This window comes from Grampus griseus, assembly GCF_964374135.1.
Source record: "Grampus griseus genome assembly, chromosome: X".
NCBI classification, from domain to species: domain Eukaryota; kingdom Metazoa; phylum Chordata; class Mammalia; order Artiodactyla; family Delphinidae; genus Grampus; species Grampus griseus.
Window position 1 is genome coordinate 53,743,197 of NC_138999.1, and position 56,144 is coordinate 53,799,340.

At 39.2% G+C, this 56,144-nt stretch overlaps 1 protein-coding gene across 1 annotated transcript; it reads left to right on the forward strand.

Moving 5' to 3' along the window:
• Positions 1-22,483: 22,483 nt before the first annotated feature.
• Positions 22,484-53,846, forward strand: ZC3H12B (zinc finger CCCH-type containing 12B; the record flags this gene model as incomplete). Its single annotated transcript, XM_082681836.1, has 5 exons — positions 22,484-23,088; positions 48,668-48,807; positions 50,244-50,478; positions 51,138-51,244; positions 52,426-53,846. 5 exons carry the CDS (start codon positions 22,484-22,486, stop codon positions 53,844-53,846), a joined length of 2,508 nt encoding a protein of 835 aa, XP_082537962.1.
• Positions 53,847-56,144: the final 2,298 nt, after the last annotated feature.

A 56,144-nucleotide genomic window follows, 5' to 3' on the forward strand; every position in this document is an offset into this window, starting at 1 on the left:
GGTTGTCCTTTCATCTTGTTTATGGTTTCCTTTGCTGTGCAAAAGCTTTTAAGTTTCATTAGGTCCCATTTGTTTATTTCTGTTTTATTTTCATTACTATAGAAGGTGGGTCAAAAAGGATCTTGCTGTGATGTATGTCATAGAGTGTTCTGCCTATGTTTTCCTCTAAGAGTTTTTTAGAGTCTGGCCTTACCTTTAGATCTTTAATCAATTTTGAGTGTATTTTTATGTATGGTGTTAGGGAGTGTTCTAATTTCATTCTTTTAGATGTAGCTGTCCAGTTTTCCCAGCACCGCTTATTGAAGAGGCTGTCTTTTCTCCACTGTATGTTCTTGCCTCCTTTATCAAAAATAAGGTAACCATATGTGCATGGGTTTATCTCTGGGCTTTCTATCCTGTTCCATTGATCTATATTTCTGTTTTTGTGCCAGTGCCATACTGTCTTCGTTACTGTAGCTTTGTATAAGTGTCTGAATCCAGGAAGCCTGATTCTTCCAGCTCCATTTTTCTTTCTCAAGATTGCTTTGGTTATTTGGGGTCTTCTGTGTTTCCATACAAATTGTGCAACTTTTTGTTCTATTCTGTGAAAAATGCCATTGGTACTTTGACAGGGATTACATTGAATTTGTAGATTGCTTTGGGTAGTATAGTCATTTTCACAATGTTGATTCTTCCAATCCTAGAACGTGGTATACATCTCCATCTGTTTGTATTGTCTTTGGTTTCTTTCATCAGTGTCTTATAGTTTTCTGCATACGGGTCTTATGCCACTGTAGGTAGGTTTATTCATAGGTATTTATTCTTTTTGTTGCAATGGTAAATTGGAGTGTTTCAGTAATTTCTCTTTCAGACTTTTCATAATTAGTGTATAGGAATGCAAGAGATTTCTGTGCATTAATTTTGTATCCTGCCACTTTACCAAATTCATTCATTACCTCTAGTAGTTTTCTGATAACATCGTTAGGATTCTCTATGTATAGTGCCATATCATCTGCACATGGTGACAGTTTTATTCTTCTTTTCCAATAAGGATTCCTTTTATTTATTTTTCTTTTCTGATTGCTGTGGCTAAAGCTTCCAAAACTATGTTGAATAATAGTGGTGAGAGTGGACAACCTTCTCTTATTCCTGATGTTAGTGGAAATGGTTTAAATTTTTCACCATTGTGAATGATGTTGGCTGTGGGTTTTTCATATATGGTGTTTATTATGCTCAGGTAAGTTCCATCTATGCCAACTTTCTGGAGAGTTTTTATTATAAATGGATGTTGAATTTTGTTGGAAGCTTTTTCTGCATCTACTGAGATTTTTGTATTGTTTGTTTGTTAATATGGTTTATCACATTGATTGATTTGCGTATATTGAAAAATGCTTGCATTCCTGAGATAAAGGCCATTTGATCGTGGTGTATGATCCTTTTATTGTGCTGCTGGATCTAGTTTGCTAGTACTTTGCTGAGGATTTTTGCATGTATGTTCATCTGTGATATTGGTTTGTAGTTTTCTTTTTTTGTAACATCTTTGTCTGGTTTTGGTATAAGGGTGATTGTGGCCTCATAAAATGTGTTTGGGTGTGTTCCTCCCTCTGCTATATTTTGGAAGTCTTTGAGAAGTATACATGTTAGCTCTTCTCTAAATGTTTGACAGAATTCACCTTTGAAGCCATCTCATCCTGGACTTTTTTGGAAGATTTTTAATCTCAGTTTCAATTCCACTGCTTGTGATTGGTCTGTTTATATTTTCTATTTCTTCCTGGTTCAGTCTTGGAAGGCTGTGCTTTTCTAAAAATTTGTCCATTTCTTCAAGGTTGTCCATTATTTTGGCATATACTTGCTTGTAGTAATCTCTCATGGTCCTTTGTATTACTGGAGTGTCCGTTGTAACTTCTCTTTTTTCATTTCTAATTTTGTTGATTTCAGTCTTCTCCCTTTTTTTCTGTTTTGAATTTTATTTTATTAATTTTTTATACAGCAGGTTCTTATTATTTATCCACTTTATACATATTAGTGTATATATGTCAATCCCAAACTCCCAATTCATCACACCACACCCTTCTCCCCTTTCTCCCCTTGGTGTCCATATGTTTCTTCTCTATATCTGTGTCTCTATTTATGCCCTGCAAACTGGTTCAACTGTACCATTTTTCTAGGTTCCACATATATGTGTTAATATGTGATATTTCTTTTTCTCTTTCTGGCTTACTTCACTCTGTATGACAGTCTCTACATCCATCCACATCTCTACAAATGACCCCATTTCTTTCCTTTTCATGGCTGAGTAATATTCCATTGAATATATGTACCACATCTTCTTTATCCATTCATCTGTCGATGGGCATTTAGGTTGCCTCCATGACCTGGCTATTGTAAAAAATGCTGCAATGAACATTGGGGTGCATGTGTCTTTTTGAATTATGGTCTCCTCTGGGTATATGCCCAGTAGTGGGATTGCTGGGTCATATGTTAATTCTATTTTTAGTTTTTTAGGGAACCTCCATACTGTTCTCCATAGTGGCTGTGTCAATTTACATTCCCACCAACAGTGCAAGAGGGTTCCTTTTTCTCCACACTCTCTCCAGCATTTGTTGTTTGTAGATTTTCTGATAATGCCCATTCTAACTGGTGTGAAGTGATACCTCACTGTAATTTTGATTTGCATTCCTCTAATTATTAGTGATGTTGAACAGCTTTTCATGTGTTTCATGGTCATCTCTATGTCTTCTTTGGAGAAATGCCTATTTAGGTCTTCTGCTCATTTTTTGATTGGGTTGTTTGTTTTTTTAATATTGAGCTTCATGTGCTGTTTATATATTTTGGGGATTAATCCTTTGTCCATTGATTCACATGCAAATAGTTTCTCCCATTTTGAGAGTTGTTGTTTTATCTTGTTTGTAGTTTGCTTTACAAAAGCTTTTAAGTTTCATTAGGTCCCATTTGTTTATTTTTGTTTTTATTTCCATTACTCTAGGAGGTGGATCAAAAAAGATCTTCCTGTTATTTATTTCAAAGATTGTTCTTCGTATGTTTTCCTCTAAGAGTTCTATAGTGTCCAGTCTTACATTTAGGTCTCTAATCCATTTTGAGTTTATTTTAGTGTATGGTGTTAGGGAGTGTTCTAATTTCATTCTTTTACATGTAGCTGTCTAGTTTTCCCATCACCACTTATTGAAGCAGCTGTCTTTTCTCCATTGTATATCTTTGCCTCCATTGTCATAGATTGGTTTACCATAGGTCCATAGGTTTATCTCTGGGCTTTCTATCCTGTTCCATTGATCTATATTTCTGTTTTTGTGCTGATACCATATTGTTTTGATTACTGTAGCTTTGTAGTATAGTCTGAAGTCAGGGTGTCTGATTCCTCTAGCTCCATTTTTTCCCTCAAGACTGCTTTGGCTATTTGGCATCTTTTGTGTCTCCATACAAATTTTAAGATTGTTTGTTCTAGTTCTGTAAAAAATGCCATTTGTAATTTCATAGGGATTTCATTGAATCTGTAGATTGCTTTGGGTAGTATAGTCATTTTCACAATATTGATTCTTCCAGTCCAAGAATATGGTATATCTCTCCATCTGTAATTTCTTCCATAAGTGTGTTATAGTTTTCTGCATACAGGTCTTTTTTCTCCCTGGTTTGGATTATTCCTAGGTATTTTATTCTTTTTCTGGGAAGGGTAAATGGGAGTGGTTCCTTAATTTTTCTCAGATTTTTCATATTACTGTATGAGAATGCAAGAGATTTCTGTGTGTTAATTTTTTATCCTTCAACTTTACCAAATTCATTGATTAGTTCTAATAGTTTTCTGGTTGCATCCTTAGGATTCTCTAAGTATAGTGTCATGTCATCTGCAAACAGTGACAGTTTTTCTTCCTCTTTTCCAATTCGTATTCCTTTTATTTCCTTTTCTTCTCTCATTGTGGTGGCTAGGACTTTCAAAACTATGTTGAATAATAGGGCGAGAGTGCACATTCTTGTCTTGTTCCTGATCTTAGAGAAAATGCTTTCAGTTTTTCACCATTGAGAATGATGTTTGCTGTGGGTTTGTCATATACGGCCTTTATTTTGTTGAGGTAAGTTCCCTCTATGCCCACTCTTTGGAGAGTTTCTATCATAAATGGGTGTTGTATTCTGTCAAAAGCTCTTTCTGCATCTATTGAGATGATCATATGGTTTTTATTTTTCAATTTGTTAATATGGTGTATCACGTTGATTGATTTGCATGTATTGAAGAATGCTTGCATCCCTGGGATAAATCCCACTTGATCATGGTGTATTATCCTTTTAATGCATTGTTGGATTCTATTTGCTAGTTTTTTGTTGAGGATATTTGCATCTATATTCATCAGTGACACTGGTCTCTAATTTTCTTTTTTTGTAGTGTGTTTGTCTGGTTTTGGTATCAGGGTGATAGTGGCCTCATAGAATGAGTTTGTGAGTGTTCCTTCCTCTGCAGTTTTTTGGAAGAGTTTGAGAAGGATGGATGTTAGCTCTTCTCTAAATATTTATTAGAATTCTCCTGTGAAGCCATCTGGTCCTGGACTTTTGTTTGTTGGAAGATTTTTAATCAAAGTTTCGATTTCAGTACTTTTGATTGGTCTCTTCCTATTTTCTATTTCTTCCTGGTTCAGTCTTGGAAGGTTACACCTTTCTAAGAATTTGTCCATTTCTTCCAAGTTGTCCATTTTATTGGCATAGAGTTGCTTATGGTAATCTCTTAGGATGCTTTGTGTTTCTGCGGTGTCCATTGTAACTTCTCCTTTTTTATTTCTAATTTTGTTGATTTGAGTCATCTCCCTTTTCTTCTTGATGAGTCTGGCTAATGATTTATCATTTTTTTTTATCTTCTCAAAGAACGAACTGTTAGTTTTATTGATCTCTGTTATCATTTCCTTCATTTCTTTTTCATTTATTTTTGATTTCAACTTTATGATTTATTTTTGCTAACTTAGCAGGGGGTTTGTTCTTTCTCTAATTTCTTTAGGTGTAAGGTTAGGTTGTTTACTGTAGATTTTTCTTGTTTCTTGATGTAGAATTGTATTGTCCCTCTTAGAACTGCTTTTGCTGCATCCCATAGGTTTTTGGTTGTCTTGCTTTCATTGTCATTTGCTTCTAGGTATTTTTTTAAATTTCCTCTTTGATTTCTTCAGTGATCTCTATGTTATTTAGTAGTGTATTTTTCAGCCTCCATGTGTTTTTATTTTTATGGCTTTTTTCCTGTAATTGATTTCTAGTCTCTTAGCGTTGTGGACCTAAAAGATTCTTGATGTGATTTCAGTTTTCTTAAATATACCAAGGCTTGATTTGTGACCCAAGATATGATCTATCCTGGAGAGCATTCCATGAGCACTTAAGAAGAAAGTATATTTTGTTGTTTTTGGACTGAATGTCCTATAAATATCAATTAAATCCATCTTGTTTAATGTGTCATTTCACGCTTGTGTTTCCTTATTTATTTTCATTTTGGATGATCTGTCCATTGGTGAAAGAGGGGTGTTAAAGTCCCCTACTATAACTGTGTTACTGTCAGTATCCCCTTTTATGGCTGTTAGCATTTGCCTTACGTATTGAGGTGCCCCTATGTTAGGTGCATAAATATTTACAATTGTTATATCTTCTTCTTGGATTGATCCCCTGAACATTATGTAGTGTCCTTCTTTGTCTCTTGTAATAGTCTTTCTTTTATAGTCATTTGGTATGATATGAGAATTGCTACTCCAGATTTCTTTTGATTTCCATTTGCATGGAATATCTTTTTCCATCCCCTCACTTTCAGTTTGTATGTGTCCCTGGGTCTGTAGTGGGTCTCGTAGACAGCATATATATGGGTGTTGTTTTTGTATCCATTCAGCCAGTCAGTGTCTTTTGGTTGGAGCATTTAATCCATTTACATTTTAGGTAATTATTGATATGTATGTTCCTATTACCATTTTCTTAATTGTTTTGGGTTTGTTTTTGTAAGTCTTTTCCTTCTCTTGTGTTTCCTGCTTAGAGAAGTTCCTTTAGCATTTGTTGAAAAGCTGGTTTGGTAGTGCTGAAACTCTTTACTTTTGCTTGTCTGTAAAGGTTTTATTTTCTCTGTCGAATCTCAGTGAGATCCTTGCTGGGTAGAGTAATCTTGGTTGTAGGTTTTTCACTTTCATCACTTAAATATCTCCTGCCACTCTCTTCTGACTTGCAGAGTTTCTGCTGAAAGATCAGCTGTTAACCTTATGGGGATTCCCTTGTATGTTATTTGTTGCTTTTCCATTGCTGCCTTTAATATTTTTTCTTTGTATTTAATTTTTGATAGTTTGATTAATATGTGTCTTGGCATGTTTCTCCTGGAATTTATCCTGCATGGGACTCTCTGCGCTTCTTGGACTTGATTGGCTCTTTCCTTTGCCATATTAGGGAAGTTTTCAACTATAATCTCTTCAAATATTTTCTCAGTCCCTTTTTTTTTTCCTCTTCTTCTTTGGGACCCCTACAATTCGAATTTTAGTGTGTTTAATGTTGTACCAGATGTCTCTGAGACTGTCTTCAATCCTTTTCATTCTTTTTTCTTTATTGTTCTCTGTGGTAGTTATTTCCATTATTTTGTCTTCCAGGTCACTTATCTGTTCTTCTCCCTCAGTCATTCTGCTCTTGATTCCTTCTAGAGAATTTTTAATTTCATTTATTGTGTTGTTCATCACTGTTTGTTCGCTCTTTAGTTCTTCTAGGTCCTTGTTAAAAGTTTCTTGTATTTTCTCCATTCTATTTCCAAGATTTGGATCATCTTTACTAGTATTACTCTGAATTCTTTTTCTGGTAAACTGCCTATTTCCTCTTCATTTGTTTTGTCTGGTGGTTTTTTACCTTGCTCCTTCATCTGCTGTGTATTTCTCTGTCTTCTCATTTTTCTTAACTACTGTGTTTGGTGACTCCTTTTCACAGGCTGCAGGTTCATAGTTCCCATTGTTTTTAGTGTCTGCCCCCAGTGGGTAAGGTTTGTTCATTCAGTTGTGTAGGCTTCCTTGTGGAATGGACTGGTCCCCTGTTCTGGTGGATGAAGCTGAATCTTGTCTTTCTGGTGGGCAGTGCTCCATCCAGTGGTGTGTTTTGGTGTGTCTGTGAACTTAGCATGATTTTAGGCAGCCTCTCTGCTAATGGGTGGGGTTGTGTTCCTGTCTTGCTGGTTGTTTGGCATGGGGTGTCCAGCACTGAAGCTTGCTGGTCATTGGGTGGAGCTGGGTCTTAGCATTGAGATGAAGATCTCTGGGAGAGCTCTCACTGATTGATATTATGGGGGCCCAGGAAGTCTCTGTTGGTCCAATGTCCTGAACTCAGCTCTCCCACCAAAGATGCTCAGGCCTGACACCCGGCCAGAGCACCAATACCCTGTCAGCCACACCTCTCCAGGTACTTGGAGAGTTTCTTGCCTTTGGGGAAGTCTGAGGTCTTCTGCCAACATTCAGTAGGTGTTCTATAGGAGTTTTTCCACATTTAGATGCATTTTTTATGTATTTGTTGGGAGGAAGATGATTTCCACTTCTTACTCCTCCGCTATCTTGAAGGTCCTCCATCCACTGAGTTTTCACTGTTTTGTGTCTGGATCCGAAAGCTCCCTCAAAGGCACTTTTGTTCAGGGATGGCTGTCAAATTATTGTCTCTGAGGGGGGATACAAGCAGGGGACTTCCTATTCCATCATCATACTGATATCACTTGGACCACACTTTCTTATTTCTTTGCATGTCTCATATTGCTTTGTTGTTGAAAACTGGACATTTTAAGTAATATAATGTGGTAACTTTGGAAATCAAATTTCCGCCTCTTCCCAGCGTTTGTCATTGTAGTTGTTATTTAGTGACTTCTGAAGTAATTCTATAAATTCTTCAACAGAATTCTTTGTTGTGTGTGATCATTGCGGTCTCTGCCTGAAATTGCTTAGTTGTCAGCTAATGGTTCAACAGAGTTCTTCTTAAATACCTTGAACCAATAAATGTCCCTCCCTTTGCAGAGGAACTTTGTGTGCATGTTGGCACACACTTTCAGCACTCTAGGAGGCACTTGATAACTTTGCCTTAGCCTACACTTCCTAATGCACAGAGCCTTAATGTCAGCCAGAGGTGAGAGATAAAGGATTTTTCAAGTCTTTCCTGTGCACATGCACAGCCCTGCACACACATGTATCCTTCCAGATCCCCCAGGAATATGTGGGAGCTTTTCATTGTCCCCTATGGACATCTAGTTTCCAGTTTTTATGTTTAAGAGTTTTAGTCAGCTTATTTTTTGCCCCAAATGTTATTACAACTGAAGACAGCTGCAATGCTAAACAATAGCCTCTAATTATTTTTGATAAAACTCCCTGGGGAAAAATCTTTTCACCATGCCCAAGCACTAAGTCAGGACAAATAAAGACAAGCTCTATGAGTCAAGTATTCTAAGGAACTGCTAGACATATCAGATAATGGTGATTCTAAGGGGATGGTACTTTGGAGCAGCTCTAAATGCATTCTGATCCCTATATTGGCTTCTAAGTTGCTGTATTTCATTACTAGTGTGATTGTGAGGCTGTTGGCTTTCAAGGCCACTATGGATCTTGGGAGAGGAGATGGGAATAGGGTAAATTAAAATGCCACAATTTCTGTTCTTACCATGGTTCAGCCAGTTGTTTGTTGTTGTTGTGTTTTGGTTTAGAACAAACACTCCCTAGATTACTGCAAGTCTTTGTTTAATTTCCAGAATTCTGGAAATGTTGACTTTAACAAGTTTTGTTTGTGTTCTCATTGCTTTTATAGACAAGCGGTTTTTGGAGTTCCTGTCTCTACCATTCCTGTTGACATCACCCATAACTAAGCTAACACAATATTTTAAAGCAACTATACTCCAATAAAAAAAATCTCATGACATAAAGGTAATTACATGGACTTTTAGACATTTGGAGAGTTATGCTGTACATTGTTTTCACTATTTTTAATCTCTACTGTGAAAAAATGTGCTTTCCAAACAATTAGTATTAATGTTTACTGAAATACAAAGTCAATTACAGGCAGCTTTTTAAGCAAATTGCCACTAGATAATAAGTGACTCACAAGAAATCATTTTAACCCAACTCACCATTATTAAGGTGAAAGTCAGGACTGTATATAACTGATACAAAGTCAAATATTTTTTATAATTTTGATCAAGTGAACTTGGCTGCAGGTTGCTATAGTATGTCAGAGGCTGCAACAGTACAAAAATGAAGCATTTAATAAAGTATTTATTGAAAAATTACCATGTACATAGCAATATGTAGTGTTGGGACTGGGAAAAGAGGAACTACAAACATGAATGTGAATCGTTCTTGCCTTTAGTGGAACTCATAGTCTAGTGAGGGAGAGAGACAGACTTGTAACAAACGAAGGAGGGAGTGAAGTGGAAGAAGTAGAGGGGAGAGAATCCTGACTGTGAAGAGCATTAAATCACTAGTCTTAACTCCACTGTGGTCTTTCATACCTCCATGCCCTTTCAATGTTACTCCATCTGCCCAGCATGTCTTCCACAATTCCCTTACCTTTTCCCTGATGAACCCTCAAAGCCAGCTCCAATTTCACTTCCCTTGCCTCAGGTAGCAGAATTACTTATTCCCTCCTTCGTTTTCTCTTAGCACTTATAAACGACCTTATGAGAGTATATTATTCTGTGACAGTTTAAATGTTTGTCTTACCTACTAGGATGTGAACATCTTATAGGGACTGTGCCATATTTGTTTTAGAACCCTCAGTATCTAGAGTGGTGCTGGGCACATAGTATGCAAAAGAGAGAGAGAAAGGGAGAGAAAGAGATAAATTAGAACTTCCTATCTTCAAAGATCCAAATTGGAACAGTGATTTTATGATGTGGAAGGGCAGATTTTGGACATCCTCCTACTGGAAATGTATGGATAAGAGAGGAATGTAAGCCCAAGAGAAATACTACTTTGACATTATGTTTCAACAGTATAGTTGATGGTGAAGCAACCTACCAAGTCTGGAGATATGAAAATTTGTCATATGGACAACTGGTATAGAAATTTACAGTTTATAAACAGCTTTCATATCTGTTTTTCATTTGATATTTACAAAATCCTATGAAATAGGTGCTATCACCATTCTCACTTCACAGGTGAGAAAACTACAGCTCAGAGAGGTAATATAATTTGTCCAAGATCACACAATTAGCCATGGTAGAGTTAGGACTAGCATGTAAGTCTCCTGACTCTCATTCTACTACAGTTGTTGCTGCTTATTATTAAGTGGTTCACACCTCTCTCTTATAACCAACAATAACAATATCTTACATTTATATTATTTTATAATATACCTTCCCCATTTTCTTCTTTGATCCTCACACTGGTCCTCTCAGTAGAAAGATAAAAATATCCCCATTTTCCAGGGGACAAAACAGACTAATAGGTGAGATGACTGCCTAAAGTCACACAGCTCTAGTAAATGATAGAAGGCTGCTCCTGCTTCAGACGTTCAAGTACCAACAGCACCCTATGCTCATGGAGCAACCAGGAAAGTGCCTATGTCATAAAATGGTTGACATATTATTCACTATAACATATATTGCATTAAATATTTCCTATTCTGAAAGCCTCTAAAATATATTTAAAACTCTTTCTTATGAACCTGAATGGCCACAGTAGTGCAGCTTTGGCTGAGATAGAACAGAGCAGCTGTTGAAAAGAAAACAGTACATAACTGTCTGAGAAAGAAAGTGAAAACAAATAGTGTGTTGGTTAAAATAAGGATAATTAAGACTTATGAGAGTCTAATAACCTCTACAAGCATTCCACTCCCCCTTTCCCTCTTACTCCCATTTTCCTCCAAATACATTTTGAATTTCCTCTTGGAGATCACTGGGGCTAACCAGACTTAAGCTGATGACCTCATGGCTGCAACACTGCAAGCTACCCCTCAGAACTGTCCTGATCATTGAGTGATTTCTTATTTTAGTCTAATGATTTGATTATGAAGAAAGAAAATAGGATATACTCTATTCTACTTATTTTTCAAAGCAGTTGAATTGGAGAGAAGCAAGAAAGATCAAGCCTGGTATTATTAACTGAATGGGATGCTCAAGATATGTTTATTGCTATTAAAGTCATAAAACAGGCACTATTTTTTTTCAATTTACTGTGAGTATCGGATGGCACAGGCACATTTCCCTACAGCTTTGACCAAAAGAATTTTTGGGGTGGGAGTGTATGGCACAGAGAAAGAAAAGAGAATGGTGAAGGACAGAAAAGGGGAGAGGGCAGAAGAAAGCAAAAAAATAAAATAAATAAGAAACTTCATCAATGAGTCTTGACATGTTCTCTGGAACATGTGGAACCCACTAGTGACAGCTGTCATTAGTGGCCAGAGAACATACATGCACTGCACAGTTACTCTAATAAAGACCATCTCTTGTAGTGTGTGATGCAGCGTCCCCACATGAATTTCAACCAATCTTTATCTAGACCTTCTTTATACAGAAAGAAGAAAATAGTAGGTATGTAACCTACAGCTTCCTTGTTTTTCTGAAAGGTTGAGCACTAGAAATGATTTTGTATGGGAGATTGAATCCAGTATAAATTAAGGTGACATTTACCAATGTGGTTTTAATTAGTTTAGACAGCAGAGTGTGTGTAGTACTTTGTTTTAGTTGTTCTGTTGACATAAAACTTTCCTAATGGGATGAGTGCATTGAAAAGGAGCAAGAAAATGAGCCCCAGTTTAAAACCTAGGGATAATGGGTCTTGAAATTAAATCATTTTATGTTTATTATGTTTGAAATCCTAGAAGAATGAATGGATATTAAAAGTTAACGGAGTGTTACTTTCCTATAAACACTTTGTCTAAAACTTCAACATTGATACAGGGGACAAGAATTGAGGCCATTTAATCATGCGAAGATTTGAAATGAAATCCTAAATTTTGAATAACTTAGTTGTGTTTAGCTCCAGCCATGACATGCATCTTATTGAGAATGCATTGAAGATTAAAAGTAAAAAAGGAAAGAAAGAAAAAGCCTATTTTTTTTAGAGGGTAGTGAAAGGACAGGCTGACAAACACACTCTCTTTGCCTGAGGGAAATCCCATTTTTACAAACCACAGAAAATAGGCTATTTCTTATACTTATTTCTTTGCTAAGTGTTACCACCATTCAAGAGCACATGGACAAGTGGATACAGTTGGAGGCTGAGGAAGCAATAAAGCAAGTCTTTATCTCCTTTATGATATAATTGCTGTATGTAATTGATTTAATATAAATGAAAATGATAAGATTCAGATTTTGGATTTTTTCAGTTCACTCTCATGTGAACTTTTTCATTTTGAGAATCAGTAAGTATTTCAAACCCCTTTGCCTCCCAAGCATTGAGAAAGCTTACATTTCATATTTTTCCCTGGGATTTTTGTAACTTCTTTAGCTGATGTGCTTGACACAGGGAATTAAAGGTAGACTATATAAGTTATAACAACCCAAATCTGGGCTGTATAGGTAATGGCATGGCCTTGTTGATTGAGAGCGTGTATGTGAAAGCACTTAGGCAAGCTCTAATTTGAAATGCAAACGTAAATGATTGCTCATATTTTATTACTATTACTAAAGTTTCATAATAGCTTTTATTTTCTTTGCCACTTTTAGAGTAAAATATGATGGGTTGATACAATACTGATTTGGATTTGTTCTCTTTAAAGTTAATTCTAAAAGCGGTGGTACAGTTCAAGCAGTAGAAACCAAGAAAAGAGTTTAGTATTCTTATTATGACTGAACTGTAATCATTTCTCAGTTATCTGGGCCTCACCAAAACTCTCACATAGTAGATAATTTTTTATTGAAATATAGTTGATGTACAGTATTACATAAGTTGCAGGTGTACAATATAGTGAGTTACAATTTTTAAAGGTTATATTTCATTTATAGTTATTATAAAATATTTGCTATATTCCCCATATTGTACAATATATCCTTGTAGTTCATTTTATATATAGTAGTTTTTACCTCTTTATCCCCTACACTTATATTGCCCCCATCCCCTTTCCTCTCCTAGTGGTAACCACTAGTTTGTTTTCTAAATATATCTGTGTGTCTGCTTCTTTTTTGTTATATTCACTAGTTTATTGTATTTTTTAGATTCCACATATAAGTGACATCGTACAGTGTTTGTCTTTCTCTATCTGACTTATTTCACTTAGCATAATAATCTCCAAGTCCATCGATGTTGCTGCAAATGGCAAAATTACATTCTTTTTTCTGGCTGAGCAGTATTCCATCATATATATATTTAACCCAGATTTTTGTTTTTTTTTAATCTTGAGTTACATGAGCTGTTTATATATGTTGGATATCAACCTTTATCAGTCATATCATTTGCAAATATTTTCTCCCATTCAATAGGTTGTCTTTTTGTTTGGTCAAGGTTTCCTTTGCTGTGCAAAAGCTTTTAACTTTAATTAGGCCTCATTTATTTATTTTTGCTTTTTATTTCCTTTGCTTTAGGAGACAAATCCAAAAACATATTGCTATGATTTATGTCAAAGAGTGTTCTGCCTATGTTTTCCTCTAGGAGTTTTATGTTTTCTGGTCCTACATTTCGGTCTTTAATTCATTTTGAGTTTAATTTTGTATGTGGTGCTAGAAAATGTTGTATTTTCATTCATTTACTTGTAGCTGTCCAGTTTTCTCAGCACCACTTATTGAAGGGACTGTCTTTTCTCCATTGTATACTCTTGCTTTGTTGTAGATTAATTGATCATAAGTGTGTGGGCTTTTTTTTTTTTCTGGGCCATTTTGTTCCATTGAGCTATGTGTCTGTTTCTGAGCCAGTACTATACTGTTTTGATTATTGTAGCTTTGTAGTATAGTCTGAAGTCAGGGAGCATGATTCTTCCAGCTCTGTTATCAAGTTGTTTGGGCCATTCAGGATCTTTTGTGTTTCCATACAAATTTTTAAATTATTTGTTCTAGTTCTGTGAAAAATGCCCTTAGTATTTTGATAGGGATTGCATTGGGGATTGTATTGAATCTATAGATTGCCCTGGGTAGTATAGTCATTTTAACAATATTAATTCTTCCAATTCAAAAACAAGGTATATCTTTCCATCTGTGTCCTCTTCAGTGTCTTTCATCAGTGTCTTAGAGTTTTCTGAGTACAAGACTTTTACCTCTTTAGGTAGATTTATTCCTAGGTATTTTATTCTTTTTGATGTGATGGTAAATGGGATTGTTTCCTTAATTTCTCTTTCTAATAGTTTGTTGTTAGTGTAGAAATGCAACAGATTTCTTTGTATTAGTTTTGTATCCTGCAACCTTACCAAATTCGTTTATGAGCTCTAGTAGTTTTCTGGTGGCAGTTTTAGGATTTTCTTTGTGCAGTGTCAGGGCATCTCAAAATAGTAACAGTTTTACTCCTTCCTTTCCAATTTGGATTCCTTTTATTTATTTTCCTTGTCTGATTGTTGTGGCTAGGACTTCCAATTATATGTTAAATAAAAGTGGTGAGAGCAGGCAGGCACCCTTTTCTTGTTCCTCATCTTAAAGGAAATGTTTTCAGCTTTTCACTGTTGAGTATGATATTAGCTGTGGGTTTTTCATATATGGCTTTTATTATGTTGAGGTAGGTTCCATCTATTCCCACTTTCTGGAGAGTTTTTATCATAGATGGATATCAAATTTTAACAAAAGTATTTTCTGCATTTATTGAGATGATCATATGATTTTTATTCTTCAGTTTGTTAATGATGTGTATCACATTGATTGATTTTTGGATATTGAAAAATCTTTGCATCCCTGGTATAAATCCCACTTGATCATGGTGTATGATACTTTTAATGTATTGCTGGATTTTGTTTGCTAATATTTTGTTGAGGATTTTTGCATCTATGTTCATCAGTGATATTGATCTCTAATTTTCTTTTTTTGTGATATCTTTTTCTGGTTTTGGTATCAGGGTGATGCTGACCTCTTAGAATGAGGTCAGGTGTGTTCTTTCCTCTGTAAATTTTGGAATACTTTGAGAAAGATAGGAGTTAACTCTTCTCTAAATGTTTGGTAGAATTCATCTGTGAAGCCATCTGATCATGGACTTTTATTGGTTGGGAGGTTTTTTGATTATTGATTCAATTTCATTACTGGCAATTGGTCTGTTCATATTTTCTATTTCTTCCTGGTTCAGTCTTGGGAGACTGTACCTTTCTAAGAATTTATCCATTTCTTCTAGGTTGTCCATTTTATTGGCATATAGTTATTCATAGTAATCTCTTATGATCATTTGTATTCCTGTGGGTATTTCTGTATTTGATATGGGTATTTTCTTTGAGGATACCTATTATGAAAAACCTGCTAGAAGGGAAAGGAATGGGCAGCTGTCTAATTAGGTATCCCTAAGTGTCTCTCAAAACATGCCTTCCCAGATCACAGTTTGAGATTTAACTGCTCTACAAATAAGAAAGTGGCTTAGTCACATGTAGATAATTGAGAATTAACTATTCTGTTCTTGATTTGGCTACTGCTTGATGGCTCTGTTCTACATGGTTATTGGACTTTTTTGAACATTTCCAATGATTTTGGCTCAGTAGACATGGTCAGATGTTTCTGTCTCCATACAGGGTGTTGTTTAGCAGATTTTGGAGAAGATGAAGTGGGGTTTGTAGTAGAACCTGACTGATATTGGAAAATTACTCTGTGCAAATGCAAAATGAACGAATCATATTTTGTAATAAAAGGATGGGGGAGGGGTGGAGGAAGAAAGTGGACTGAGCAGACTGAATGGTAAGGTGAAGATTCTTTTTCCCTTGGTGGAAATTCCTTGTCACTCTTGACAGCTTTTGCCTGCATTTGTTTTTCTGTTTTTTTAGCTTCAAAGGCAAGTTTTCAATCATTTGTTTATTATATTCTTAAGAAAATTATAGGCAAGCTCTGTACCTATAACACACAGCCAACTGATGACAAATCTCTCAACTTCTTAAAACAAATTATATCCAGTCCTTTAATTTCTTCTGATGAATGTGATTTCCAAAATATGTCAGTATTTGTGATTTTTTAAATCAATAACAATGAAAGATAAAAACTCTTTACAATACCTGTCGTAAGTAACAGCTAGAACATCGTCTTTGAAAGTTTTCCCCCCAGTCACCTTCCTTTTTCAGTAAAAGTAACTATTTTCCTTTAGCCATCTTCACCAGTAATATTAAGCATGAGGCATTAATTAAGGCACAATATCATATTAATCTTCATATATCTATAACATTAAAAATTCTTTCCTACCCAGTAAATTGTTACTCTTTCCTTTAAGACTCAACTCATATTGTCCCTATACTTTTTAACAGTTAATCATTTGTCACAGGTTATAATTATGAATTATATAAGTATTTGATTATTGTCTATCTCCACTCCCACCACCACCACTATAAGCACTATGAGATCAGAATCCTTGTCTGTTTTTACACCCTACCAGATAACATGTCTCTTGGTACATAGCACTAAGTAGATGTTAATTAATTAATTAGTCAGAAAATTACTCCAAATATTATATCTTTCTTGAATTCTTCATAATCCCTTCAACCACCACCCTCATCTCCCACCCTGCAGTTAGAATCGAACATTCCCTCTTCTGTATGTAAATGGAAATTTTCAAGTAACTTGAAGGACCAACCATGCATCCATATTTGCCTGGGAATTCCCCAGTTCATGCCTATTGTTCTGACGTAATTATTAGTAATGATCCTTCATTCTCAAAATTGTCCCCACTTGAACTAAAATTGATATGATCACCCTCTATAGAATTGTGTTTCAGCATTCCCTAGGGCCATTTCTAGTCATTTTTAAAATTAGTTTGAGAGTTCTTTGAGGACAGGATCAGTTCTGATCTCTCCTTCTAGACCCAGGGCTTATCACAGTCTCTGGCACTCAGCGATTGTTCTTTTGAATGAAAAGACTTTCCTGCTATCTTTGCCTCAAGAAGTTTGCATTGTAAAACAACACAAAACAAACACAAAAAAACACATGATACTTACACACCTACGTAGGTTTTAGGACAGACAACCAGCATTTCTCTTAAAAACTTGCTTAAGGCTTTAAAAAGTAAATCAAATAAATGTCTGCCAAGTCATTTATTTATCTTCTATCTTAGGTTATTGAGTAAGAAACTTTCACAGTAATAACTAGACATTTGGTCTGCTAGCTAAGAGCAGTCAAACTTATCTTTTACAGGTACCTGTTATTTGCCAGGAAAATATACATTTAGTCTTATAAACAGTTCTTGTTAAGTGACTTTGGAGCTTTGAATAAATGCAAGAGGAAAGTTTTCAATTTCCTGTGTGCACTAGAAATTATTTTCAAGAGAATAAAATGTAAGTCAGTAGTAAATATGGAACTTATAAAGGAAATAGGATTTAAAATTTATATAACAAAGATTAATGGAGAAGTGACAGTGAAATGGGTGTCTATGTGTCTATTCATTAAGGGAAAAATTTGAAGTAACAAGTGGTGATATAATCATTAGAGAAGTCATATGCTGCCTGAATGTCAGGTCTGAGATGTCAATTCTGTGTGCATATGTTGTTTCCAAACGTGACTTTCCTAAGATAAGTATGCAGTTATCTATATTATTCTTAGATAAAACTACTGATGAATTTTCTTCTTGTTTAAATGAATAGAATTAAAGTGTAACTGGAAAACCCTAGTACACTAATTACATAGATAGTCTGGTTTTAGATTAGTGAGCACAGCTGCTATCTGAAGAGCTTATCAATGCTCACAGGTCTATAGTCTTGCCTCACTGTCAATCTTCTCTTTTTTTAAACCAAACTTCTGGTGGTGTCTGTTGTACCCTTTACATATATTGAGAGCCTACTATGTTCTGTTCACTTTTCTAAGCACTCTCCTTACTCATTTTATGTAATCCTTGTTCTGTGAGGTAACTATCCGTATCCTCATTTCATATATGAGGAAACCGAGGCTCAAAGTAAAGGAAACACCTTGGACAGGTTAGAACTCAAACCTGAGGGGACAGATGATGTAGGTGAAAGGAGTTTAGAAATAAAATGCCCCTATTTCTCTTCTGTAATTAATGTTCTTTTCAAATATTCTAGTTTCTCATGCAAATTAAGTTGATTTTCTCCTTTTTACAATATAATAAATACAATTACAGTAGATAAAAGAGGCTGCAGATACAATTCATGAGTGTGCACACACCTTTTTTTCTTGTCTGGAGCACACGTCTCTATTCGTGACTCTTATAGCCAGCTTCAATTGCTTTAAAGCAATTTTAATGGTTTACCAGTCTCCCCAGTAGATGGGGACCCTGATATTTTGCAAAAAGTAATGCTGGAGAAGTTGTCCTCTTCAGGAGTGGAGTTCAGCTTTAGCTAGAAGAATATGGTGTGGTATTCGGAGAATTTACCTGGCAGAAAGTAAAAAAGAGTTCTTAAAAGATGTGTATGTTTCTGCACCCTGTTGAAATGCCATGTTTCTCTTCCTTCGTTTTTGTGATAAGCAGTTAACTTTAGATATGACTTTTGTGTGGGGGGGGGGAATTAAACCACTATGACCATCACTGAAAATTTTGTGTCTAGATTTAGTAGAGAATTAGAGACCCTTAGATGGCTCTGTAGTGCAATGGATAGTGCATCGGACTTCTCGAGACTCTATTTCTTTAATGTGAGTCCAATCATTTTTTATTGAATTATAGTTGATGTGCAATATTATGTTAGCTTCAGGTTTACAACGTAATGATTTGACATTTAACTACATTACAAAATTATCACCCCAAAATTCTAATAACCATCTGTCACCATACAAAATTATTACGACATTATTGACTATATATTCCTTATGCTGTGTATTGGATCCCTGTGACATTTATTTTATTATTGGAAGTCTGTACTTCTTAATCCTCTTCACCTATTTCACCCAACCCCTCACCCTCACCACCCAGCCCCAGCCAGCAACCACGAGCTTGTTCTCTGTATCTATTGGTCTGTTTCTGTTTTGTTATGTTTATTCATTTGATTTGTTTTTTAGATCCCACATATAAGTGAAATTTACAGTATTTGTCTTTCTTTGTCTGACTTATTTCACTTAACATAATACCTTCTAAGGAATTCCCTGAAGGTCCAGTGGTTAGGACTCCATGCTTTCACTGCCAAGGACCCAGGTTTGATACCTGGTCAGGAAACCAAAAACAAACAAAAAACAACAACAAAAATAATACCTTCTAGGTTCATTCATGTTGTCTCAAAAGGCAAGATTTCATTAATTTTTATAGCTGAATAATATTCTCTGTGTGTGTGTGTGTGTGTATACACAAATATATCTCACACCTCTTTTATCCATTCATCTATTGATAGACACTTAAGTTGTTTTCATAGCTTGGTTGCTGTAAATAATGTTGCAATGAACATAAGGGTGCATATATCTTTTTGAATTGGTGTTTTTGCTTACTTTGTGTAAATATCCAGAAGTGGAAATGCTGGTAGTTCTATTTTTAATTTTTTGGGGAACCTCCATGCTATTTTCCATATTGGCTGTGCCAAGTTACATTCTCACCAACAGTGCAGGAGTATTCCCTTTTCTTCACATCCTCACCAGCACTAGTTAGTTGTTGTCTTTTTGATGATAGCCATCCTGATAGGTGTGAGGTGATAGGTGTGAGGTGATATTGTGGTTTTGATGCATTTTGTTGATGATTAATGAAGTTAGGGATCTTTTCATATCTCTGACCAGTTTTTAATCAGAAAGTTTGGGGCTTTTTGTTATTGAGTTGTATGAGTTCTTTATATATTTTGAATATTAAGCCCTTATCTAACATGTCATTTGCAAATATCTTCTCTGATTCAGTAGGTTGCTTTTCTTTTGTTGATAGTGCGCAAGCACTTTTTAGTTTGATGTAGTCTCATTTGTTTATTTTTTTCTTTTGTTGCCCTTGCCTGAGGACACAGATCCAAAAAATGTTGCTAAGACTGTTGTCAAAAAGCATACTGCTTATGTTTTCTTCTAGGTGTTCTATGGTTTCAAGTCTTACACTTAAATCTTTAATCCATTTTGAATTTATTTTTGTATATGGTGTAAGAAATTAGTCCAGTTTGATTCTTTTACATGCAGGTGTCCAGTTTTCCCAACACCATTTATTGAAGAGGCTGTCTTTTCCCTATTGTATATTCTTGTCTCCTTTGTCATAAATTAATTGACCCAATAGACTTCGGTTTATTCTTTGGCTCTCTATTCTCTCCCATTGATCTATGTGTCTGTTTTTGTACCAATACCACACTATTTTAATTACTATAAATTTTTAGTAAAGTTTTAAGTCAAGGAGCATAATACATCCAGCTTTGTTCTTTTTTCTCAAAATTGCTTTGGCTATTCAGTGCCTTTTTTGGTTCCATATAAATTTTAGAATTATTTATTCTAGTTCTGTGAAAACTACCATTAATGTTTTGATAGGGATTGCATTGAATCTGTAGATTGCTTTGTGTAGTATGGAAATTTTAACAATATTAATTTTTTCAATCCATGAGCAAGGTATATCTTTCATTTGTTTGTGTTGTTTTCAATTTCTTTCATCAGTATCTTATCCTGTTCAGAATACAGGTCTTTCACTGCCCTGGTTAAATTTATTTCTAGGTATTTGATTCTTTTTGATGCAATTGTAAATGGGATTGTTTTGTTAATTTCTCTTTCTGATAGATGGTTTTTAGTGTATAGAAACATTAGAGATTTCTGTATATTAATTTTGTATCCTGCAACTTTATCTCATTTGTCAGTTCTAATAGCTTTTTTGGTGGAGTCTTCAGGGTTTCTATATATAGTATAATGTCATCTGCAAGAGGTTTTACTTCTTTCTTTCCAATTTGGATTACTTTTATTTCTTTTTCTTATATGATTGCTGTGGCTAGAGCTTCCAATACTGTGTTGAATAAAAGTGGTGAGAGTAGGCCAACTTGTCTTGTTCCTGATATTAGAGGAAATGCTTTCTGGTTTTCACAATTGAGTATAATGTTGGTTGTTGGGGTATATATGGCCTTTATTATGTTGAGGTATCTTAACTCTATACCCACTTTCTGGAGAGTTTTTATCATAAACAGATGTTAAATTTTGTCAAAAGCTTTTTATGCATCAATTGAAGTGATCATATGATTTTTATTCTTCAATTTGTTAATGTGGTATATCACATTGATTAATTTGCAGATATTGAAAAATCCTTGCATCCCTGGGATAAATCCCACTGGATCATGGTGTGTGAACCTTTTAGCTTACTGTTGAATTTAGTTTGCTAATATTTTGTTGAGTGTTTTTGCATTTATGTTTATCAGTGATTTTGGCCTGTAATTTTCTTTTTTATGTTGTCTTTGTCTAGTTTTGTTATCAGGGTAATGCTGGCTTGGAAGCAGCATTGAAAGCATTCCCTCCTCTTCAACTTTCTGGAATAGTCTGAGAAGGAGAGGCAGTAACTCTTTTAAAAATGTTTACCTGTGAAGCCATCTTATGCTGGACTTTTGTTTGATGGGAGGTTTTTAATTACAGATTTAATTTCATTACTGGCAATTGGTCTGTTCATATTTTTATTTATTCCTGATTCAGTCTTGAGAAACTGTGTTTCTAGGAATTTATCCATTTCTTTCAGGTTGTCCACTTTTTGGCATATAATTTTTTGTAGAAATTTCTTATAATTCTTTGTATTTCTGTGCTGTCAGTTGTAACATCTTTTTCACTTCTGATTTTATTTATTTAGGCCCTCTCTGTCTCTTTTGTTTGATGAGTCTGGCTAAAGTTTTATCAATTTTGTATATCTTTTCAAAGAACCAGGCCTTACTTTCATTGATTTTTCCATTGTTTTTTAGTCTGTATTTCATTTATTTCTGCTCTAATCTTTATTATTCATTTCTTTCTACTAACTCTGGGTTTTGTTTCTTCTTAATTTTCTAGTTCCTTTAGTTTAGATTCTTTACTTGAGACTTTTCTTGTTTCCTGAGGCAGGCTTGCATCACTATAAACTTCCCTCTTACAACTGCTTTGCTTCAGTCCCATAGATATTTGTATCATTGTGTTTACATTTTTATCTCAAAATATTTTTTATTTTCTATTTGATTTCTTCAATGACCTATTGGTCATTTAGTAACATGCTGTCTAGACTCCATGTGTTCAATTATTTTCTTTTAGTTGTTTATGTTGTAGTAAATTTTATAGTCTCATATCATTGTGGTCTGAAAAGATGCTTGGTAATATTTCAAGAGTCCAATCATTATAAGCAGAAAAATATAATGTCAGACAACTGTAGTTTCTTAGGAAGAAAACACTGTGTTCTAAAATACTTTTTCATAAGTTTACTAAACATGATTATGGTATGTGTGTTTATTTGTAGGAACTGGTAACATCTAAACATAACAAACCAAACAGGCAAACCCTTGTGCCATCACTACCACCCCATTTTACACAAAGGGAGGCCAATGTACATGGATTCCAAGAAGGCTAAAAAGAAAAAGAGCTGATTAGACCTCAGATTGCCCACTAAACGGGATGACGGCCACAGCTGCAGTGGAAACACCAAAAATGAAGAAGAATGCCTCCAAGGAAGAGAAGCAGCAGCCTAAGCAAGAGAACACAGAGCAGCATAATGCTGATTCTGAAGAGTTGAACTCTGAGGGTGACCCTGAACAGATGAGCCTTAAAAGCAGCAGTAATGACAACAGCTGCCAACCTGGAGATGTTCAGTTGAAGAAAAAGGATATTCCCTCTAAGCCACACCGCCAGCTTTGTAGATCACCCTGCCTAGATCATCCAAGCTTCTCCCAGAGTAGCATTCTACAGGATGGGAAGCTTGACTTGGAAAAAGAATACCAAACCAAGATGGATTTTGCTTTAAAGCTGGGCTATGCAGAGGAACAGATTCAATTAGTACTGAATAAGCTGGGTCCAGAATCGCTTATTAATGATGTACTGGCAGAACTTGTCAGACTTGGAAACAAAGGTGATTTGGAAGGGCAAGTCAACTTGAGTTTGTTAGTGCCTCGGGGTCCCAGCTCCAGAGAAGTTGCAAGCCCTGAACTGTCTCTTGAAGATGAAATAGACAACAGTGACAATTTGAGACCAGTTGTCATAGATGGAAGTAATGTGGCAATGAGGTAAGACTGGTATATTTTCTTTCTCTTTCTTTAAAACTGCCCTGTATGCAGACATTGCTTAGCAGACTATCTAGAGGTACATTTCAATATACAGTTCTATATAATCTTCATAGCAACTTTATTTTACAGATGAGAAAACTAGAGCTCGGCAAGGTTAAATGACTTCCTTGCGAACACTTGATATAGGTAATATGTAGCAAAGTGAGGATTTAAGTTTTCTGGTTTCAGATGAATGAAATGAAATTAACATTTGTAATCTATTTTGTGCCAAGTACTTTGCATATATGATTTAACTTGCAGGTGAGCCAACTCAAGTTCAGAGGTTAAGTAACCGCCAAGGTTACACAAGTAATAAATGGCAGTTTGTATTAAAACCTGAATCTGACTCCAATGCTCCTTCTGCAATATCATGCAACAGTATGTGGCTATTAATGTTATTAAGAATATTTGACATTGGGCTTCTCTGGTGGTGCAGTGGTTGAGAGTCCACCTGCTGAAGCAGTGGACGCGGGTTCATGCCCCGGTCAGGGAGGATCCCACATGCCGCAGAGCGGCTGGGCCCGTGGGCCATGGCCGCTGAGCCTGTGAGTCCAGAGCCTGTGCTCTGCGGCGGGAGAGGCCACAGCAGTGAGAGGCCTGTGTACCGCAAGAAAAAAAAAAGAATATTTGACACGGTTTCTATTTTTTTTAACATCTATATTGGAGCATAATTGTTTTACAATGGTGTGTTAATTTCTGCTTTATAAAAAAGTGAATCAGTTATACATATACATATGTTCCCATATCTCTTCCTTTCTTTTTAATAGTTATCTTTTATTTATTTATTTTTGGCTGTGTTGGGTCTTCGTTTCTGTGCGAGGGCTTTCTCTAGTTGTGGCAAGCGGGGGCCACTCTTCATCGTGGTGCATGGGCCTCTTCACTATCGTGGCCTCTAAGGTTGCAAAGCACAGGCTCCAGACGTGCAGGCTCAGTAGTTGAGCTCACGGGTCTAGTTGCTCCGTGGCATGTGGGATCTTCCAAAACCAGGGCTCGAACCCGTGTCACCTGCATTAGCAGGCAGATTCTCAACCACTGCTCCACCAGGGAAGCCAATCTCTTCCCTCCTGTGTCTCCCTCCCTTCCACACTCCCTATCCCACCCCTCTAGGTGGTCACAAAGCACCGAGCTGATCTCCCTGTGCTATGCAGCTGCTTCCCACTAGCTATCTATTTTATGTTTGGTAGTGTATATATGTCCATGCCACTCACTCACTTTGTCACATCTTACCCTTCCCCCTCCTCTTATCCTCAAGTCCATTCTCTAGTAGGTCTGTGTCCTTATTCCCATCTTACCCCTAGGTTCTTTGTGACATTTTTTTTCTTAGACACCATATATATGTGTTAGCATAAGGTATTTGTTTTCTCTTTCACACTTACTTCACTCTATGACAGACTCTAGGTTCATCCACCTCACTACAAATAACTCAATTTCATTTCTTTTTATGGATGAGTAATATTCCATTGTATATATGAGCCACATCTTTATTCATTCATCTGTTGATGGACACTTAGGTTAATTCCATGTCCTGGCTGTTGTAAATAGAGCTGCAATGAACATTTAGGTACATGACTCTCTTTGAATTATGGATTTCTCAGGGTGTATGCCCAGTAGTGGGATTGCTAGGTCATATGGTAGTTCTATTTTTACATTTTCAAGGAACTTCCATACTGTTCTCCATAGTGGCTGTATCTATTTACATTCCCACCAACAGTGTAAGAATGTTCCCTTTTCTCCACACCCTCTCCAGCATTTATTGTTTCTAGATTTTTTGGTGATGGCCATTCTGACTGGTGTGAGATGATATCTCATTGTAGTTTTGATTCACATTTCTCTAATGATTAATGATGCTGAGCATTCTTTCATGTGTTGCTGGCAATCTGTATATCTTCTTTGGAGAAATGTCTATTTAGGTCTTCTGCCCATTTTGGATTGGATTGTTTGGTTTTTGTTATTCAGCTGTATGAGCTGCTTGTAAATTGTGGATATTAATCCTTTGTCAGTTGCTTCATTAGCAAATACTTTCTCCCATTCAGAGGGTTTTCTTTTGGTCTTGTTTATGGTTTCCTTTGCTGGCCAAAAGCTTTGAAGTTTCATTAGGTCCCATTTGTTTATTTTTGTTTTTATTTCCATTTCTCTAGGAGGTGGGTCAAAAAGGATCTTGCTGTGATTTATGTCATAGAGTGTTTTGCCTATGTTTTCTTCTAAGAGTTTGATGGTGTCTGGCCTTACATTTAGGTCTTCAATCCATTTTGAGTTTATTTTTATGTATGGCGTTAGGGAGTGTTCTAATTTCATTCTTTTACATGTCCAGTTTGCCCAGCACCACTTATTGAAGAGGTTGTCTTTTCTACACTGTATATTCTTGCCTCCTTTATCAAAGATAAGGTGACCATATGTGCGTGGGTTTATCTCTGGGTTTTCTATCCTGTTCCATTGATCTATATTTCTGTTTTTGTGCCAGTCCCATACTGCCTTGACTACTGTAGCTTTGTAGTATAGTCTGAAGTCAGGGAGCCTGATTCCTCCAGCTCCATTTTTCGTTCTCAAGATTGCTTTGGCTATTAGGGGTCTTTTGTGTTTCCATGAAAATAGTGAAATATTTGCTTCTAGTTCTGTGAAAAATGCCAGTGGTAGTTTGATAGGGATTGCATTGAATCTGTAGATTGCTTTGGGTAGTAGAGTCATTTTCACAATGTTGATTCTTCCAGTCCAAGAACATGGTATATCTCTGCATCTAGTTGTATCAACTTTAATTTTTTTCAGCAGTGTCTTATAATTTTCTGCATACAGGTCTTTTGTCTCCTTAGGTAAGTTTATTCCTAGATATCTTATTCTTTTTTGAAATGGTAAATGGGAGTGTTTTCTTAATTTCACTTTCAGATTTTTCATCATTAGTGTATAGGAATGCCAGAGATTTCTGTGCATTAATTTTGTATCCTGCTACTTTACCAAATTCATTGATTAGATCTAGTAGTTTTCTGGTAGCTCCTTTACGATTCTCTATGTATAGTATCATGTCATCTGCAAACAGTGACATCTTTAATTCTTCTCTTTTGATTTGGATTCCTTTTATTTCTTTTACTTCTCGGATTGTTGTAGCTAAAACTTCCAAAGCTATGTTGAATAAGAATGTGAGAGTGGGCAACCTTGTCTTGTTCATTATCTTATTGGAAATGGTTTCAGCTTTTCACCATTGAGGATGATGTTGACTGTGGGTTTGTCATATGTGGCCTTTATTATGTTGAGGTAAGTTCCCTCTATGCCCACTTTCTGCAGGGTTTTCATCAAAAATGGGTGTTGAATTTTGTCGAAAGCTTTCTCTGCATCTGTTGAGAGGATCATATGGTTTTTCTTCTTCAATTTGTTAATGTGGTATATCATGTTGATTGATTTGCGTATATTGAAGAATCCTTGCATTCCTGGACGAAACCCCACTTTCTCATGGTGTATAATCCTTTTAATGTGCTGTTGGATTCTGTTTGCTAGTATTTTGTTGAGGATTTTTGCATCTATATTCATCAGTGATATTGGCCTGTAGTTTTCTTTCTTTGTGACATCTTTGTCTGGTTTTGGTATCAGGGTGATGGTGGCCTCGTAGAATGATTTTGGGAGTGTTCTTCCCTCTGCTATATTTTGGAAGAGTTTGAGCAGGATAGGTCTTATCTGTTCTCTAAATGTTTGATAGAATTTGCCTGTGAAGCCATCTGATCCTGGGCTTTTGTTTGTTGGAAGATTTTTAATCATGGTTGCAATTTCAGTGCTTGTGATTGGTCTGTTCGTATTTTCTGTTTCTTCCTGGTTAAGTCTCGGCAGGTGGTGCATTTCTAAGAATTTTTCCATGTCTTCCAGGTTGTCCATTTTATTGGCATAGAGTTGCTTGTAGTAATCTTTCATGATTCTTTGTATTTCTGCAGTGTCAGTTGTTACTTCTTTTTCATTTCTAATTCTATTGATTTGAGTCTTCTCCCTTTTTTTTTTGATAAGTCTGGCTAATGGTTTATCAATTTTGTTTATTTTCTCAAAGAACCAGGTTTTAGTTTCATTGATCTTTGCTATCGGTTCCTTCATGTATTTCTGATCTGATCTTTATGATTTCTTTCCTTCTGCTAACTTTGGGTTTTTTTTGTTTGTTTGTTTTTCTTTCTCTAATTGCTTTAGGTGCAAAGTTTGGTTGTTTATTTGAGCTGTTTCCTGTTTCTTGCGGTAGGATTTTATTTCTATAAACTTCCCTCTTTGAACTGTTTTTGCTGCATCCCATATGTTTTGGATCATCGTGTCTCCATTGTCATTTGTTTCTAGGTATTTTTTGATTTCTTCAGTGATCACTTGGTTATTAAGTAGTGTATTGTTTAGCCTCCATGTGTTTGTATTTTTTACAGATCTTTTCCTGTAATTGATATCTAATCTCATAGCATTGTGGTCAGAAAAGATAATTGATATGATTTCAATTTTCTTAAATTTACCAAGACCTGATTTGTGACCCAAGATATGATCTAACCTGGAGAATGTTCCCTGAGCACTTGAGAAAAATGTGTATTCTGTTGTTTTTGGATGGAATGTCTGACAAATATCAATTAAGTCCATCTTGTTTAATCATTTACAGCTTGTTTTTCCTTATTTGATTTCATTTTGGATGATCTGTCCATTGGTGAATGTGGGGTGTTAAGGTCCCCTACTATGATTGTGTTACTGTCGATTTCCCCTTTCATGGCTGTTAGTATTTGCCTTATGTACTGAGGTGCTCCTATGTTGGGTGCATAAATATTTACAATTGTGATATCTTCTTCTTGGTTTTATCCCTTGATCATTATGTAGTGTCCTTCTTTTTCTCTTGTAATAGTCTTTATTTTAAAGTCTATTTTGTCTGATATGAGAATTGTTACTGCAGCTTTCTTTTGATTTCCATTTGCATGGAATATCTTTTTCCATCCCCTCAATTTCACCCTCTGTGTGTCCTTAGGTCTGAAGTGGGTCTCCTATAGAACATAGGAGAGGCATATATATGGGTCTTGTTTTTGTATCCATTCAGCCAGTCTGTGTCTTTTGGTGGGAGCGTTTAATCCATTTACATTTAAGGTAATTATTGATATGTATGTTCCTATTCCTATATTCTTAATTGTTTTGGGTTTGTTATTGTAGGTATTTTCTTTCTCCTGTTTCTTGCCTAGAGAAGTTCCTTTAGCATTTGTTGTAAAGCTGGTTTGATGTTGCTGAATTCTCTCAGGTTTTGCTTGTCTGTAAAGCTTTTAATTTCTCCATCAAATCTGAATGAGATCTTTGGTGGGTAGAGTAATCTTAGTTGTATGTTTTTCTCCTTCATCACTTTAAATATGTCCTGCCACTCCCTTCTGGCTTGCAGAGTTTCTGCTGAAAGTTCAGCTGTTAACCTTATGGGGATTCCCTTGTGTGTTATTTGTTGTTTTTCCCTTGCTGCTTTTAATATGCTTTCTTTGTATTTAATTTTTGACAGTGTGATTAATATGTGTCTTGGCGTATTTCTCCTTGGATTTATCCTGTATGGGACTCTCTGTGCTTCCTGGACTTGATTAACTATTTCCTTTCCCATATTAGGGAAGTTTTCAACTATAATTTCTTCAAATATTTTCTCAGCCCCTTTCTTTTTCTCTTCTTCTTCTGGGACCCCTATAATTCGAATGTTGGTGTGTTTAATATGTCCCAGGTGTCTCTGAGACTGTCCTCAGTTCTTTTCATTCTTTTTTCTTTACTCAGCTCTGCAATAGTTATTTCCACTATTTTATCTTCCAGGTCACTTATCCGTTCTTCTCCCTCAGTTATTCTGCTATTGATCCCTTCTAGAGTATTTTTAATTTCATTTATTGTGTTGTTCATCATTGCTTGTTTCCTCTTTAGTTCTTCTACGTCCTTGTTAAATGTTTCTTGCATTTTCTCTATTCTATTTCCAAGATTTTGGATCATCTTTACTATCATTATTCTGAATTCTTTTTCAGGTAGACTGCCTATTTCCTCTTCATTTGTTAGGTCTGGTGGGTTTTTCCTTGCTCCTTCATCTGCTGTGTGTTTTTCTGTTTTCTCATTTTGCTTATCTTACTGTGTTTGTGGTCTCCTTTTCACAGGCTACATCTTTGTAGTTCCCGTTATTTCTGTTGTCTGTCCTCAGTGGGTAAAGCTGTTTCAGTGGGTTTTGTAGGCTTCCTGGTGTAGGGGACTAGTGCCTGTGTTCTGGTGGATGAGGCTGGATCTTGTCTTTCTGGTGGGCAGGTCCACTTCTGCTTGTGTGTTTTGGGGTGTCTGTGGACCTATTATGATTTTAGGCAGCCTCTCTGCTAATGGATAGGGCTGTGTTCCTGTCTTGCTAATTGTTTGGCATTGGGTATCCTGCACTGTAGCTTGCTGGTCATTGAGTGAAGCTGGGTGTTGGTGTTGAGATGGAGACCTCTGGGAGATTTTTGCTGTTTGATATTACGTGGAGCTGGGAGGTATCTTATGGACCAGTGTCCTGAATTTGGCTCTCCCACCTCAGAAGCACAGCACCGACTCCTGGCTGGAGCACCAAGAGCCTTTCATCCACATGGCTCAGAATAAAAGGGAGAAAAAAATAGAAAGAAAGAAAGATGATAAAATAAAATAAAGTTATTAAAATAAAAAATAACTGAAGAAAAAAATTTTTAAGTAAAAAAAAAAAAAAAAACGGATGGACAGAAACCTAGGACAAATGGTGAAAGCAAAGCTATAAAGACAAAATCTCACACAGAAGCATACACATACACACTCCCAGAAAGAGGAAAAGGGGAAAAAATAATATATCTTGCTCCCAATGTCCACCTCCTCAATTTAGGATGATTCGCTGTCTATTCAGGTAATCCACAGATGCAGGGTACATCAAGTTGATTGTGGAGCTTTAATCTGCTTCTTCTGAGGCTGCTGGGAGAAATTTCCCTTTCTCTTCTTTGTTCGCACAGCTCCTGGTGTTCAGCTTTGGATTTGGCCCCACTTCTGTGTGTAGGTCGCCTGAGGGCGTCTGTTCTTCACTCAGACAGGACGGGGTTAAAGGAAAAGCTGATTTGGTGTCTGTGTCTCACTCAGGCTGGGGTGAGGGAGGGGTACGGATGCGGGGCAAGCAGAGGCCTGCGTAATGTTTCAGCAGCCTGATGCATGCCATGCGTTCTCCTGGGGAAGTTGTCCCTGGATCACGGGACCCTGGCAGTGCCAGGCTACACAGGCTCCAGGGAGGGGAGGTGTGGGTAGTGACCTGTGCTCGCACACAGGCTTTTTGGTGGCTGCAGCAGCAGCCTAAACATCCCATGCCCATCTCTGTGGTCTGTGCTGATAGCCACATCTAGCGCTGGTCTCTGGAGCTCTTTAAGCAGCACTCTTGGTCCCCTCTCCTCTCACACCAGGAATCAAAGAGGGAAGAAAAAGTCTCTTGCCTCTTCGGCAGGTCCAGACTTTTCCCTGGACTCCCTCCTGGCTAGCCGTGGTGCACTAGCCCCCTTCAGCCTGTGTTCATGCCGCCAAACCCAGTCCTCTCCCTGCAATCCGACCAACGCCAGAGCCTCATCTCCCAGCCCCCGCCCACCCCGGTGGGTGAGCAGACAAGCCTCTTGGGCTGGTGAGTGCCAGTCGGCACCGATCCTCCGTGCAGGAGTCTCTCCGCTTTGCCCTCTGCACCCCTGTGGCTGCGTTCTCCCCCGTGGCTCTGCAGCTTCCCCCCTCCACTACCCACAGTCTCAGCCCACGAAGGGGCTTCTAGTGTGTGGAAACCTTTCCTCCTTCACAGCTCCCTCCCACTGGTTCAGGTCCCATCCCTATTCTTTTGTCTCTGTTTTTTCTTTTTTTCTTTAGCCCTACCCAGGTACATGGGGAGTTTCTTGCCTTTTGGGAGGTCTGAGGTCTTCTGCCAGCATTCAGTGCATGTTCTATAGGAGCAGTTCCATGTGTAGATGTATTTCTGATGTATCTATGGGGAGGAAGGTCATCTCCACGTCTTACTCTTCCACCATCTTCTCAAATCCATCTGACATAATTTCTAGTAGCAGGGAATAGATTTACAGAATTCTTTTTTTTGAGTATTATATTTTTATTTTTTATTAAAGTACAGTTATTTACAATACTATATTAATTTTAGGTGTACAACATAGTGATTCAGTATTTTATAGTATTGAATCAGTATAGTAAAATTCTATGTTTTACTACATTTAAAGTTATTATAAAATATTGACTATTTCCCTATGACTGTTCTCTGCACTATACAATAAAACCTTGTATCTTATTTATTTTATGCATAGCAGTTGGTACCTCTTAATCTCTTACCCCATATTGCCCCTCCTCCATCCTTCTTCCCAGTGATAACCACTAGTGTGTTCTCTATATCTGTGAGTCTGTTTCTGTTTTGCTATTTTCATTCGTTTTATTTTTTAGATTCCACATATAAGTGGTAGCATACAGTAATTACCTTTCTCTGATTTTTTCACCCAGCATAATACCCTCTAGGTCCATTCAAATTTTTTCAAATGACAAAATTTCATTCTTTTCTAAGGCTGAGTAATATTTCATTGTATATACACCACAGCTTCTGTATCCAATCATCTGTTTATGGACACTAAGGTTGCTTCCATATCTTGACTATTGTAAATAATGCTGCTATGAACATTGGGGTGCATATATTTTTTCCAAATCAGTGATTTTGTTCTCTTCAGATATATACACAGGGATGGAATAACTGGATCATATGGTAATGCTATTTTTAGTTTTTTGAAGAATCGCCTTAATATTTTTATAATGGCTACACCAGTGTACATTCCCACCAACAGTACAGTAGGGCTCCCTTTTCTCCACATCCTCACCAACACTTGTTATTTTTTGTGGTCCTTTTGACAATAGCCATTCTGACAGGTGTGAGGTGATGTCTCACTTTAGTTTTTATTTGGATTTCGGAGATGATTAGCAACGTTGAGCATCTTTTCATGTGCCTGTTGGCCATCTGTATGTCTTCTTTGGAAAAATGTCTACTCAGGTCTTCTGCCCATTTTTTAATTGAGTTGTTTGGCTTTTTTACGTTGAGTTGTATGTGCTGTTTATATATTTTGGACATTAACCCCATATCAGTCATATCACTAACAAATATTTTCTCCCATTCAGTAGGTTGTCTTTTCATTTTGTCAAAGGTTTCCTTTGCTGTGCAGTAGCTTTTAAGTCTAATTAGGTGTCATTTGTTTATTTTTACTTTTATTTCCTTTGCTTTGGGAAACAGATCCAAAAACATATCGCTCTGATTTATGTCAGAGTGTTCTGCCTATGTTTTCCTTTAGGAGTTTTATGGTTTACAGTCTTACATTTAGATCTTTAATTCATTTTGAATTTATTTTTTATGTCGTGTTACAGAATTTTCTAATTTCATTCTCTTATATGTAGCTGTCCAGTTTTCCCAGCACCACTTATTGAAGAGACTGTCTTTTCTCCATTGTGTATTCTTGCCTCCTTTGTTGTACATTAATTGACCATAAGTGTGTGTTTTTTCCTAGGCTCTCTATTATTTTCTATTGAGTTATGTGTCTGTTTTTGAGCCAGTACCATACTGTTCTGATTACTGTAGCTTTGTAGTATAGTCTGGATTCAGGGAGTATTATTTCTCCAGCTCTGTTTTTCTTTCTCAAGTTGTTTTGGCTATTAGGGGTCTTTTGTGTTTCCATACAAATTTTTAAATTATTTGTTGTAGTTCTGTGAAAAATGCCCTTGATACTTTGTTAGGGATTGCATTGAATCTGTAGGTTGCATTGGGTAATATAGTCATTTTAACAGTATTAATTCTTCCAATTTAAAAACAGGGTATATCTTTCAATCTGTTTGTGTCCTCCTCAATTTCTCTCATCAGTGTCTTACAGTTTTCTGAGTACATGCCTTTTACCTCCATAAGTAGCTTTATTCCTAACTATTTTATTCTTTTTGATGTGATGGTGGAAAGGATTGTTTCCTGAATTTCTCTTTCCAACAGTTCATTTTTAGTGTATAGAACTGCAACAGATTTCTTTACATTAATTTTATATCTTGCAACCTTATTGAATTCATTTATTAATTCTAGTAGTTTTTTGTGGAGATTTTAGGGTTTTGTATATATAGTATCTTTTGATTTGGAGCATTAATCCATTGACTTTTAAAGTGATTATTGATAAGTATGTACTTATTGCCATTTTGTTACTTGTTTTCTGGTGGTTTCTGTAGTTATTCTCTATTCTTTTCTTCCTCTTGTGGTTTGATGTTTTTTTAATGGTATGCTTGTGTTCCTTTCTCTCTAGTTTTTGTGTATCTATCATAGGTTTTGTTGTTGATGTTTATAAAATTATTTATTTATTTTTGGCTGTGTTTGGTCTTCATTGCTGCATGTGGGCTTTCTCTAGTTGTGGCGAGCGGGGGCTACTCTTTGTTGCGGTGTGCGGGCTTCTCATTGTGGTGGTTTCTCTTGTTGTGGAGCATGGGCTCTAGGCACACAGGCTTCAGTAGTTGTGGCACATGGTCTCAGTAGTTGTAGCTCATGGGCTTTAGAGCACAGGCTCAGTAGTTGTGGCACCCGGGCTTAGCTGCTCCACAGCATGTGGGATCTTCCCAGGCCAGGGCTCAAACCCATGTCCCCTGCATTGGCAGGTGGATTCTTAACCACTGTACCACCAGGGAAGTCCCTAGCATAGGTTTTTGATTTGAGGTTACCATGGGGTTTGTATATGTTGACCTACAACTAAATGTATAGATCATGTTCTAAACTGATAGTCATTTAAGTCAAACACGTTCTAAAAAATCTACATTTTATACTCCCCTCCCCCCACAGTTTGTGTTTTTTATGTCATATTTTATATCATCACGTCTACCCCTTAACTCTCTATTGTAATTATAGTTTATTTTACAACTGTTATCTTTTAGTCTCATACTTGCTTATGTAAATTGTTGATCCACCACATCTACTATATATTTGCTTTTACTAGCAGGACTATTTCTTTCCTATAAACTTTTACTTCTTGTTGTAACCTTTTATTTTCTACTTAGAAAATACCTTTTAACACTTCTTGTTGGGTCAGTTTAATACTGATGAACTCTTTTAGTTTTTGTTTGTCTCAGAAGTGCTTTTTCTCTTCTTCAATTCTGAATATCTTTTCTGGGTATAATATCCTAGGTTGTAGGTTTTTCACTTTCAGCACTTTAAATATATCATGCCACTCCATTCTGACCTGCAAAGTTTCTGCAGAAACATCAGCTGATAGCTTTGGGGGAGTTCCCTTGTATGTGACTCTTGTTTTTCTCTTGCTGCCTTTAAAATTCTTTCTTTGTCTTTAACTTTTGCCATTTTAATTATGATATGCCTTGGTATGTGTCTCTTTGGGTTCGTGTTGTTTGGGACTCTGTGCTCCCTGTGAATGGAAATCTCTTCTTCTTCTGGAATTTTTCAACCGTAACTTCATCAACTACATTCTTTACCTCTTACTCTCTCTCCTCTCCTTCTGTGACCCTTATGTGAATGTTAGTATGCTTGATGTTGTCCCATAGATCCCTTAAACTATCCTCTTTTTTTTTTTTTTTTTTTTGGCAGTACGCGGGCCTCTCACTGTTGTGGCCTCTCCCGTTGCGGAGCACAGGCTCCGGATGCGCAGGCTCAGCCATCATGGCTCATGGGCCCAGCCGCTCCGCGGCATGTGGGATCTTCCCAGACTGGGGCACGAAACTGTGTCCCCTGCATTGTCAGGTGGACTCTCAAACTCTGTGCCACCAGGGAAGCTCTATCCTCATTTTTTTTAAATTTTGTTTTTCTATTTGCTGTTCTGATTGGGTGGTTTCCATTAGACTATCTTCCAGGTACTTATGCCGTCTTCTGTATCACTTAGTCTGCTTCCAGTGTGTTTTTCATTTCAGTTATTGTATCCTTCAGCTCTGACCAGTTGTTTTATATTTTCTAGCTCCTTGTTAAAATTCTCATTTTGCTTGTCTATTCTTTTCCCAAGTTCAGTTAGCCTTCTTATTACTAATGGTTTGTACTCTTTATCTAGTAAATTATTTACCTCTCTTTCATTAGGGGTTTTTTTCAAAGGCAGGTTCTTTTTCTTTCATTTGAAACACATTCCTTTGTCTTCTCATTTTGTTTAACTTTCTCTGTCTCTATAGAATTAAGTGAAACTGTTACTTTTCCTGATCTTGAAGCGGTGTTCTTCTGTGGGAGTGTCCTTATGCAGTCTGTGTGTGCCCAGTGACTTTGGTGGGAGAGCTGAATCTGAAATGAGCACAGGTCACATCTTCCCCAGGTGTGTGCTGACAGCTACAACCCTAGTTGGTGGTAGGGCTGGATATGGAGGAGCTAGAGCCAGAAACAGATGTGAGCTGGGGCTTCTCCTATGATCAATGGTTGTCACCACCCTATGGGGGCTGGGGTCCAAGATGCTGGAGTAGAAGCCCTAAGGGTTGGGTCCAAGCTGGTCCCATACTCTCTAAGTGTGCACTCTCCCCCAGCAGCAGCACCTCCACCCTAGTGGAGGGCAGAGCCAGAGCAAGTGGAGTTGGAACAGTAGCCCAGTGAGGGCTGGAGTGGATTCTGGGGCAGTTGTGAGAAACCAGCCAGAGTCCCAGGCTGTTTTCAATATGCTTTCTTTGCCTTGTTCCTGGGAGTAAGGAAGTGTGCATGCATACTGTTCATGATGGAGTCTCAGTTTCTCACAGCCCCTCTAGTAAGTCCCACCAGTTTTCAAACAAGGTAAGGGGACTCATCTTCCCAGTGTGAGACCCCAGTGCTGGAATGCCAAATATGTGGCTAGAACCATATATTTGGCATCCACTCACTTCCTAGGGAGTATCTCCAAGCCTATGATATACCCCTCTACTTCTGTGTCCCCCGCTAGTAGCACAGGTCCCAAACTGATCACTTCTCCTCTCTGCCTGACTCCTTGCAGATCTTTCTTTATAGGCTTTGTTGTAGAAGAGCCTTTCTGCCAGCCTCCAGTTAGTTTTCAGTGAGAGTTGCTACACATGTAGATATATTTTTGATGTGTTTGTGGGGGGAGGTGAGCTCCCACAAATGTCCTCCTACTCTGCCATCTTGATTCCCCCTTTTTAAAATATGTTTAAAAATCACAGCATCATAATAGGCTATGTAAAGGAGGCTAGACATCTCCCCTGTTTTAATGAGGGGAAACTAGAAGCATAGTAACAAGAAAGTTAAGTGACCTGTACACAATATTCCAGGAATCAGAATGATGCAATGGGCGGTGAAAAGCAGAGAGTGATTTCTGTGCCCAAAGGACCAAAGGTAACTTTGCCCCCCTCCCTAATAGGCATAAACTAGAGTGATTCTTGAGGGGAAGAGGTATGGATCTGCTAAAATCAATTTTTTTTCCAGATCAGGCCACCCAAAACACTTTAGATTGGACCCATTTCCCAAGACCCACTCTTCTTTAAGTGTTTTGTGTTTTGGGGGTGGGGATGAGAAGAACCCAGGACTTCTTTGAGAACTTTGAATTCATGGTGATATAAGATCTTCCTTGTACTTGGAATTCTGTTCAAGGATTGCTGATTATGAAGGACACTTTATGGTTCTTTTGCTTTGTAAGGAATAATGAAGAGATTAATTACCAAGGTAATTAGTTTCAACATATCTAGTCTTTGCCAATAGTAAACTCTCATGCTGATAGGAAGATAAACTTTTGTCTTTTATAGTAGTTGATTTACTATGTTAAAGATACCTCACACAACTTAAAGAGAGCAAAAAAAAATCAGCACTCAACCTTATTTTTAGGAGCATGTTAAAATAGTGCATAATGGACAACATATTTTTTTTTTAATTGCCAACTGTGTCCTTGTTAGCATCTCTTCCTTGTATGACTAGGAAAGTTACTGATGAGTCCCATTTATTCTGCAATCACATTTCACACGGTCAAAAGTTCAGTGCCATAGTCTGCTCATGATTTTTAGTGCCATTAATCTGAATTCATTTTGTTTTCCCCATTCTCCTGTAACTTTATCATGAGATTGGTACTTAAACAAACTATATACTGATGTCTGTTTTTCCTCAATGTATTGGATGAGACTGCATTGAAATCATGATGCTTTGTCATTAATAGCATTTGTTTAACATTTGCAATAGTGGTGTACCTGTAATTCACATATTGATGTATGGTAAAATCCTAAAGGGTTTGTTCATTCAGAGAGCTGTTTCCTTGGGGGTTGGGGGGGATCCATTTCAGTGGAGTTAAGGCTTTCAAAGGTAAACGCCACCATATATTTTTTTTCTTAGCTGTGTGGGGTCTTCATTGCTGTACATGGGCTTTCTCTAGTTGTGGTGAGTGGGGGCTACTCTTCATTGTGGTGCACAGGCTTCTCATTGTAGTGGCTTCTCTTGCTGTAGAGCATGGGCTCTAAGCATGCAGCCTTCAGTAGTTGTAGCACCAAGGCTCAGTAGTTGTGATGCATGGGCTTAGTTGCTCTGCAGCATGCGGGATCTTCCCAGACCAGGGCTTGAACCTGTGCCTCCTGCATTGGCAGGTGGATTCTTAACCACTGGGCTACCAGGGAAGCCACCCCACCATGTTCTTTTTTAAGTCTAGGAGAAGCCCAAATATTTGAACCCTACAAAAAAAAAAGTCAGAAAGAGAGGCCAGTGACCCATCTGCTAGACAGAATTTGGCTTGGAACCTAGATCGTGAGACATATCTAAGCCACTTGACAGAACAAAGTGAGTTGTAGTGTCCCTAAAACATTCTGTAACTTTCAGGTCCTAGGTTTTATATTGCTTTTTAGATAGGATTTTAGGTCCTAGCTTTTTAAAATTGCAAAAGGACATTTTGCAGGTTCAGGCTAAAACAGGTCATCTTGCAGGATTTATTTTCCATTTTTTCATTCATTTATTCCTTAAATATTTATTGATCTCTAAACTTTGCATACTGGGCCCTTATGTAGTGTTACTGGGTTGGCGTGCCTTGTGTCAAATAGCTTCAACTAAGGAGGTCAAAGGAAGACCCAGACCAGTAATCTCTGTCCTTGTGATAGCAAGCAAAGAATTGCAGGCTACCACTTTGGGCTTAAGTGCAAAGCAAAGTTTACTAAAGCATAGTTACACTCTCAGAGAGAGAGTGGGCTATTTCTGTGAAGTGAAACCAGCACTCCTGTACAGGCTTAAGAGTGTTTGTAAGGAGCGTTCTGTGAGGAGGTGGGTCATGATCATGGGTGACAGGGGATCATTATTTGATTGACAGTCCCGAACTATGTAACAAGTTCATTATTGTGCATGCCCTTACCCTTAATTCACTAAGAAAAGCCTACCCAGATGGGCAAAACCACTTACAGATTTTATTATAATGATGGTATAATGAGTTTGGGTTTACTATAGGTTATACGTCTGTCTGGTCTGGGCATGTGCAGCCCAGAGAAGTTCCCTCGTGTTATTGGGTTCCCTCTTTATCTTTATCAGGATAAATTGCCCACCACCTGACCATAGTTTCACCCATTCTGGGTGGGGTCAGGGGAGGGTCCTCAGATGGTTGGGGTATAACTTGACTATTCCCCCCTTGTCTTTTTACCACTGTCACCTCCTTGCTGCTAATGTCAGGGGAGGGTCCTCAGATGGTTGGGGTATGACTCAACTACTCCCCTCTTGTCTTTTTGCTACTGTTGCCTCCTTGCTCTTAATGTCAGGGGAGGGTGCCCAGAGGGTTGGGGTGTGACTTGATAGTTTCCTTCTTGTCTTTTCACCACTGTCACCTCCTTGCTGCTAATGTCTGACTAACTACCTAACATTCCCCCCTCAAGAGTATGGGACCCAATTCTTTGTGACATGGGCGATGACTGCTCTGGCTGCTTCCTGCTGTTAAGGGGCGGAGTCTTGATTGGGTCCCTCCTCTTGCTCTCCTTCAGCTAGGAGGTAGGCTGGAGTGATGATCATCAAGGGGTCCCATGTAGATCTTGGTCTCAGGGCCAGGCTGAATGGGCTGGTAGCTACCTCGCAGAACCATTTGGAATCGAACAGCCTGTATGCGTTCTGAAATGAGTCGAACAAGTAGGTTTATGATACAAGGGCCTAATAACAAAACAAAGGCTGTCAGGACTAATGGTCCCAACAAGGGCAACAGTTATGTCCATATCTGGGTCTCCATGGAGGAGAGGAAGGTAGAAAGCCAACTAGGGCCCTGTCCTGCTCTCTCTTTCAGATCTTCTATTATTTTGATGTTTTTCTTTAAAGCCAGAAGGTTTTCTTCAACCTGGCTGGAGATATTAACATAGAAGCAGCATGTTTCATTTAACAGGGCACAGACACCCCCGGCCTCAGCTGTTATAACAGGGGTCCCAAACTCCCTGGCTGTGGATCGGTACCGGTCTGTGGCCTGTTAGGAACCAGGCCATACAGCAGGATGTGAGTGGCGGACAAGTGAGTGGAGCTTCATCTGCTGCTTCCCATCGCTCACATTACTGCCTGAACCATCCCTGCCCCCCACCCAGTCTGTGGAAAAATTGTCTTCCATGAAATTAGTCCCTGATGCCAAAAATGTTGGGGACTGCTGTGTTATAACATTGAGGGCCCTCTTATTTTGTAAAATCACCTCAGCCAGAGAATCTAGGGCTGACTGTTGCTCCTCAATGGCTGCTACCATAGCCTTCCAGGATTCCTGGACCATGATGGTAAGATTGAGAATGCTTCTCTCTAAGAGGTGTATACCCGCAAACCAAAAAATTTCCTCTAAAGACACTGTGGATCACTTCAGGCTGATCCAAATGGTGATCCCAAGTACTTTAACAGCTGTAGGAGAAGACAGCAAGACTGGATAGGGTCCCTTCCAGGTCAGCTGAAGTTGAGAACCAGGGGAGCCATCCTTCCAAGTTTTGATGAATACTTGTGTTACTGGAGAGTAGAGGCAAGGAGAAGACTCTGGGGAAGGAAGCCTTTTTACCACATGTTTCTGGAGGGCTTTTTGGAATTGTCCAAAGGAGGTGACAGAGTATGTCAGTAGGTCCCCTCATAAGAAAGGGCTACCATACAGCATTTCATAAGAGTTAAGGTTAAGTAAGGCCTTTGGGGATGTTCTGACCCTTAAAAGAGCAATAGGGAAGGCTTCCTTCCAACTAAGGGAGGTCTCTTGGGTTATTTTTCTTAAGGTATTCTTTAAATGTTGGTTGGCTCTTTCTACATTTCCTGAGGATTGGGGTCTCCAGGAAGAATGAAGGTGGTACTCAATATCTAGAGCCTTGGATATCTGCTGAATAATTTGGTAAACAAAGGCAGGACCATTATCACTCTGAAGAGACAACAGGAGGCCAAATCTAGGGATTATTTCAATTAAAAGCTTCTGGGCTACCTCCGAAGCTTTTTCTGTCCTGGTGGGGAAAGCTTCCACCCAACCAGTAAAGGTGTCCAGAAACACCAAAATGTACTTATATCCTCAGTAGGGAGGAACCATTGTAAAGTCCATTTGCTAGTCTTCCCCTGGATATGTTCTGTGTCTCTGAGCTAGAAGGGCCAATGGGGGTGGCTTATTTCCCTGAGGATTGTTAGTCAGACAAATAGGGCATGATGAGGTTACCTTATTAACTACATCGTAAAGTCCCTTCCCAGAGAAGATAGAAGAAACAATCTGGTATGAGGCATCTCTCCCTAGGTGACAGGCCTCATGCAAAAATTTAATAATTTTCCACTGGAGTGACTGGGGCAGGTGAGTTAAGTCCTCTCTCCAGTACCATCCATCTGGGTCAAGGTGGTACCCATGATTTATGGCCCATTTGATTTCCTTAGGCAGGTAAGACAGGGAAGGGAGAGAACTAAGGGAAGGAACTAAGGCACCCTCTATCACAAAGGGCTGAAGGGCTGCTTGTCGGGCAGCCTGATCAGCTAGCCGATTTCCCTTTGTTATTTCATCGTCACCCTTCTGGTGACTTCTGCAATGAATCACTGGTACATGGAAAGGCTTGAGGACTACATCCAAGAGGGAGAGAGTTTGAGGTCCATACTTAACTGGGTTGTTTTGGACCATCAGGTAGCCACATTACTTCCAGATAACAGCATGAGCATGCAGAACCAAAAAAGCATATTTAGAGTCAGTATATATATTAAGGGCCTTATTTTCAGCCATGGTTAATGCTTGGGTTAAAACAATTATTTCTGCCAATTGGGCTGAGGTCCCTGGGGGAAGAGTCCGGGCCTCAATAACCTGTGTCAAGGAGACCACCACATACCCTGCCCTTCTACATCCTTCAGAAACAAAATTACTTCCATCAGTAAACCAAACCTCCTCAGGTTTTGTAAGTGGAATATCAGTTAGATCTGGTCGGGGCAACAAGGAATGATATATTATCTTCACATTGGTGAACTGGTAGACCTTCTTCAGGTAGGGGGAGCAGGGTAGCTGGATTTAAAGAGGAACAGACCATGACACATAAGTCTGGATTCTCCAACAGTAATGCTTGATATTTGAGGATCCTGCTATCTGTGAGCAAGAAATGGCCTTTCTCTTCTGAGAGAGGTAACCTGATGGGAGGTATATACTGTCAGGGGAGGCTTCTTCCACTAATAAGGCCAAGGCAGCAACTACCCTAAGATAGTTGGGCCATCCAGTAGCCACCAGGTCCAGTCTCATTGACAAATATCCTACAGGTCTCCAGACAGGGTCAAGTTCCTGAGTTAAGATTCCTAAAGCCATCCCTTGATTTTCTGCCACAAATAGTTGGAAAGGTCTATCAGTTCTTGGGATTCCCAAGAATGGGGCCTGAGATAGTAATGTCTTTAGCTGTTAGAAATCTTGGGTTTGGTTAGGGCCCGAGAGCAGAGGTTTAGAGTCAGATTTTCCTTTCAAGGTCTCATAAAAAGGTTGTGATTTTAATCCGTAATTAGGAATCCATAGTCTGTAATACCCCATGAGGCCTAAAAAGGCTCAGAGCTGCTTTCAGATAGTTGGTTCCAGCAGATCTAAATCCCTTGTATTCTATATGGGGAGATACTTCGTTCCCCTGGGGAGAAGATTACTCCCAGATATTTGACTTCCTGCTGTGCCAATTAGACCTTAGACTTAGAAACTTTATAGCTTTTTTTGGCCAAAAAATTGAAGGTCTGGGTAGCATGAGTTAAGGCTCTCTCATGGTTTTGGGAGCAAATAAGGTCATCCACATACTGGATGATAGTCCCTTCCTCCAGGTATAGATCTTGGAGGTCCTTGGCCAGGGCCTGGGCAATAAGGTGAGGGCTGTCTCAGAACCCTTGAAGTAGGACTGTCCAGGTGAGTTGTCCTCTATTCCCTTCCTCATGCCACTCAAAAGCAAAAAGGTAGTAGGACTGGGGGTCCAGAGGTATGGAAAAGAAAGCATCCTTTAAGTCTAACACAGTAAACCAGGAGGCTGTGCCTGGGATGGTCCCCAACAAGTTGTATGGGTTGGGGACTACTGGATGGAGTGGGACAACTGCCTCATTGACAGCTCTTAAGTCTTGGACCAGTCTGTATTCTCCATTTGGCTCCTTAACAGGTAAGATAGGGATGTTGCAAGGAGAACTGTAAGGAATAAGTAGCCCGTGTTGTAAAAATCTGGATATGAGAGGCTGCAGTACCCTTTGGGCTTCTGGGCAAATTGGATATTGTTTCTTTATTTTTTTTTTTTTTTTTGCGGTATGCGGGCCTCTCACTGTTGTGGCCTCTCTGGTTGCGGAGCACAGGTTCCAGACGCGCAGGCTCAGCGCTCATGGCTCACGGGCCCAGCCGCTCCGCGGCATGTGGGATCCTCCCGGACCGGGGAACGAACCCATGTCCCCTACATTGGCAGACGGACTCTCAACCACTGCGCCACCAGGGAAGCCCTGGATATTGTTTCTGATTGGGGAAAGAGGTTGGCTCCTTTAAGGTGATAAGCACTGGGGAGGCGGTTATAGCTCTCCCTGGGATTCTATCAGCCCAGACCTGGGGGTCTACTGACAACTTATCTAAGGCTGGTGTGCCAGTTCTCAGAGGGGGCTGTGTCTCTAAGACTAAGAACTGGAGGGGTGTTACTGGGGTGGTTCCCCCAAGTAGCAATCTGGTTCCCAGCTTGCTGGGAACAGTGGAAGGGGGCATTCAGGTATGACCAGGAAGGAATGAGAGAGAGTATATCCTTCCCAGTAACAACACAAAGGGACAGTAAAGGGCCTAGTAGTAAGTTTACCTGAGACTCCTGTACCCTGACAGGAGTCGGAGAAGGGTCCAGAGAAGGAAAACTAGGACAGAGTAAGCGGCCCCTGTATCCAATAAGAAAGATATGGTCCTACCTGCCACATCCAGGTTCGCCCTTGGTTCCAATCCAGTAATACTGACGTTAAACAGGGGGGCCATTTGGAGCGGAGGGTCCCGTCAATCCAGGGTCATCTGAGGGGCTGCCCCTGGCCCCGGGGCCCTTTAGCCCAAGGGGCAGTTGGCTCCCCAACGGCCACTTTTTTGGCATTTTGGACAAGGCATCTGAGGAGGCTTGCCCTTGTGGAAGCATTCCCCCCGCCCAGTAGCCAGGCTTTCTACAAACCCAACATCCGTCTTGGCTTCTGCTGGGACGGGTCAGGGTTTCTCTGGATGGGGGTTGCCCCTGTAGGGCTGCCAATAATTGGGCCTGCCTATTTTCTTTCCTCTTTTCCCTCTCTGGGTAAGGAAACTATCTTTTAAGAGGTTGGATTAAAATTGGGTTTCTGGCAGATGGAACAAATCAAGCTCGCTTGTCTAGATGGCTAAACCCTTTTTACTAATATTTATGGAAAACAAGTCAAGTTCTAAATTACTTTACCCTCTTTTTCAAAATTTGCATTTTAAAACGATGGCAGAGATAAGGGTTCCTGAGAAGACCAGATAGCACATTGGCATCTCAAAGATACAGGCAAGTTTCTCTTAGGATGACTTTGTTTCCCCTTTGTTTAATACTTACAAGCCTCTTAAGATAAATAGGGAAGGTTTGGGAGTGGTAAAAGGATTGGTGGGCTTTGGATTATTTTTGGAGCCACACTCCTGGTTTTGTAAAGACTACATTTGTAAAACAAGGACAGTTTTGTTTTTCTTTTTTCAAAGAATCGGGTGGCTACCTCAATGATATTGAAGGACTAACATACCCATTTACCTATGTTGGAAAGTTTTACTTTTCCTCATTTAGCTTAGGGGAGAAGGCCTCTTCCAAAATTCCAATCAGGCTCTGAATATCAGCTGTGATTAATTTAGTCAGACCAGTGGCCTCCTATTTTGGTAATCTATGTACAAATATTTTTGAGGATCTTCCCTAGGTTTAAGAAATTTGTGAGGGTGGTTCCCTTGCCCCTCAAGAAATATAGTGGCCCCTAACTTAGTTAATAAACCTCTTCCCATTAAAGGGATGGGACAGTCAGGCACAAACAGAAAGGAATGTAAAAACAGCTGGCCATTGATGTTGCACAAAAGGGGTTCCAGGAAAGTGTGCCCCTGCCTTTTCCCTGACACCCCCATTACATACTCTTTATGGTTACTAAGTTTTCCAATACTTTGGGTTAAGACCGAAAAGGTTGCACCAGTATCTATAAGCAAAATTCTATCAGGAGGCCTGCCACATCAATGACCACCCAAGTCTCAACATTTATTATGGAGATGGTATCTCTAGGCAGAGCCACTTTTGGCCTCGGGCCCCCTCAGTCTTCTGATTGTGAAACCGTCAATGGCTGAGGGGCCCCCATCACTCTCTGATGTCTGGGGCATTCCTTCTTCCAATGCCCTGGCTGTTTGCAAAGGGCACATCGATCGCAACTCTCCTTCCAGTGCCCCTTTTGTCCACACAGGGTATATTGGTCCTGTCTGGGTATCCATGGGCCTAGTGGTCCAGGAAAAGCCAGCCTCACAGTTGGTGGTCTCTGAGCAGACAAAACCACTGCAATCATTTGGGCCTTTTGCATATTTCTCTCCATGCATTCAGCATTTTTGGCCATATACCTATTATTGAAAAACAAATAAGCCAATTGGAGCAAATCGTTCTTTGGAGTCTGAAGACCAGCAGTTGCTTTCTGAATTTTGCACCTGATGGCTGGGGCAGACTGGGCCATGAAATGCATAGCCAAAAGGGCCTGTACCTAGGGGGAGGAGGGATCCATATTCATTTGGGATCCATGGCCCTGTAGGGTGAGGTCCCCTAGCTGGCATTCTAGAAGTTGTAAGAACAAATGGTTTTGTACTTCTACAGAAACTCCCATGACCAGGATAGACTGAGATGTTTTCTGTGCCACTATGGTGTTTACCACAGAATATGTGACACCATATCTATTAGAAAGTCAATCAACTTATTCCTCACTGTCAATGTTACCTGGGGGCTCTTGTGGGAAAGTTAGAATCGGGCACCTCAAGTCCAAGGGAGTCCCCGGGCCTCTTAGAGGATATCGGAGCAAGGGAAATTGCCCTGCTGCGGAAACGGCTCCCGGTCCAAATTGGGTGTTCTGTCGGGTCTTAGATGGTGATACTAAACCAGGTTCCTGTGCTCCAGGGGTTAACATAGAAACTATTATTTGATCCCCATGGGTAAGGTAAATAGGAGGTGGTGACTATGTTGGCAGCATGGGTCAGAGGGCAGTTGGAACAACTGCCGGGGCAGCTTGCTCGGCCGCTGGGAGAGCTGGATAGGCTAGAGGGAGGCTTAAGTTTTGAAATAACATATCCCCACTCTCATTTTCTCCCTCTTCCCCTTGTAGAATAGGTTCCCCCTTAGGTTTTCTTTCAGACCGCTGCACCATAAGGTGACAGCCCTCTGACTCCTTTTCCTCCTGATGCAATAGCATAAATGCTTCTACATATGGAATCTCATCTCTTTTCCCTGCTCTTTTGCAAAACACTTCTAACTGCGATATCATATAATAATTGAGGGCTTCCTTGGTGGCACAGTGGTTGAGAGTCCGCCTGGCGATGCAGGGGATACGGGTTTGTGCCCCGGTCCGGGAAGATCCCACATGCCGCGGAGCGGCTAGGCCCGTGAGCCATGGCCACTGAGCCTGCGCGTCCGGAGCCTGTGCTCCGCAACCAGAGAGGCCACAACAGTGAGAGGCCCGCGTACTGCAAAAAAATAAAAATAAAAATAAAATAATTGAGTGAGCCATTCAGGGGCCATTGTTCTTCTGTTCCTAACATATATTGGATCTGTACCCTATTATAGTAGTATATCATATCTTTCTTAGTCATAGGCTCACAGCTATGTTTTGCCCATTTATCTAATATACGCCCCAAAGGGCTCTCCTTTGGGATAGATGGAGTATTTCCCATTTTTATAAGTTTTATAACACCAGAACACAAAAGACACATATTCCAACACAAAAAGCACAAATTCCAACATCAACAAAACCAAAACCAAACCCACCAAACCGGTTCCCCAACAATTCCCCTCTCCAACAGGGTACCCCAACCAAACAAACTGGTTTGTCCTGTAAAGGAAAAGCCCAAATTGAGGGGGAAATATGTTCTAATGTGCACGGCAGAGCGACTTACTCTCCAAAATCGAGTCTGTCGATTTATAGAAGTTTGTCGGTTCCTTGCTTCAACTGCCAAGAGCTGGGGTAGCCAGCGCCACTTCAGGGAATTTTGAAGGGAACACCCTCAGGACAAATGGTCCCCGCAGCTGCTAGGGCCTAGCCCCAGTATTCCCTGACTGGCGCCGCCTAGCCACAAGCAGCAAGGCTCCTGGCTGGCTAAGCTAAATTTGTTTCCGAGTCCAAGATCGCTCTGCTCGCCGCACAACAGGCCAATAAATTGGGAGACGAGGTGTTGAGACAAGGAATAGCTACTGTATTCGGAAAGCCAGCAGACTGAGAAGATGGCAGACTAGGGTCCCCCCAAAACCCATCTTATTAGGGTCTGGTTGCCAGTTTCTTTTATAGAATCAGAGAGGGAAGTAAAGTAAAAAGTCAGAATAGAGAGGGAGAGGTGGGGAGGAAGTAAAGTAAAAAGGGCCATCAGTCTTGAAAAACATCTCCTGGAATGGGAAGGGATGTGTTAATTTCTTTTTTCTTTCAGCCATTCACAGGTGGGTAGGGTTCCCTGAGGCAGGTCGTTATGTATGGCTATAATAACAAAAGCAACGAAAAGCAAATGCTAAGGTCAAAGAAACAGATCCAGCATGGAGTCAAAATTGGCTCTTCCCTGCTAAAATAGTTTTTCTAACTTTTTACAGTAGTCCCCTGTTATCCACGGGGTGGGGGTGGGGGTTACGTACCAAGAACCCCAGGGGATGTCTGACACTAGGGATAATACCAAACCCTGTTTGGTATATACTCTGCTTTTTCCTATACATACATACCTATGATAAAGTTTAATTTATGAATTAGGCACAGTAAGAGATTAACAACAATAACTAATAATAAAATAGAACAATTATAACAGTATATTGTAATAAAGTTGTATGAGTGTGTCTCTCTCTTAAATATCTTACTGTACAAATTCGGTGTCTTTTCCATCTTAACTTTTGCAGTTTGAGGTGCGACAGCAAAACTAGCATGAATTTCTTTTTCTTTCTTCACAATTTCATGGATAGAGGATTCGTTCTTACAGTAGACCTTAGCAACCTCAGCATATGATTTTTTTTCTTTCCTTAAGTCAAGAACTTTCACTTTTTCACTTAAGGGAAGCATTTTATGGCCCCTCTTCAGTATATCCAAATTGCGAGCACCACTACTCTTGCACTTTGGAGCCATTATTAAGTAAAATAAGAGTTACTTGAACACAAGCACTATGATACTGCAACAGCCAACCTGATAACAGAGATGCTGCTAAGTGACTCAGAGATGGGATATGCTGGACAAAGGGATGATTCACCTCCTGGGGTGGGATGGAATGGGATTTCACCAGATTTCATCACTCAGAATGGTGCACAATTTAAAACTTATGAATTATTTATTTATGGAGTTTTCCATTTAATATTTTTGGACTGCAGTTGACCGTGGGTAAGTGGAACTGCACACAGTGAAGCCACAATAAGGAAAGAATACTGTACATATACTTTCTTCTATAAAATTTAGATTACATTACATGTAGTCCAAATCCTTTCTTTTCTCTTTTAGTATTACACTGTGAGCATTTCCCACATCTTAAAATTTTCAAGACTGTGACTTTTGTTGGCACATCATATTTAATTAAATGTGATAACTTGTCAGTCAGCATTTATGTGTGCCTTTTTTGCTATCAGTTGTTTTATAAGCTTACTATATGTGATTAAAATTCATCTCCAATTAATCCTCAATACAAACTTTATCTAAACCTCTGGTGACACCTCTTCTTTTTTCATCTGATAAATATCTGAATCTTTGAAAAGAAAGTGGTAATAGAAACAGAAAGAGATGAGAGAAAATGGAAATAATGATAGGAAATAGTCACTAAGGCTGCTATAAGTTGGGAGATGTGGCCTTGAATGAATGTGTAATAATAACTGCAATATTTGTAATGATGGAATAAAAAAGAATTTGTTTTTTTTAAAAATACATTTTTGCCATCCTCAAGAAATAATATGTCTGTCGTTAATGCCTTGGTGCTAAGAAAAAGCCTGTTCGGAGTATTTCTTTGCTACCTGTTGTCAATCTTCTCTACTCTCATTCTCTATCTTCCTGAAGCCATGGGAATAAAGAAGAGTTCTCCTGCAGAGGAATACAACTTGCTGTGGAATGGTTTCTAGATAAAGGCCATAAAGACATTACTGTATTTGTGCCTGCGTGGAGAAAGGAGCAATCCCGCCCTGATGCACCAATTACAGGTACCATTTCATATAAGACATTTCTTCTCATCCAGAGGCAAAGCTGGCAAGATAGTTTGGGGACAGCTTGATGCTCCCAAATTAGATAATTACTTTTCTAAATTTATTAAGTATACTTAAAATGTTTTTATTAAGTATATTTTAAAGCATATTTTTCCTGATCCAAATAAACCATTTTGCTGTGGCATACAGCAGTTAAATAAAGACTTCAATTTCAAGCAAAGAATAAAGCACACAGTTGAAAAAAAGGAGTGTTTTTTCTATTTGACCACAGACTTCAGACTAAAGGGGGATGAATCTGAGTTTTCCAAAATACTAAAGAAACCATAGTAGACAATGGATCTTATTCTGTACCAGATAAGTGACTGTGGGATTTGCAGATTAGGGGGTAGAATAGAAAAAGAGAAAAGTCCCATGGCATTCAGAGCGAACTTATCCATGAGGCACAGGAGGCCCAGTGCCTAGGGCCTATGATAGATACTTTTAGGGTCCCATGTAAAAGTTTTAATTTTATTATTTTTTTAACATCAGAGGGGAAAATTGAATATAACAATGAATGTATAATAATGTACCTAACTGGATTGTTTGTTTTTATACTAACCCAGTTGTAAAGTATAATTTTTAATATTTCTTTAATGGAAGAAGGGACCCATGAAGGCAAAAGTGCCTAAAGTCCACAAAAGTCATGATGTGGCCCTATTGGCAGGAGGATCACTACATTCACTTGTAGTAGTATATGAAGCTAGCTCTTTACAGCATTTGAGAGCATAAATACCCCAGTCCTCTGAGTATCAGCTCTTGCCTGTTGTGCAAAATGAGAAGGTTCAGTGAATGGCTGTCAGAACTGTGTCATGGAGCTATCTGCCAGCTGCTGAACAGGCTCCCAGCCTCAGTCTGAGAGTGGATCCTGGCTTCTTTCCTCAGTAATTAAGAAGCTAAAAGGAAAGGGGGTCAGTACTCACGTGCTACCGCTTAATGTTTTTCCTTAGTCATGGCTTTCCCTCAGGCAGAAGGCAAAAATGTTGTCCCTAGGAGGCATGCTTTATTCTCCTTCTGGCAGACACATCCTCAGCATACTGCCCTGGTTTCTTCAGCAACCAAAAGCTGATGCTTCAGCCAAAGGGCAAAACAAGCCTCAAGAATGCTAGGATATCAGTGTTATTTCTCACTGTTCATGGTAGGTTTTAAAAACTTAGATGTCATTGAATCTATTTCCTTCATTTTATCAGAAAGAAAACTGGAATGCAAAGGGGAAGGTAACTTGCCTAAGGTCACAATCCAAATTGGTGCCATAGCCAGGAATAGAGGCCACTTTCTCTCTACGGGCAAATAATATATTAATCTAGTACCAACTTTTGTATTTGTAATATGGGGATAATGCTGTTGATTTCCAAAGGTTATTTCTACCCTCTGGCATATAATCCGTATTTCAACAGATCAAGATATCCTACGTAAACTGGAGAAGGAAAAGATTCTTGTCTTCACACCATCCAGAAGGGTCCAGGGCAGGAGAGTTGTTTGCTATGATGACCGGTTCATAGTCAAACTGGCTTTTGATTCTGATGGCATCATTGTATCCAATGATAACTACCGAGACCTTCAAATTGAAAAGCCAGAATGGAAGAAGTTTATAGAGGAGCGGTTGCTGATGTATTCTTTTGTGAATGACAAGTATGTTTCTTTCCTGTAGGCTCTGAATAGCCTAAATCCAAGTTACTACTAGGGATAGATTTCATTTCATTTCAATAAACATTTGCTGGACACTTACTGTGTACAGTGCATTATGCTGGTCACCATGGGGATAAAAGGCTGAATGAGTAACAGGACTCACCCTTAAGAGGCTCAAAGTGTACTGGAGAAGAGAAAGATTCCCACAATGTGTCATGACATGTGCTATGGTTAGAATTTTTTTAAATTGCTTTGTCTATGTGAAATGATAGGAAAAAGCCCCACAGAGGAGATAACATTTGAGATGAAGTTTCTGCAGAGGAAAGAGGGCTGCTGGGCATTTCAGGTAAAGAAGACATCATGAATAAAGCTATAAAGATGTGAAAGTGGATTGCATGTTGGGGGAACCAGCAGGCATGCCAGTATGGCTAGAACTTATAATCCACAGAAGAATGATGCACGGGAAAAATCATTCCTTTTTTGTGTTAAAGTGGAAACAGAGGGAAGAACTGCTGGCTTAGCAGAAGATAGACTTGAGGCAGGAAGGGCCATTAGAAGGCTGTGACAACAGTATAGGCAAGAGGTAGTGATGGTCTGAACTCCTGATAAGGGATAGTGGAGACAGAATGGAAGACATTTGCCTCTTGCTTGCTTGCTTTCAGATTTATGCCTCCAGATGATCCTTTAGGACGCCATGGCCCAAGCCTTGAAAACTTCTTAAGAAAGAGACCCGTTGTCCCTGAACACAAGAAGCAACCATGCCCTTATGGTGAGTACCTATGTGCAGAACCAAGTTCTGTACTGAGAGAAACATGAGAACTCTGTGAATACTTTTCTCTTCAAGGTTTCCCTTCCAAAGGGAAAATCCTGGCTTGTCCACTTTCTGAGTTAAAGTCTGTGTCTTCATGTATTATCAGTTAGGCATTTAAAGAAACATCTTAGAAATTACATGAGGAAAAGGTAACTAGGATTGAAGGAAAGAATAATTGTCACTAGTTAAAATGATGCATGTGTTCTAGCTGCCTCTCTCCTGAGCAGGGTTGCTGGGTGTAGGGAAGTGCAGAAACCCACTTGGCCTATGGAATCAGAAAGGGCAATGCCAAATTGGGTTTGGCCTGAAGAAGGACATGTCTTTCAGGCAGGTGACTGCACACTCTGTCAACTAATAATACCCTTTTCTTCCAATCTGTACTTTCCAGTTTGCTTTCAAACTTTATTTTCATTTCCTTTTTAAAATATAGTTTTCTAGAGTACTTTCATGATCTTACCCAAGTCCCTAGGATACAAATTTGTGAGCCTAATAATATGACATGGGATGCCTGGTCTGAGGCTACTTTGAATGTTCACTATTTTTGGATAGTCATTTATTTATAGGATGACTAGGTGTTTGTTCTCAACTATCATTTATTCATATCATAGAGTATTTTATGTTCATTATTTTCATTTAATCCTCACAATGACCCTATAATAAAGGTATTATTATGAGCCTTGTTTACAGAATAGGAAAATGAGGCACAGAAAGTAAAATCGCTTACCAAGGTCACGGGGCTAGTAAGTGACATAGCTGGAATTCAAACTCAGGTCTGACCGGCCTCCAAGCCGGTGCTCTTTGCACTGAACCACCCTGCCTGCTGCTGCCCTACACTGCCTCAGCATGTGGGTTATACCTAGGCAAAGTTGTGAATTACAGGAAAATGAAGGCTGTTCAATGGCTCAACTCTTAGCTTTCGCATTGCAGTTTCCTCCCCAGGTTTCCACTTCTCTCTCCCCTCACAGTGTGTGATGCCACCGTGGTGTTGTCTGTCTCCTATCTTTATGAACAGTTAATTTTCTGCCTTAACCCCAAACAGTAAAACTCTAACCTGAGTGACCAGATTGTTACGACAGCTTCTGGCACAGAGAGTTGCACTACTCTGAGAGAGAGTCTTACCACAAGGCATTATTTTTCAGGCAAAAAATGCACCTACGGCCACAAGTGCAAATACTACCATCCGGAGCGGGCCAACCAACCGCAGCGTTCGGTGGCTGATGAGCTCCGCATCAGTGCCAAACTGTCCACAGTGAAAACCATGAGTGAAGGCACCCTGGCCAAGTGTGGCACAGGGCTGTCTAGTACCAAAGGTGACATAACCTCAGAAGTCAAACGTGTGGCCCCCAAGCGCCAATCGGATCCCAGCATCCGTTCCGTGGCTGTGGAGCCTGAGGAATGGCTGTCCATTGCCCGTAAGCCTGAGGCCAGCTCTGTCCCCTCACTTGTGACTGCTCTAAGTGTCCCCACAATCCCACCCGCCAAAAGCCATGCAGTGGGTGCACTCAACACCCGTTCAGCCAGCAGCCCAGTGCCAGGATCTTCTCATTTCTCCCACCAGAAGTCCTCACTGGAGCACATGACCAGCATGCAGTACCCCCCGATCCTGGTTACCAATAGCCATGGGACCCCTATTAGCTACTCTGAGCAATACCCAAAGTTTGAGTCCTTGGGGGACCACGGCTACTATTCAATGTTAGGTGACTTCTCCAAATTGAACATCAACAGCATGCATAATAGAGAGTACTACATGGCTGAAACAGACCGGGGGTTGTACGCCCGGAATCCCAACCTCTGTCCTGACAATCGTATGAGCCATAGCAGGAACGACAGCTATTCCTCTTACAACAACCTGTATTTGGCTGTAGCTGATACTCATCCTGAAGGTAGTTTGAAGCTGCATCGCTCAGCATCTCAGAACCATCTTCAGCCTTTTCCTCATGGTTACCATGAAGCCTTAACGCGAGTGCAGAGCTATGGCCCAGAGGACTCTAAGCAAGCCCCCAACAAACAATCAGTCCCCCACTTAGTTCTACATGCCCAGCACCCGACAACTGGAGCACACTCCAGCTGTCCTGGGGACTATCCCATGCCTCCCAGTATCCATCCTGGGGCAACTCCCCAGCCAGGACGTGCCCTGGTGATGACTCGGATGGACAGCATTTCTGATTCCCGTCTGTATGAGAGCAACCCCATGAGGCAAAGACGCCCTCCTCTGTGCCGGGAACAACATGCCAGCTGGGACCCACTGCCCTGTGCAACTGACTCCTATGGCTACCACTCCTATCCCTTGAGTAACAGCCTCATGCAACCATGCTATGAGCCAGTCATGGTACGGAGCGTGCCTGAAAAGATGGAGCAGCTTTGGATGAATCCTTGGGTTGGAATGTGCAATGATTCCAGGGAGCATATGATCCCAGAGCACCAGTATCAGACCTACAAGAACCTCTGCAATATTTTCCCTTCAAACATCGTCCTTGCAGTGATGGAGAAGAATCCCCACACAGCAGATGCCCAGCAACTAGCAGCCTTGATTGTTTCTAAGCTTAGGGCTGCACGTTGACATGACATAGGACTTATTTCATTTTACAAATATAAATATGAATACCAATAATGCACTAATACTATGATAATAGTAACTAATAATTTTGTGTTACACTTTACAAGTTACAGAGTGTTTATGTCATTGATGTGCATAACAACCCTGTGAGGTAAGTCTTACTAATGTCTTGCTTTCTAGACAAGGAAACTGAAGCTCAGTGAGATTAGGTGACTTGCCGAGGTTACACTGCTAGCAAGTGACCAAGTAAAGACTCACACCCAAGTCCTCTGACTCCAAGTCCTATGCCCTTTTACACTGCACCATGCAGGTAATGGAGGACAAAACCCAGGGGAAAGGTCCAAATGCAAGAAACTCCAAGGGATTCCATTACCAACTGTTTTCTTAGTCACATATTCTATATTACAAAGTATCGATGATATATCTAATTTTAGAGAGCAAGAGCATCAGGATCAATCCATATGTTGAATTAACCTTTTAGGATTTTTAATAGGAATATTTAAAGGTATTTAAAAGTAAATGCATACTTTATTGCATGGATATCTGACCATTCAATATCTTTATTAACCGAGCTATAGGGTCACATCGAAGCTTCTAGAGCTATATTTCAAACTTATTGTTAGCAATTATATTGCATGTATGACTGTATGTATTTGTTTGAGAGGTGTGTGTGTATATCTCTATATAACCTTTTATATAGTGATGATAAAAAGACAGGCTCTGCACAGCCCTTAGTCTACAGCTGTGTAGATCACAAATCAGACTTGATTTTATGTCACATTTCATAGTTTCAACTAGTTTTGAAAGTGAAACTACATCCTAATATTTGAACATTGCTTTCTTAGGCACCAGAGCAAACTGGCTCTATTTCCTTTGCACTTTTTACTTGTCAACATTTATTGACAGTTCTTAGCTTTTAAGTCTCTTCACCTCAGTAAATTAGGGATCAGATTGAAGCCTTCTTCTGCAGAGGAGCTGATGGATAAGCTCAAGTTCCAAGCATAGTAGATGCGTGTGCTAGACAAGCACAGAAGAGTTTAACCAGGACCAAGGGATTTCCTACCAGAATCCGCTTCCCTTAATCCCAGGAGAGATGGCCAAACTCATTTGGCGTTAAATGATGGACACAAAAGCTGCATTCAAGGAGGGTCTAATGGATGCTCTTTGGACTTCTGACCTATGCAGTATTCAACACTACAGGATGAAATGTAATGCACAGCCATGTAATCCACTTTGTCCTTCCATCCACCCTTTGGGCAATAAGGTTGATCATTGGTGGAGCAGAATTTCTTTAGGAAACAAAATTAGGGGATTTTCTAGGTGGAAAAAAGGCAGCTTCCAAAAGGGGATGCTACATCTTTGCTAATAGCTGGCTCAGTTACACACTTCAAATGCACACAAAGAGTGTGCACTTGACCTTAGGTAATTCTTAAATGCATTACTAAAGAAGGCAGGACTTTGTGTTGAGGGCACCATTTGCGCAACTTGTATCTTGCTCAGGGTGGGAACCTTTGTAGCTAAATGCCTCTAGAAGAGGTGTTTATTGTTTTTGGTTTTTTAACAGCTGCACTAAATGAACCCCTTTTTGAATCCATTGTATATTGCAACATTTTGAACCATGACCAGCTCAGTATTTCTTGAGCTGGAACTTGCTAATTTCTATGGTCGTTTTTTCATGAAAGTTGAGAAGGCCTGGTCTTGGCCTTTTGTTTCTTCATGAGAAGGTGTGACACTGCCTATAAATGTTTCTTACTGTGAAACACTCCGAATGTGAGACTGTAGTCAGGGTTGTTTCTGGTGGTTTGATAATGGCTTGCATGCTGCTTTCTGGCTTTGTGTCTCTGTCCTAGTTGATCAAAACTTCATCTCAGTGTTTCTCTTCAGTTAACCACAGTTCACATTCATCTCCTACCCTCTGATCTTTCTATCCCCCAGCATACTGAGATGTAAAATTATTTTCTGTCAGGTAGGTCCATAGAGAGTGACGTGCTTGCTATTTCACACAAACACCATTTTATACCTTCAGTTTCTTGGACCTTCTAAATCTGTCCCATGTCTAAATCAGGGTATTTGACAATCTTAGATGACTCTACTGCCTTTGTGCCAGTTAGTTCATCTTCCTACCAAAACCATCAATGACACCACTGTATCCACTAGCTGCACAACGTACAGGGAAGCACAAGATTAATCTTGTCAGCTGCAATTCATCTGGAACATGTTCATGTTTAGTACTCAAAAAAATTGTAAGCTCCTCCCAATACAGGAAATATTTTTAGGGCAGCGTATGTATTTCTTATTTCC